Genomic DNA, 72,089 nt, shown 5'->3' with positions numbered 1-72,089 from the left:
ATTTTTTAAAAGTGGAGTGTATGTTATAACTTCCGGTAATGACTGAAGCAGTTTATGTACTAAACATCACTTAATTCCATATATGTTTTTAAGAGACTGGAGCTATAAGGAGTCAATTCTGGAATTGCTGAAGCAATTTACGACTTAAAAATCACTTTCTTTAACAAATTCAGACATTCAATTTCATAATGAATTAAGAATATTTATTTTATGAAATATATATATTTGCAAGTGTTGCCACATCATCTGCCAACATCCCACACTTTTATCTTTTCTTTAAACAAATCCTACCAATCACACTCCTTACTGATTCATTCCATTTTCTTACCATAAGAAAAGATTGCAAAAGTTTATACGTCACAGATTTCTATCAAATCTTATTACTTACATGTCAAATTATAAGATTATTACGAAAAAATTGTGACATAGTTATTATCAACTGATTTACAAATAACTTTAACTAAAGTATAATCTCTAGAAAAAGTGATGCCTTACTGTTACATGCATATATCTCAATCAGTTCTCCATATTTGGCTTGAAAAATATTAATTTTTTCAATCCACGGTCTGATCTAATATTACACTGACTATTCTATTAGATGGTATTATATGGTTTGCTTATCTGATGATGTTTTCAACTACCGTGGAACTTTTATGGGTTCTACTAGTTATTATTATTATTATTATTATTATTATTATTATTATTATTATTATTATTATTATTATTATTATTGTTGTTGTTGTTGTTTCGGATATGTCGTGTATAACGCTAAGTAAGCGTTCAACAGTCAACCTGTTCTAATTGGTGTCAGTTTATAAATATGAGCTATCTAATCATATGCACACTATACTTAATTTGCATATCACTACGTCTCACTATAACGGAGGGACTTTATGCCGCCAGTACTTCTCATACTTCTTTTTGTCCTCCTGCGCATCATCCTTTATCTAACTCCTTTTCCTTAAAGATCTTGATCTACCACGTTTTTCCCTATGATCGAACTGTTCCTCCTGCATATTCTGATCTTCCGCTTCTGACTTGCCCCATTCTACTTCTTCTGCTTCTAACTCATCTCTCTCTACTTCTTCCTCCACAGCCTCATTCTGCATGAACTCTTCTGCTACGTCAATAGTGGGCAGCTCTGAAGGCATTTTCTTATCTGATTGTTCTCCTTGGGATGTTATTTGCTCAGCATGAGCTAGAAAACTATTACCATTTTCTTTATCTAATATTCCAGTATTATGTTCTTTCTGCATAATAAATTCTGCTGTCTCGGCTTCCGTATTCCCTTTTCATTTGTACCACATCTTTTGATTTGTGGCATATGACATAGTCACAGGGGATCTTAATTGTCTGCCCATTAAAGCAGATGGACTTTCCGGCTCGCCTGAATGCGGAATTATTCTATAATTTGTAATAGTAGAAAAGCATAGATTTGCTCCTTGTGTTACACGCATGCTTTTATGCCCTTTTTATCGCCTGGACGATCCTTTCCGCTATCGAATTACTTTGAGGGTGGTAGGAAGGGTTCTTGTAAGAGCTTCATCCTATTTTTCTTAGCCATTCATGCAAATCAGCATCCACAAGTTCTGGTGCGTTATCTGTCACCAATACTCTCGGTATCCCGTTTCTCGAAAATATTACTCTTAATATTTGTTTTACGGTGGTACTTTTTTATCAGGTACTCTCACCACTTAAGGCCAACCTGAATATGCGTCTACTAATATTAATAATAGTGCTAGATCATTGACATAGGCATGATCCATGTGTACTCTGCTCCATGGATCTGCTTCTCGGCGCCACACATGTATTTTCTTTTGCTTGAAATTCCTGAGTTTTGCGCATTTTTTTCCTTTTTTTTTTGCATTTTTGACGTAGTCGTCTACGTCTCTTGAATACCTCGGCCACCATGCTTCCAATTTTAATCTTCCTGGCGTAGCTGTCACTCCACAGTGTACGTAATCGCGTACACTTTTTATAACCTGCCTGCTCTGTGTTTCTGGGGGAACTACCAAGTCTCCATTACATATTACCCAGTTTTCTATAGTCAGTTTATATATTTCTTTGAATGGTTTTTCAGCCATTGCAGAATTTCCCCAGCGATTCTTTTTTATCCTCAACATGATTCTCTTTAACATTGAGTCATTTGTTATTGCTATTATTTGTATTATTCTTATGATTATCATGATTAGTATTATTAATATCACTTGTGTTAGTGTTGATAATACTACATCTACTATTCATTGCTATTATCAGTATTAGGCAAACAAGAAGCATGGCTTAATTTTAAGTGTTTTCCTTATAAAAACCAATCGGTTTGGAGAATTTAATATTTTAACAAAAACGATATGTTCACGCAAGTAATATTTACTCTATAATACTAAAGCAAATTTTGAATAAAACAATCAGCATTACAAATGTTGCCTATCTTATTGTTTTATGCAAAATATAATCACATATGATTTAATTGTGTATAAGCGTTTCAGATATTTTCTTTAACGCCAATTTTTTACGTGTTTTTAACTGAAAGCAATAGAATCCACTGTGAAAAATTTCCCCCACTCTTTATCTGTGCCTAAATCAAAACGCGGATTCCATGAACAAAGCTTCTTTCTTAGAACTGCACGCCTGTGGAACTCCGTTCCGTCTGCCTGCTTCCCACCTGACTTGGATGTCTTCAAGTCCAACGTTAACAAATTCCTGACAAACCGCCCTCTTAAGTAAACACTTCATCAAATCTCCACACTAACGTACTGTACTTGCAATAACCCTTATCCCTGAGTTGCTTCCGAGCCTTGATAAGTGGGGACCACCGTGTAAAAAAAATAAAAAGAATATTTCTTAGATCAAACCAAGGTTTCATGACACAGGTGCCGTCGTATTTCGAGTCGCTCATGCTTCTGCTTCGCTCAAATTTCACTTAACTTACAAAAGAGATTTTCTTCATTTTTTGATACAAAAAAAAAATAAGCAAACACAATTGTATTCTAAATGTGCATATGTGGAATATGGACAATGATTTTTAAGAATATTTTGTACTTTCACATTATTATAATCTGGGCTTACAAGGAACTTTCAGACAAGCTATCAAATATCTCATTGACTACAGCCTGTAATGTTCCCTGGAAGCTGAGTGACAACAAGTCTCCCTAGATTTTCAAGTACTCTTAACTTCTTTCGATACCATTTGTAAATGAATGTGCATCATCGCAACAGCTGCTTGCTATTGATTTCTCGTTGGCAGTGGCCATAGGGCTTTATTGGAATTTGAGTGGCAATAACCCTTCCCAAGGTCCTAGTTCTCTTCACACTAATACAGGGGAGGTCTGGTCAGTGGTAACTCTTCGGTTTTTTCTTCCTCCTTAACTACTAGGTTATTCAGTTTCACTCTTGTTTTCACTCATGTTGTAATAGGCGATGGGGGTGGAGTTAGAGAACTTATAGGTATGCAGCTTCAATGTTCTTAGTTACATGTAGCGCTTCATGTTTTGTCTCTAGCAGTTTGGCCTACGCTTGTGGTTCGTCTGTGTTCGTCTCCATATTATTATTATTATTATTATTATTATTATTATTATTATTATTATTATTATTATTATTATTATTTTAACCTATAATGTTACATTTCATTGGAACATATCTAAATTATAGCACTGTGTCATCAAAGAAGAAAAAAAAAACTAAAAACACCTGAGCTCGCCAGTGACCGCCCCTGCCATGAAGTGACAGTTGCCACCTTAAAATTCAATGACCACCACGGGTGACGGTACCCGCCACTGGAGAACAGACATTTGGAAAAAAAAAATGATGTAACCGCTAGTGCTCGCCTGTGCTCGTCCCTGTCATGAAGTGCTATAACTCTCAGTAGATTTTATTTGCTAGTTTAATAATAAAGAACATACAAATAAAATTTATATGTAGATCTTTTATTTTTTCTATTTAATATTTTTAGCAAAGCAATTCTTTCTAAGAAGGAACTTCAATAGAACTAGTTTATGTTATTACATATTACGTCGCATCCAGGATATCGTAAGGTTTCATTACATAACTCCTTAAAATACCTTGCGTTTTTATTATACATCAAATGTTTTCAATTGAATTTTAATAAGTTTTCCTTATTTAGTTAGTAACATGAAAACATACCTAAATTTTAATAAGGAATTTTAACTGAGTGGCATTTTGTGACTTAAATTGGATATTTATTTAATCACATGTATTGAATATTAGTTTTAAAAATTGAATTATATTGAATGTCATATTGCTTAGATGTATGGGCATTAAGGTCAACTTGGTTTTTCGTTTGTCCAAGAAGGATTTGATTATATTTAGTATCTGTCAAGTAATACTATACGACTTAATTTTCACGAGAAGACCATCATCCCAGACCCCCTCAAAGGCTTTGGATATATCGACTGTTACTAGCCTAGCCTCCATTCCTGCCCAATGTGTGTTATATGCGTGCAAAGATTATCGTTAGAATATTCGCAATAGAACGGGCCTGCTTAAATCCCTAGTGACGATAAGGAATATGTTTAACATTTACAATGTGGTTGATTACTGATAGATTGATAAAAGATTTTGAGATTCAGTGAAGAAGAGAGAAAGGAAACTGATAAGGCGATAATTGAGTGGGTTAGTTCTTTCACCAAAACGTGTGCATACTAGTAACATAGAAGCAATTTTCAGCTATCGGTTAGCGATTTGCTGTAAAGATCGGATAGGAAACAACATTTCTTCATTAGTATAGCATGTTGTTGCAAAGAAAAAAAGTATACACAAAACCCCAACTCACTGCAGAAGCGTCGCCCGTCAGTACTTTCTGTAGACTCGTTTTCACATTTGTCCCACCTGCTCGAGTGGCCTATTTTTATAAAAGACAGAGTCCTTCAAATTTGCATACGTGTGCGAGAGCACACGAGATTCTGCGAGACTGCATTGTTATATAAGACCGCAGGCGCCATCTTGGTCATTTTTAGCATCGTCGCTGCAAACCGCACACCGAGGCCGTTTAAGAAGTAAGACAGTGTTCCTACAATTTTCGCCACATATGCCCTCATACATTGGAGTTATCTAGTATTTTTTATGATGTTACGCAAATGGGAAGACCGAGGGTTACTTCATTGAGTGTAGCTTCTGTTGGTTAAGGAAAAATGTGAGGAAAATGTTTGTGAGATTAAAGGTGTTTATTGCTCATTATTCACCATACTATTACACATTTTCCAGAAATCGCGACTTCTTAATGTTCGCGACTCGATGCGCTTTGTGATCATTTTAGTATACGTTCAGTTGGCTAGCTTTTATAAATTTTCCTACTTTATTACGATATGGTCGATGTACAGGTTTAAGTGAATCATCGGAGAAAGCCTTTTATGCCTGCTTTGAACCGTTTTTCTTTTTCATTTACGCACTCTTCAGCAGAGAAAGAAACTGAATTAATCGATACCTGTCTCTTACGTGCTTTATGACGCAATCCTAATCAGCCTTTTTGAAATATCTATCTCTATTAAGTAACACTTCTTCAGCTTAAGGTCTAGAGTTTTGGGTGATATCTGATAATATTACTATATATATATATATATATATATATATATATATATATATATATGTACTAGCAGGGGTGCCCGGCGTTGCTCGGGTGTTTGGAGGTATATGCTGTGCAAAAAAAGCAAAAAAAAAACAAAAAAAAATGGTTAATTTTTTAAAACTTTGACCCTTATTATGACCCCTTAAAATTTATAGTTTCGGGCTCAAATCACTTTATTAAGTTAGATCCAGGTTCAAGGAACCTATATCTAAAATTTCAAGTGTCTAGACCCAAAATTGTCGGAGGAGTCTGGTAGAGTTCTTAAAGATCAAATCGTTGAAATTTGACCCCTTAACAGCCAAATTTCTGGCTGACACCCGTCACATCGATTTTCCCAAATCTCAGTACCCGGTATTTCAAATTTCGAGTCTATAGACTAAAAATTGACAGAGTTATTGCGTAGGGAAATGTACACAGGCAGACAGACACACAGACAGACACGTTCACTTTTATAGATATAATAGATATATATAATATTACAATGTGATCAGCGTTCCTGAAGAGGCTTGGAGCATTTGCCACACAAATCCCAGGCAATATAGTCTAGGCTTGTTGGAAGGCGAGTCGTGATGTAGTTAGTTTTGGAGAGATTTAGAGAGTTGAGGATTGACCACCAGAGCGGGCAGACATCTAGACAGGGTGGACCGACAGCTAGGAGCGGGCTGTATGAACAGAAAATGTAGACGAACTGCAGATCCTGTGAAAACCAATTGAGACAACTGTAATAAGTTTATATTACAAAAATATAAAGAGTTGTTTTAATGGTTTCACAAATAAGAACAGTTGTCTCAATTATATGGTGTTGATCGCTTCATGGTTCATCACGGAGCAGCAGGAAGTTAAAAGAACTCTTCAAGAAAAAGGTTTGAAGCATATATTATTCTTCTTATATATGAACTGTAAAAATATCCCGTGTGATAAGTCTGATACAACATGACTCGGTTTACACGTCAATATCATGTCCCCTGGCTAAACAACATGCATACGATTTATATGTTTATTATCTGTCTGTTAAAAGAACAATATCTTACATCCACTAGATAACACATGACACGTCTTAATATATCATCTCCTCTAATATAAACCACCCATATATAACAGCTGTACCTGTATGCCAATAAATGTAATGAATATTAAACAGATTAAATACAGTTACAGGTGTTATACTGTCAGAAACACGGTCAAATATCCTGGGTGAAAGGGGAACGAAAGAGTAAATATAAGTAACTAACACAGTGTTACAAGGTTATATTAAAGCACGTGTAAATTTTATTGTCTGATTCTAGATTATGTTCTTTAGTCAATAAATGGATGTTACGAATATAGACTCCAAGTACATGCATAGGTTTGTCTTAATCTTTACGGCAGAGTAAGATACAAGAAGTAACGTCCAAGCAATTAGGGATAATTGAGGAGTGTAGTTAATTTCAATAGTATATCCGAGGAATTTACTGGGAGAAATGATTCTACATCGTTTAGGTTAGTTCTAATCCTCAGAATATGTGTAAAAGCGAACCTTAAGAGAAAAGATAAGTTTGTTTTGTTTAGGTGGGTGCATGGTTGGTCTTATTTTTTGTTTGGGTTGTTATTTCAAATGAAGAATTTGTTTGATGCTAGTATGCTGACTAGAATAGATCATTAGCGTAGTTTTCATCCATGTGCTTAAGGCATCGGAAATGTTCAGCAGTGGCAAGTGCAATACACAACATAACAATACACTTATCCTGATATTATACAACTGTTAATGTAGCAGTCAATCGTAAAAAGGGTTTTTGTGTATGGCTTGTTACACTTTTGCCATAAATTTGATTCGATGATGTCTCTTTCATCTTGAACCCTAAAAACAGGCACAAATTGACTCATCTTCCACTTAATCACACGCTCCACGTGTACTATTTTTTTTTACACAGTGGTCACCACTTATCAAGGCTCGGAAGCCACTCAGGGATAAGGGTTATTGCAAGTACATTACGTTAGTGTGGAGATTTGATAAAGTGTTTAGTTAAGGGGGCGGTTCATTATGAATTTGTTAACGTTGGACTTGAAGACATCCAAGTTGTAGTCAGGTGGGAAGCAGGCAGACAGAACAGAGTTCCACAGGCGTGCAGTTCTAAGAAACAAGCTTTGTTCATGGAATCCACGTTTTGATTTAGGCACAGATAAAGAGTGGGGGAAATTTTTCACATTGGATTCGGCTAGACGGGTGTTTTTCGTGAAAGATTGGCGAGGGGGGACCAAAGATTGGAGTTCAGACGAGCACCTGACATGGAAATAACGATAAAACAAGTATAGGCTCGAAACGTCTCTTCTGTGGGAGAGAGGTTGCAGGGTAGAGAAAAGGGCATCCCCACTTAGCCACGAAGTCTATTGTGTACTCTGTCAAGGCAGGATAGGCAGTTTTTAGCAGTTCCTGCCCAGATATGGCAGCAGTATTCCATCCTTGGACGTACTTGGCTTTTATATAGATAGAGAATTGCATCAGTAGTGAGATATCTTCTGGAGCGGTAGAAGAATCCCGCCATCTTTCCAGCGACTTGATGTACGTGTTCCATTTCAGATCAGGAGTAAAGGTCAAACCAAGTAAATTGTCAAAACACGGGGCCTCTCCCAGACGAGAGCCATCCATCACAATTGATGCCAGCTGGGGATCAGAGCGTTGATGATGTAAGGATAGGAGTTTGGTTTTAGATGCATTAAAGGTAACCAGCCACGCCTTCACTCACTGAACCACGCGCTCGAGATCAGAGGAGAGAGAATCAGATAGAACTTTGTCATTTACAGCCTTTGATGTGTTGCCGTAGATGGTCGTGTCATCAGCATAGATGTCAACGAATGATTTAAGTATGTGTTTAGGGAGGTCATCGATGTATATCAGGAAGAGAGTTGGGCCCAGGATTGACCCCTGAGGGACTCATACATTAATACTGCAGGCCTCCGATTTTTGTCCATCGACCACTACTCTTATGAGCCTATCGGAGAGAAATGATTTAATGATTGAGAAAACATTTCCAGTTATACCGTAGCTGGAAATCTTGTGAAGTAGACACTTATGCCATACCTTGTCGAAGGCCTTTGATATGTCAAGAGCAATTGCCCTAGAAAGGAAGCCTTTATCAAGAGATTCACTAATGCTGTGAGGTATAACCGTCAGCACATCTGCAGTAGATCTTGCAGAGCGGAAACCATATGGTGTGTCACTAAGAAGTTTGTTTCTGCTGAGGTGGTTGACTATTTCTCTATTTAATATGGATTCCAGCAACTTACTCATAACACACAGGATACTTATTGGTTTGTACTAAGAGGGAGATTACTTTTCACCTGAATTCTTAAATACAGGGCAAACTGATGAGGTATTTCAGGGAGTCGGAAAGCACTTCTCCTTAAGGCAGCGCTTAAACAGTTTCGTAAGTATGGGAGCAAGTTCTTGTTGAAGCTTTTTTAACACTATAATTGGGATGCCGTCAAGGCCAGTTGCTTTACTGGAATCAAGGTTCTTGATTAGCTTGGCGACCTCATGCATGGATATTTGTATGTTGCCTAGCGTGTTCTGTGTTATAGGAGGAAATATGGGGAGTTGATGGCCTTCGTCGCATAGGGTAGAATTAGCTGCAAAGTTCTTTGCAAATAGTTTGGCCTTGTCTGACGCCGACGAGATGACCTCTGGTCCATTGATAATGGTTGGGATAGAACGCACACTTCTGTTCAGGATCCTATTTGTTATTTGCCAAAACTGGTATCAAATATCAAATATTCTTATATTTATTTTCGATTTTAGTATTCAATTTCGACCATGCCTTTTCTATTCTTATTTATTCTTTCCTATTTGATGACGTCCGCTCAAATCTAATTAGTGTTATGAAGCCTTACGTAGATTTCATGAATTAAAATATATTATTTAGTATGTTACTTTCAGAAATATTGTACTGAGATTGGTGACAATTTAAACATAGTGGAAGAAAGCTCGAATGGAGGACTAAACAGCACAGAGAGCCTTCAGAGGAGACCCCCCCTTAATCAAGTGTTTCGGCCGCTAACTCCTTACACTCTAGGAGGGTAGGCCACAACCAAGTCATGACTCTCGGATGTCTCGCTGCTGCTATATTTTTTTTCAGATACTTCAGTGCCGTAGATAGATGTTTTATCCACCGTAACATTAGGAAAATAAATATATATGAAGTTGATTTTTATTCCTCATCGACCAGATCCAGCAGTAGCTCTTGTCCGCTGCCTCATTGCTTTCAGTGCTCTGTTTCAACTCTTCCCTGAGATGGACACCTGTTTCATGAGATTGTAGGCAGACGAGCCTACAAATCGCTTTGTGCCACTTCAACTCCGAATACGCTGGCACTGAATCCAGCATCTCCAAGGTCCCTGGCTAGAGCAGCATATTTTTCAGACTTGTAGATATATGCCTCATCAATTCTGTTCTCATACGGCACTGTTAGTTCAATCTGAAAGATCTCTGCCTGGGAGTGGAGCACTAAATCTGGTCTTAATCCAGCTTTTCTGGTAATTTCTGGATAAGGCTTCCACTGTGGCAGATCTGTCTGTCATACTGAATGGGTTGCACAACTCTTCCACCCTAAGACATACGATAAAACTCAATAATTTGATAAATTCTATTTTTTACTTGTAATTATTTTCCATCTGCATGATTTTTACGATTTTTTGAATTTTTACTAATTTTGACATGTCAAGTAAGGACGTAAAAATGTGTTCACTTGAAATGCGTTGCTTTAAAAGATATTCAAATTACATTTTCTTTCTTTTTTTATCTCAATTTATTTTAAAGTGACTTCTTTTTCTTTTTATTATGACATCCATCATATTTTAGAAAAAATATAAAAATGAGATTCTGTAATGACAAAATCATCGGCTAAACTCAGAATATTCTGCTTGCAGGGCTTGAGTATGATGTTGGTGTTTGGCCAGATGTCTTTGCCTTCTGCTGCGTAGAACTTTGCTGCTGGTTCTGTACGTTTAGCCTTACTCCTTATTTGCGATTGACTGGGGAGTCCAGCTAATTTTTTCAGGACTTGATTGTGCCGCCACGTGTATCTTCCTTGTGACAGAGCTGTTTTGCATAAGTTCAGTACATGCTCAACAGTTTATTTTTCTTTACAGAGTGGGCAAGTAAGTCTTTAGGTTTTCTCCAATTCACGTGATTAACATTGGATGGTAGGAGATCGTACACAGATCTCATGATGAAACTTATTCTGAGCGGGGCTATGTGCCACAAGGCATTCCAAATGAGGCTTCTTTGGAGGACACTTCCCAAGATGTCCACTAGATTGTTGACTTTTTTGCACTGTTTTCTGGTCCCTTGTTGTGTGTTCTTCTTTCCTGATCTCTTTAAGCACCATGCCCCTTTCTGCTTTCCCTTAAGTCTTGGATCACCATTCCATTTTGGATAATCCCAGACACTGTCTGTTGGTCTGGGTGTGTTCCATTATCTCCCTAATCCTCAAGCATGCTTTCGTTGATTCGACAGTTTCTCTGACCTTCCATTTCCTGCTTGTCTTCTGTTTGGTTTTACTAATTTCACAAATGGGTCATTTGAATCTTCCAGCATACAGAATAGTCTAGCTTTTCTTGCTTTATATTCTTCGAGGATGTATTTTAAACGGATTTTTAGCTTTGCTTTTTGATCGTAAAATGAGATCTCTATGAGACATGGTGGGACCTCCAGCGATTTCCTTGTGTACTTATGTACTTTTGCCTCGATTGCTTCCACTGTGCTTGTGCATATGTTGTATATCAGCAGTGGCCACACGTGCTTTGGAATTAGAATAAACTGCAGACACCAGACTTTGAATTTGCCAGATATACCACATTTCTCGATGGCTCCGAGTCCTACCACTATTTTCCTAGTCTCTTTTCCCCTGTTTGTGTGCTTTAGAGAGCTGAAAGTTACTGATTTTGCCATTTTTCCTTTTCGGATTTTTCTGGATTTCTTTCCTTTGAACTTTATTCCAGCAACCACAACAACCTTTTCCAGTCTACTCAGGACCTTACGAATGCTGATCTCATTCGTAGAGATGATAGTTGTGTCGTCCATGAGAATTTTCAGAGGAGGTGTCAGGTAATCATTGCCAAAGTCAGTTGGTCCTGCATCACTGGAAGCTGTTTTTAGCATGATTTCCATTGCAAGCATGAAAAGTATTGTGATTTCAATATCCAGACTAATCCAGCTGGTTGTGTATTCCTTTGAAAATCTGATCAGAAAGCCATGATTTGATTTTCCCTTAGGTTCTGCTTTAGTGTTTCCTTAGGTTCTGCTTTAGTGCAGTCAGTTCCTAATTTTGGCTGCTCGAATAACGTCCTGGCGAACTGGAAATGCCCTTGAAAAACTTGTGTGTCTTCCTCCGTTTCTTCCTCTTTTTTCTGTCAACTTTTGCTTTACTGAAGTGTTTGACTTTCAGGTCTCGCTATAGTGCTTGTAGACCTTGTATTTCAGCATCTGAGGTATTTTTCATTTGCTTACGAAGATTATTCGTTTGGATCCAGATCTATTCCGTCAAGCATCTGGATTTCTAAGGAGGCATTTTCTCTTTGACCTTTTGTATTCCTACGGTGTCTTTGCAGGTTGTATAAACGATATCTCCATACATTTTTAATTTTTGGTCATGGGTGTTTTTCCTTAACACATGTTAAGTTTTGTAACAAGAAGGTAATCAAGTTGCTCCCATTCATCCTTGGCATTAGCTGGTGGCAAGTTTAGCTTACCACGCTTTGCATCAAGGGCTTGCATCAATTTCTCATCTGTGTTGGGAACGTGGATGTTCGCGGCAGTGTGGTTTAAATCCTGACCTTGGTCTTCCAACGTTTTATCTGCTGCTCATGCAGGTGAGCACCTAAGCATCCCTTCTTTGTTCTATGTATTTTCATGTCTCTTTCTGTTGAGAATGTCCTTCCACAAACGAATTGAAATCCCATGTGGTTGTTGTCAAATCTCGTTGTCCGTTGTGGATTGCCAGTTGTGATTAGAGGGTCACCGATGGACTCATCATTATCTCCCTCTTTCGGTGAGTCCTGAAAAAAAATGTTATCCTTACTTTTGTAGCAAATTTGGAGACCAGATGGGTTGCTAGCCCACGAGGCTTATGACTAGTCTTTCCCAATGGTTTCTAGTCTCTCCTGGGTATCCTTCGGCGTTTTCCCGGAAGTCTATAAACTAACCATATATCAGTGGAAGGAAACTCGGATAGACAGCATAGAGAGTCTTCAAAGGAGAAACCTCCTTCAATCAAGTGTTTCAACCCTAAACGCCTTACGATCTAGCGGGTGGGCCACATTCAGGGCATGACTCCCTGGTGTCTATCTGGTGCCATGTTTTTTTCAAATGCTTCAGTTTCGTAGATGGATGTCTTAAACACAGTGAAATTAGGGAAATTAAGATATATGGATGGATATATATATATATATATGCATATATATATATATATATATATATATATATATATATATATATATATATATATATATATATATATTTAAATAAGGGGATAGTCACCAACAATGTGTATTTTTACCATTATTTTATTATTCCGGGTCTTGGTGTTTCATTGAGAATTATGTTTAGATCATTGTCATAATGTTTTTAAATCATTGAAACCGTTTTTAACGCGTTTCAGACGTTCTGTGAAGTGTCCTCTTCAGAAATGATGTAATTCTCAATGAAAAACCAAGACACGGAATAATAAAATAATGTTAAAAAATACACATAGTTGGTGACTACCCCCTTATTTAAATATACATCTTTCTTTCGTTGGAATTTCTTAACCCATTATATATATATATATATATATATATATATATATATATATATATATATATATATATATATATATATATATATATATATATATCTTTGCATTTAAAAATGTCTAAAGTTCTCATAAGTTGCACACATACTCTCAGATATATTCCCCACTCCATTTCAATATTAATGTTAGGTTTTCTAACTTTAATTTTGGTTTATCGTTTTTATTGCCGATTTTTCATTTCAGCAGTTACATAAAAGTATAAATAAATATGTTTCCTAAAATACGGTTGTTCTCTATTTTCTTTTATTTTTATTTGTGCTCTTCTCACTTATCTTTTCATGTTTTATCATTCCTTCTACCAAACGATTTTACCATTTTTGTAAATTTGTAAATAATTTTTATTTTTTTTCTGTGTCCTCTACTTTATATTTTCCCCTTTTTTATTTCTCTCCCGTTTTCAAATATCCATCTTAGTTCTGCATATTTAAAGATAACATGTTTTCACACATTGCTTAATAAATCTTTTGATAATAAAGAATCAATTCATAGAAGTTGATGTGATTCCATTATTTCAGCTATCCGCTTTTTCAAAACACGTACAAATATATTCACATACATAGATTGATAAAATATGATGACTAGATAATTTTTTTCATAGCTGTTCTTAATTGTCTTGACGTACCATCTACGTTTTATTCTTCATGCGACCTTCTGACATAATTAAATCATTACGATAACATTTATTATTTAAATATCTTTTTGATGTTTATATGATAGAGGCACGAAGTTTCTTTATATGTGATCAATGATTTCCAAGATACAAAATGATGTTCATTTTCAAGTCCACATTCATTATATATATATATATATATATATATATATATATATAAACAGCTATAATATATATATATATATATATATATATATATATATATATATATATATATATATATATATATATATTATAGCTGTTTAAAATGGAAGACTAAGATTTTTTTGTATCTTTGGTAAAAAGAAGGACGGAGGGACACATTTCACGGAGGTTGAAAAAAATTAACTAAATAAGTGGGTAGAGTCAACCGACTAGATTTCGCCCTCACTTTTCAAAGCCGAATCGAGTTTTTTTGTATAGAGAAACGAATTCAAAGAGGGCAAAGAAAAAATAGGGAACGACTAAAATTAAAACTGCCCTTATGATAATTATAGAATGAAGTGGAAACACCTTGGAGACTAATTACGTCCAGACACAAACGACAACGTTTTTGCTTACAGAGAGAATGTCTCTTTAAACGGATGTGAATAGTCTCCAAGACCATTCGGATGAAATAACGAATGAGCGTTACTTGGAATAGAAAATAAGTCACTGCTGAAATTCATCGCACTTTGTGGGTTCTTAAGCAAATGGTCCGTTATAGCAGAACCATACATATCACTGAAAATTTTCTTGGTCGGTAGATTCCATTCCTGATTTTTCTGAGTACATGTTGTTAAACGCGACCATCTTAATAAAGTTTTGTACCCCTAAAAAATGAAATCTCTCTCTCTCTCTCTCTCTCTCTCTATATATATATATATATATATACATACATACATATATATATATACTCACATATATTTATTTTTTATGCATATGCATATATACATACATATGTATGTACATACAGTGCCACGCAAAAGTATTGGAGACATTACATTTTTCTTCATAACTTTAGTTAGGGTCCAAGATTTTACCTAAAATTTGGTCAGTATATTCCTATTACTATTTTAACTTATATTTGGGGTAGTAATTACAAAAATAAATTTTAGAAAATTTATATTAAAGGAAAATATAAATCAACAAACGCAAAAGTATTGGATACATTGATTTAATATTTGGTTGCATAGCCTTTATTACGTTCGACACCTTCCAATCGGTTTCTATAGTAGCACATGTTTTTTACAAAGATATACAGGTATTTAGCGTCATTCCTCTTTGCCGAACTTTTCTAGTTGTTGAATATTTTATGGATTCCTCTTGTGAATATTGGTCTTCAATATTTTCCACAAATTTTCAATTGCGTTGAGGTCTGGAGATTACCTGGGCCAAATAAGAACGTCAATTCCGTTATTTCTAAGCCATTCTTTGGTTAGTTTGGCAGTATGCTTGGGATCATTGTCCTGCTGAAATACGAAATTGCTAATACGTCCCAACAAAACAGCAGATTCCTGGAGGTTTTTCTCCAAACTCTCCCTGTACATACGTCCATTCACTCATTGATGATTTCTAGTTCACCAGTACCGTTCGATTAAAAACACCCCCATACTATAATCGAACCACCGCCAAACTTTACCGTAGGAAATACATTTTTTTTTGTTATAGGCGGTGCCATTTTTACGCCATGCATGTGTTGTTGTGTTTCTTCCAAAGATTTTGATTTTCGATTCGTCTGACCAGATTACCTTGTTCCAAAATTCTTGGGGTTGTTCCCCATATGTGTTAACATAATTCAAACGTGATTTGATATGTTTAAGCTTCAATAATGGAAGTTTTATTGGAGAATTTGATACAAAATCTGCACAATTTAGAACTCTACTAATTATATCCTTGCTCAAATTAATCCCAGCTTCTCTGAGGTCGGTTTGAATTTCACCACGAATAAGAAAAGTTTTTTTGTACCTTTCTGCTTACCCACTTTGATTCTTTTTCTTTTAATTTCCTTGGCCGGCCACATCTTGGAAAATTTGCAACAGCTTCACCAGGGTTTTTAAACTTTCAAATGGCGTTTTCAAGTAGCAGATTAAGTTTCCTTGATATTATTCTATACTCTTTTCCTTCTTTGTGCTTATCAATGATTTTTTGACGAATTTCTATTGACAACTCTTTAGTTTTAGGCATTTTTATAAATGAACTGGTTGACTTTGAAGGAGTGAGCCCAGACTGGAAGAATTTTATAAAATTATTTCAATATAAAGCTCTCTTATTGGTCAGTGACAACTCATTTGCACTATTGCAACACGCTACGCAAAAGTCATTTAAATTTATTCCAGAAATAGAATTTTTTAAAAGTGTATCCAATACTTTTGCTTTTGTTCATTCATATTTTTCCTTAAATATAAACTTTGATTTTGTAATTACTACTCCAAATATAATTTAGAATAGAAATAGGAACATACTGACCAAATTTTAGGTAAAATCTTGAACCCTAATTAAAGTTATGAAGAAGAGTGTAATGTATCCAATACTTTTGTGTGACACTGTATATATGTCCAAATGTATATCAATATATAAGTATATATATATATATATATATATATATATATATATATATATATATATATATATATATATATATATATCAGGTGTTTTTATATAAAGACGGCAAACGTAAATTAAAATAAATGACAGGAAAATAGTTTTCTCATGCCAACATGTGATTTATTCGTGAGGTTTATTTTTTGCATACATAATTTAAATAGAATTTCGGACAGATAGCCCCTGCAGCTAGCATGTACATGTTTTAATCAATAGGTACGGGGTGCATAAACTCTACATATTAAATTAGTTGACATCTCGGAAATAACACGTCGAACGTTGTCTTCCAAATGATCTATTGTGTCTGGTTTATTCGAATAGACTCTAAATACACCAAAAGAAAATTATCTAATGGGGTTAAATGGCATGATTGATGTTTTTAAGTACCTGACACAGTGCTTCATTGTACACAACTACTAATTCTTGAAAAGTTTGAAATATTATGAATTTCAGCAATTGTTTGGGATTAAATGACTTACTAGCAAAATAATTTTTCAACGAACGATTAAAATTTTTTTTAAAAATTAATTATTTTTATATAGATTGTAAGGTTAAAATTTTCTAAGACTATATATACATCTATCTATCCATCTATCTATCTATCTATCTATCTATCCATATATATATATATATATATATATATATATATATATATATATATAATATAAAGCTGAACGCCTGTGTGTATGTCTGGTCACGAATAGCCTCCTGTATGGTTGACTATTATAGAAAACTGATTAATGATAGAAGATGTATCGAGACACAGGAATGCGTATGTTTGATATGGCATAATGATGGTTCATTAAAATTGTGGGGTCTGCGTACGCACCTGGTCCACAAAATATGGAAAAAAATTTAAAAAGAAAAACAAAAACGTTTACAAGGGTTTTTGATATAGATGTACATAAGAATCCTTTTATAAGTATGTTTTAACTTAAATAGGGATGGTATAAAAAATTGTGGGGTCTGCATTCGCGCCTGGCCTCGATAGAATGGAAATAGGCACAAACTTTAATAAAAACTTTTCATATCTATCTGCGTAAGTATACTTTGATAATTATGTTTCAGTTTGAAGAAATATGGTATAATAAAATTATGGGGTGTTCGTTCACGCCTGACCTCCATAGAATGGAAATATATCACAAATTTTAACAAGTTTTTTTAATATATATCCACAGAATATTGTGATAAGTGTTTCAGTAATTGAGACTCCTAACAAACGGTTCACCGGACGACATCTGGTACGAGTGAAGCCCCGCATGGATGAGAACATGACCAAAAACTGCATATACTCCATCCCATGCAGTTGCAGAAAGGTTTACAAGGGTGAACATGCCGCCCGATTAAAGTAAGGGTGGAAGAACACCGAAAAGTGGTAACTAAAGGGGAGACGGAAAAATCGGGTATAGCCAACCATGTCTGGATGGAGAGGGGGGAACATCGCCCCCTATGGGATGAAGTAAAAATAATAAACAGAGAGACCCACTGGAAAGTGAGAAAACTTAAAGAAACAGCTCACATGCTCGGACATAACAACCTACTGAGCAAACCAAGCATAGAGCTGAATGCAATTTGGACACCTCTGATAGAGAGAGAAAACCTTGAATAACAACATAGGTTTAACATTAACAAAAACCAACTAAGAATTGTCCTAGTGACATATGGCCGAGTGGTCCTAGACGTTGTATCAAATTTTACAGTTACCCAAAGGTGCTGAGTTCAATCCTGAACGAAGGCAGTAAAAAGGTAACATTGAAAAACAGAGAATCAGCAACTATGTCCCAAAGCCTAGCTGGAGTCCGAACACGGTACCCCCGTAATAATAATAAAGGGTTGGGTTCGAGACTTCTAACAAACGGTTCACCTGACGAAGGCCGGAGGGCAAAACGGCCGAAACATTGTGACAATAACAACCAAGATGAGGAAGTCCCCAAATTCGAAGCTATCTCTCTACAACCCTTCCTTTTCATATCATACTTTCATAAATCAGAGTCCATTTTCTGTAGTCTGTTTTTGAACCCATGACGATGGGTATTTTTGCTAGTGTATATATATATATATATATATATATATATATATATATATATATATGCATAAAGCCTTGAGGTCATTGTCATTATGTATATGTATGTGTGATTTTTCAAAGATGGTATGCGACTAGATATATTGTTCTAATACAAAAGCATTACCAGGAAGATGTGAACTGATTTTGTAAAAATGAAACATTCATTTTTTACTGATCTCATCTATATAAAAAGAATCACTATTCATTCTTTACGCCTTTTCTCTTGTTTACAAATGTTTATACAAATTACCATAAAATCGTGATTAAAAAAGAACAATCCCCTTCGTTGTTTCGCATTTGATTCAATTTGCATTAACATGCGTCTCACGTGACACTCAATTATCTTATTCAGGTCACCTGACACATCTTCAATCTACGAGAGATGTTTCTCTGGTAAATAATTATGATTCCCAGACAGAAACAGGTTTTTTTTTATTATACACAAAATTCGTTAAAATAAACAATGCTGTTTGAACAATCCCTTGTGTTTTGTTTTACCGCGTAGGCTCCAAATTGTGTATAAAAGTGGAACTCTTCGAATGGATGAGGTGTAGTCTCCTTTTACTTTGAGAGTCGATTGATCAGTTGAAACAAGGTAAGAGTGATCATTTGTTTCCTCTTTCAAAGACAACATCTAAATAGAACATCATCGTTTTGGAACATTTTACAAGCTAGAAAAATTTAATTTCTTCATAATATTTTGATTACTTTCAAATCAGATACTGTTACTATAATAATACACAGAACGAGTAACATAAATCCATTAAACAAGACAGTGTTTCATCACTTTAATGCTACTTAAGAAGATCTCTCTCTCTCTCTCTCTCTCTCTCTCTCTCTCTAATTCTGTATATATATATATATATCCAGATATAATGATATGAAATCTTATATCTAGAATTCTTAGTCTAATTTTTATTCTATTACATAGTTCTGATTCTAGAAAATGCCTAAAATTTATAACTTAAGTCTGGGGTATTAAAAACGAAACTGAAATTCAAAGAAACGCGCTTAAGTAGTGTATATTAACTATGGATCAAATAAGAAATATATGACTTTTTAGCATTTTTTCTATGTTATATCACATACAAACGTTTAAAATACTAACTTAACCTGAAAATCTTAGTAATATTTATTAATTGCTGTCTAATACGTATTGTTAAGAGTTCATAAAAAATCAACAGTATCTAAGTTTTCACGAAATAAGTTAACACACTTTTCTTATGCCTAGCATGTGTTTTCCAAAATATATTATGATAGGTTAATTAGTTTAGGACTGAATTCTGTTCATAATAATGATTAAAGATATTCACATGATTAACTCTATATGAATGAGTATGTCATTGCCGTTTAGTGTGTTTAAATGCTTGCTTCAAACGCTTAGTGTATAGTAATATAGTTAAACATTGTTTAAATATAATTAGCCACATGACTGATCTCATCTATATAAAAAGAAAGTCGATAAGTCGATAATCTAACAAATCTTCACATTTTTAAGTATTCGGTGTATGTTAAAAATGTAAAAGAAATGAAATCATTCATATTATTGGTACTTTTGCACTTTGTGCACCGGATTTCCGTAAATGTTTCCTCAGATTCGACCGGCAGCTGACATAACCACCGAAATATGCCTAGTGCTGATCATATATATGAAATAACCTTAATATTTCCTAGACACTAGCTTTGAGTGTCTCAGGTTTCTCTCAACGAGGGTTTGTTAAGACAAGTACAAGTAAATCATGACTAAATATTCCAACGCACATAATATTCACAGCCCAAATAATATCCGTTCGATATGGCCAAACACACACCGGCTTTCCTAAGGAGTAGTGCACCTTCTTCAACAAATGTTACTCCAAATAACAGCACACAATCAGATACTCTACCAGACTAGATAAATTTTCGTCCTTTAATTTGGTAAGACTAAGCAACACAAGAAATGTATACTATAATATATGTAAATAATCAATTTGGGAGAGGAAAGTTATCCTTTCAACTCTTTTACTAAGTGCTTAAGAGGTATAAGAGAACGTTACTAGAATATTCGAATACATTTGTATATAATATAGAAATGAAATGTTAGCCCTTGGAAGGGGACACTTTGATTTCTGAGACAGTTAGCTGAAGTAAAATGAAACAAAAATATAATATGAATATTCATAACAGATTCATTTTGATATTTCAATAAGATTGGCACGGATCATTTTGGTTTAATCGTTAGTTCTAGATTCATTCCGCTTATTCTATTAAGCTGTTTTTAACTTGATTAAGAAATTTTCGTTCAAAAGTATACTTCTATATTATGAACAAGTATTGTTTAATAGATTCAGTTTTAAAAATATTTCTAGAGCTAATTTTTTTTCGATTGTTGTAGCTAAACATTAATTAAAAATAAACATGAATTAAAAATAATATATAAAAATGAATACCAATAGAATAAAATAGCCACAATAACAAATCATATTAATATGTCGATGCGTTGAAAAGAAACAAAGTTGTTGCTTAACACTTTTCCTAATGATTTTTAACATTTTTATAAAAGACATTTTACAGAGTTTGTTGTTGAATTGGTGCAATAGATTTGTTGCTATATATAATGTTTTAGAATGCTAATTTGAACAGAATACTGAACGTGAAAAGATTTGATCTTCATTTAAAAATAGTTTTTAACGAACCATATAAAAATTGAAATATGAAATATTATATTTGCACAAATACCGTTCACATACATTGAAATTATTATTCATGCAACCGCCTTGTTTTTAATTCATTAGACATCTTATTATTAAGAACATGACTAAGATAAAATTGGTTTTAATGTTGATATAAATTTTGCAGTTAGATAATAGATAGATGTTATTTAACACCATAACTTAGAAGAAAATAGATTCGAAGCATTATTGTAGAATGTTATCTACTCCTGTAAAAATTGCATCATTTTCAAAAGAAAAACGAAAGTATATTATTTAACAGAAGTTATGTTCGACGCAAAATATGTAATGTCCATTTTCAGGATTTATCAAGTCTTGATAAGTAAATATGAATTATTATTATTATTATTATTATTATTATTATTGGTAGTAGTAGTATTAGTAGTAGTAATGATTAATCTTATTATTTATTCGTATTTATTTCAGGATTTCATATTTCTTTTTTAATTAACATACACCAAATAAAAGATTCGTTTTTATATCAGGACAAATTAACAAATTGACTTTTTGGGTTTAAACTGTTTGAGATGATAACTAATACGTTCATTTTTTGTCATTGCAATACGTTTTAGAAAGTTTTATATGAATAAGCGAAATGTGTTGATATTACATAAATTAGTTCTGTACATCTTAAATACAAATTGGAAGGAAAGAAAATTAAAAAAAAATAAAGAAATCTTTAATAAAAATATTCAGACACTGAAAATTGGCAATATTTGAGAAATATGCAATCTATTTGCCCCTCTCCACAAATTCGAAGATATCGCATTTATTAAACTGTTATTCTAATAATACATATTGTTTTCCTCAATTAAACTCTAATAAACATATCCAATAAGAAAAATACAAACAGTTGTAACAATTAATTAAGAAAAATTATATTAATACGTTATCTCATATAGAATATCTCGGTACATTGATTAACATGTGTATGTTTTTTTAATTATAGATCCATGAAATATTTGTAAATAAGTAAAATATATAATCATATATATTCCAGATTTAAATGACATTTGACCTTTTACTGCCGTTTGCATTCATTGGACTTTTATTAAAATTATTTGTTTATTCAGACAGATCAAAATGGTGGCCATGTTTTCTGCAACATTAGTCATTGTTGGTAAGTTATATTTCTCTTTTAAAATGAAATAATTTAAACACTATAAGTTATTTACATGATAATATCAGCTGGAATTTTGCTGAATGGATTTTATACCAATATAACGCGCACATAATTCAAAACAATCGTACTTATGAACTTTTTATATGATATACGCCACAATCCGCATAAACACGTGATACGCCGTATAAATGCATTGATTAACAAACGATTCTATGTGGCAGTTTTCTGGTGTTTTAAGGATTGATCTTGAAAGCATGCAGTAAAACTAACTTAATAATGAATTAAAAAAAATCATCCGGTCGTGGCTGACGGGATAGGACAAATCTACAGTCCTGAGGTTTAGATGAATATTCCCAAGTTCGAAAAGACGTACCTAGGAAAAAAGGCTACATTTTAGAAATACGATCCCATATGAAATCAGTAATTTAAATAAACAAAATAATCCAAATTAGCATTTCCTAAATATAAGCTGAATTTCATTGAATGTTTCATCGATTCACGTTTCATATTCAATATCTTATATTGTCAACTAAGAATTTTAACATTAGACTACGTTTCTTTAAAATGATAGTTTAAACGATAAATTAAACCGACTATTCATTAATTTATGCAAAAAAAAAACTATTATGAAAAGTATAGAAAAATAAGTGTGTGGAACTCAGTTTCTAAATTTGCGCTTTATTATAATTACATACTCATACCAATTCTGAATATGTTCGTAAATATTAATAAGTCTGATTTGATAAACAAACAATTCATAGAAAATAACCTTCATTCTTGTAATTTTATTTTAAACATTAATTATAAAATGGACGAAGTCTAATTCTAAGACATAAGTCGACTAATGACTTCATTTTGAACAAAGCTATTGAAAAATTCTTCAAATATGACATAATACTTTATAGGAATTAACTTATTATAATGACTTTTTAAAACATGCAATAACACTAAGTTATATCTTGAAGAAAAAATTTGTAAATGATTATGTCTTCATTTTCTATCAATTATTGTCAATAAAATGATAAATATTTCCTATTTTGTAAAACGTTGAAAAACAATAAATAAAATTTAGCATTTGTTTAGACGGAAACCATTAAAATTATAACATGCACTGCGGTGTAATTCTGATTATAAGCGTATATCAAATGTTAATTTTCAACTATAGATTTCTTGCTTTATATTTGAAATTTATAATTTTACTTATTATTACCTCATAAAATATTGTTCCATTTGTATATTTGTAGTGTTTGCATTTATCAGTTCAACACATGCGGGCTCCTCTGGTAAGTTTTTTCTTGATCACTATTACTAATTCATTCTCATACTTAATTTACAGTTAAATACTAGCAGGACACGTAATCCGGCGTTACCTGGGAGAAATGTAAAATAATAATTTACTGTAAAAATACGAGTATCAATTCTAAAAAATGCAGAAAAGAAACTATTTCACTCATCTAAGTGATAAAAATAGGATTTGTTAATAAGTATTGTTTTAAATCACACAAAATCCAGAAACGAGTTTACCAATCAATGACTAAGTCGTTGGTATCCAGTTTACGTTAAATATATATAGGAACATGATCTCCTCTATTATAATTAAAATATATTTAATTAAAAACGTCTTTTTTTAGTTACTTTCCAAGCTGGTTACATTTAATCAAGCGAAGTAAGTAGAGTCGGATTTATTAAATTAGGGTCGGATAATTGATAATATTGAACCTGTAGAACAGTTTGTATAACGCATTTATATATTTGTAAAGAACAAAAAAATTCTTAGAGACCCTGTTTTCGCATGTTAAAACATCTGATATATTTATTAACAAATTGATTCTTACAAATCAACTTGTTTCTCTTTTATCGTAACCTTATTCTAAGTTTTGACTTATTTTTGCTAAATAAAAACAAATGATACATTTTTAAGCAACAAACTAATTTGTAGAAACCAACTTGTGTTCACTTCGCCATAACCTCTACCTCTTATTAATGTGAATAGAACAACTATTGTATTTACAAACAGCAAAATAATTCTTAAAAAGAACCGAGTTTTCTCCTCGTTGTAACATTATAATACAATCTGTGGCCTATTTGTTATAAGAAAATAATTTATATGATAAAATAATTCATATACACCAACTTGCTTTCGCTTAGAATATTACTTCTAAAAAGATAAATAAATGAACAGAAAACGAACCCATTTCACTGTAAGCAGTTTAGGTAATTTCAATAAGATTTACAAAAATATCTATTGTTTTAAATCAATCAAAATCGATTTTATTCGTTCGGACAGACTGCGCTTCCGCCTGTAAAGTTTTAACTAAGACCTAACATAAATGAATCCTGAATTACAGTAGAATGGGTTCGGCTCTCAAATATTCATTCTAATATTATTTGTCATAATAAAACTCACTGCATAAAAATATAAAAGTAAGCTTGTCCCAAAAAGTATTCGTGGTGCTTACTTTATCGGTTTACATATAATCAGATTCAAATAGTGGAATTAGATTTACTTGTGGAAACTAAACTACGATTATCGTGATATAACAAAGCACTGGAAAGAAAGAGCGCTAGCCAAAAAGTTAAAGCAGCAATAAACGTATGACCTTTTTTGACACGCTTGTATAGAGATAGTTTTCTTAGGATCTAACTTAAGCTCTATTCTAGAATGTAAAAATAATTTTTGTGGGATATATTAAAAGAACCACAAAAATAATTGTTTACATCTGAATTAATAGTAAACGTTACTTATTAAACATGATGAATATGAGATGAAAACGTACTGGAACATTTTTTTATTTTGAAGAAATGCGAGTGTGAAGCATTTGTTTAGTATTCTAAAATGACTGCGATTTGTTTAATTTCTACTTTATGGAAAATTAGTACTCGATGTGTCTGCTGGCAGAGGGAATAGATAAATAGTAGTGAGTTAAATAGAGGTCACATTCGCTTTGAAAGTTTTATTTGGTAATTCAGGTAAGCATATATATATATATATATATATATATATATATATATATATATATATATATATATAACTACTTCATTTACTCACATAAAATTAATATTGGCTGAAGAGAGCTTGATAAGGATACCTTAAACGGGCCTTATTATTGGGCTTGAAACCGACGGTACCAATGATCTGTCTCAACTAACAACTTTCTGTACACAAAATATAAACACGCTCTTACAATTTGGATTTTCCTTTTAATTGAGCACTCTGCTGGAATTCTTTTTCCAAAAATACTAATCATATATATATATATATATATATATATATATATATATATATATATATATATATATATATATATATATATTATGCAAATCCTGTGTCTATATTAACTGAATTTTGTAAATTTTCTCAGTTAGAAGCATAGTTTGCCCTATGGATATCCTCGCCAATATCAACTATAGAAGATTCATATCGCATCAAATCTATCATAGTTCTTTAAGCAGTAATACTGTTAGTAAACATATGAGTCTGCTATTTTCCAAAGCTATTGGAAAATAGTCGTATGACAATAATTCGTTTACGATAAGCATTATGTTCCTTCATTAAACAATGCAAAGGAGTTGATATGCAGTAAAATAGATAAATCAAGCGTTAAATTACTTCTGCATTTCGTATTTAATTTTTTACTTTATTCACTTTTCTTTATCTCTTTCTTTTATTTATTTCTGTATTTTTTATTCTTTTTCCTTCATTTCATTTTTTTATTTTTCATATTTTGTTCGGATTTTTACAAATTTATAAAACATGTTTTTATGTTTTTATCGTTTATCTGAGTATTTACACTTTTGTCTTATGAAATAATTTAGCACAATACATTTTGTTGAATAAATACCGATATTCTACTGTTGAACTGCTAAATTGTTGACTTTCATAAGCGTATCTATATATATATATTATCTGTATTTATACTTTACTTTGTTTTCTATTATATTAACTATATGTTTTATTTATTTAAACTAGTAAAATCTAAAACGTTTGGTAGGGTTTAGCTTGGTATTTAGTTAACTTTAAAAAATGTAAAAAAGTAGTAAAATTTTAGCAAACGGCTTAATGAGGAGATCATTTCTATTTAATGAAATAAAAGTAAAATGTAAAAATGAAAAAATCAATATTTCATTGACATTGGTCAACGCCCTTTCTCTTATTCTATTTCTTTTTTACTTACTTTCTACAGATACAAATAAATCCGGCATTCACAGTGGTTATTGGTTCTATCCATACGGTTTAAGTACCTATGGAGGATATGGAGGAAGCGGTAATGGAGGCTACGGTCTAGGAGGATATGGACAAAATGCTGGTATTAGTGGATATGGTCAAGGTACATATGGTTTGGGAGGGTATGGGCAAGACATGTATGGGCTTAGTAGTTATGGTCAAGGAAACTCCGGTATTAAAGGATATGGACAAGGAAATTCTGGGTTTCAAAGTTTTGGACAAGGAACCTATGCTTTTGGAGGACAAGGAATGTCTAGTTCAGGAGGATATGGGCAAGGACTCTCCGGCTTAGGGGCAAATACAATACCAATCTATTTCCTTGGAGGATATGGACAAGGAAGTTCTAACTTTGCAAAATACGGACAAGGACTCTCTAGCTTAGGGGGATATAAACAAGGATTCCCTAGCCCACAAGTATACACACAACCAATATATCTTCTTGGAGGATATGGACTGCAAAGTTCTGGCTCAGGGGGTTATGGACAAGGTTTCTCTAGTCAAAGTGGATATGGGCAAGGGAATTATGGTTTAGGTGGATATGGACAAGTTTTCCCTAGCCTGGGACAATATGGACAAGGAATTTCTAGCCTAGGGGGATATGGACAAGGAAGTTCTAGTCAAGGGGGATATGGCCAAGGCATCTTTAGTTTGGGCGGGTATGGACAAGGAAGTTCTAGTCTAGGGAGGTATGGACAAGGTTACTCTAGCCTAGGAGGATATGGACAAGGATTATCTAGCTTATCGGGATTTGGACAAGGAAGGTCTGGCTTTGGAGGATATGGACAAGGCAGCTATGGCCTTGGAGGATATGGCCAAGGCACTTCTACTCTTGGGGGATATGGACAAGGAATTTATCTCATTGGAGTATATGGACAAGGAATCTCTGGCCTTGGAGGATATGGGCAAGGGAGCTCAGGAGGTTATGGTCAAGCAGCTTCTAGTATTAGCGGATATGGTCAAGGAAGTTATGGTCTTGGCGGATATGGACAAGGAGTCTCTGGTTTTGGGGTTAATGAACAGGGAAATTTTGGCACTGGTGTAAGTGGACAAAGTACCCATGGATTAGGAGGATATGGTCTTTGGGGATATGGGAGCGCAGGTTTAGGTGATACACATTATCACATGTTACCATATGTCTCTTATTACCATTCACCTGTATACTACCTCGGTAGATATGGTTGGCATTATCCATATATGAGCTATCCATATTTTAAGAATTATTATGGAGGGCTTGGAAACACAAGTTCCGTATCCCAAGGTTCAAATCCATATGGTTACCTACGAAAAGTTTTTGGTTCGTTATCCAAAAAAAACTCAGGATCCGTAACAAGCAATTACAAATAGTTCGACTCAATATTTTCGATTTTAAAGGTAAGTTGAAATTTTAAAATTATTTTCATGTTCATAATTTCTTCCATAATGTTTTATAAATATTTATGTAGAAAATAATTATGGCATGCTTACTGTGTCCGATGTAGTTTGGGAATTAATTTAAATATCTCAAAATAACACATGAGGAGTCGAAAATAAATTTAAAGCAACAAAATCGAATTTTACCACACATTTCATTAGAAGAGTTGAGGATTAAAAACGTAAAGTATTTTTGTGAATGTGTAATGTTTTTCAAATAGGAATTTTATTTCGCCAAAAAAAAAAAATGGTTGCATTATTTGTTAAGAAACCGAAATGCATTATGGTGACATAAATATCGCAATGAAATTAGTGTAAACAATAGCATAAAAACTCAACAAGGTTCGATTTGACCTAACACTCTTTCGATTACTAGTCGGAAGCGTTTCCGATTCACCTGTGAACTTTCATGTTGATATGGATAAATGCAATCTTTGATAAACCTAGATTACAGCAAATAGCCGCTATTATTCCGTGCGCGTGAGCTTATGAACTTAGTGCAGAAGCACTTAAAATGACTGATAAATAAGACGGTTTTATAAAGACAGTGTATCTGATGTGTAGTAGTAGTTAATCTAAGTGTATTTATCGCAATCTTAGAAAAATAGTGAGCGAGACTAAATAAGAACGTCGATTGAATAGAGCAAAATAAAATGTAGATTGCCAGAAACAGTAGCAAACGCGTAACATAACTAATGTGTGCATATGTAAACTTTGTTTCGAAAGCTATACAGATCAACTGTAAAAGCAGCGAGGATCGTTTATTCCTATTGTTTCTGCAAAGATCCCAACGGCGCAAGAGCAGTTAGAGTACTTGGAAAATTCAGTTGTAAAAGTGACATTTTTCTGAATGTTAAATGTTCAATGCTCAGTGTGGGTGACCGAAAATAAAACAGCGAATTACTTAGGACTTCTATTCAGTCATGGCTGACGGAACGAGAACAAGCTACCCCTAAAATTACAGGATTTCGTTTGAAATTTCATGCAGATTCCCAAGTTTACTACTCGAATTAAGTGGGTTTTTTTAGACAGCTGCGTAACTCTTGTTTCCTTATTTTTGCCTTTAATCTTCACACTCCATGACTGATATCTAAAAAAAAAAAATCTATTTTCTGAGCCAGACATGATTCTATCTAACAATTATCCCTGCTATCTATCTTGACTTTGAAATAGTATTTTTAGCTTCTTACATCAAGTGGTTTCATGCATTTTCTGAAGCGATTTCCATAAAAAAGAAAAGAAAATATTGACTATCAGATGAGATAATAACGTAACATCGTATCTTGACGGTATTAATTAGCTAAAAACAAAAAAAAAAGAGAAAAACGGAATGTATTTTGATAATATTAAGAGAAATACATTCATAATCATCTTTGAAAGATATTGTCTTTAGACATTTAAAATGGTGTAGAATTAAGTTTACATTAAAATGTCCGAAATCTTCTCCAATCAGTATACTTGATTGTTACTTGCTCATTTGATTGACTGTAAATGTAAACCTGATTTATACTGAGGATAACAGTAAATCTGTTATGCAGGTTCTCCCATTCAGTCGCAATGAACACTTCTAAGCATTATGAAAACCCTGAATTTAATATTCTCGTAGGGAATTATCGTGACCCAACGCAAGACTACAGACGGTCCGATTTGACATGTCAGAACATACTACCAACCGTTTCCTTGTATTCACTTTGTCGTACAATGTATTATTTTTAATTAAACCCGTGTTTTGTTTTTCCGTATGAGCTTTTAGAAAACTAATACACAGAAATAGGAAAAGTAGAAGATGACATTAAAGCTTCTTAAAAAAGTACAACGTGGCTTCATACAGATGGGCTTTTCGCTGGAAGCTTAATCCACTAAACAGACTGAGCCATCGATTTCACATATTCGTCTATATAACATTCTAGTAAATCCACTCAGAATGTCTAAAACAGTCCTGGCTATTTTATAAAGAAAAACTTTTTACCCTTTGCATAATCAATTAATGCAAAGTATTGAACTGTTCATTAGAATCGGATAATTAGTTGATTTTCGATAAATATTGTAAAAAGATCTGATAAATTAAGTTTTAAATCATCTGCCATTTTTTTCAATTATAAGGTACAGAATCTATGCATAGAATTTGATGAATTTGAAGTTGATGTAAAAGTATTGTTATTTCGAGAGCATAGCATTTATTTAATTACTTTTCTTACTTAGAAAGAAACATAAAATAAAAATTATTTGACGCGTAACTATCAATTTTTCACTCTAGTTGAGTTGAATAAAACGTGTCAAAATCAATCACAGATAGTTTCTGTAGTCGTTTCAATCATGTGCAATTACACTCACGTTTTTTAGTCTCACTGATGTTACTTTTTTTTATCTCAATCATCCTCAAGCTGCTATGTGAAATCGTCATTTCTGCCCCCACAATATAAACTTTTGACCTTACAAAGTTCAGTCACGCAATAACATATTTTATTTGTATACATTTTAGATTATAATTTCATGACTGACGCGTGATTCTTTTCATCTGACTTGCTGAATTATTTCTTAATGTATTGCACATTTGAAAATCTTAAAAAATAGGTAATACTTTATAACCATTGAATCACACTTTGTATCGAAAATTCTATACAAAAATAAAATTTGATGCTATTCTTGTCGTCAAATCTTACAAATATATTTTCCAAAAAATCGAAAATGAGATTGACATGTCTTTCTAGAAAATGCTGAATAAAACAAAGAAGCTGTTGAAATTATTTAATTTCTAATTCAAAACAAAACATTAAGCAAAAATTGTTATAAAAAAGCTAATCGGAAAAGTCATGATCTTATAATGCTATAATGTTATAGGCTGAACGTTGCTGTTATACACATTCTTATCCAAATATAATTATTGTATCAGATAAAATCGGAGTAAACCTTCCTTTTAAAAGTAATGTGTCTTTCCTTGTTCGAAGTCTGCATTGAAAACATTATCTTTAGCATTTTCAGCATAAATTTAATTCAACTTTTTGTTCACAAATAATTGAGTGTTTTCTTTTTTGTGTTTGCAGGAGAGTACGTTAAAATAATCGTAATAACATTTGAGGGAGACATGCAACCGACAGTCCATAAAACTTCTGGATATTTCGCAAACGACTTAAAACATTGTAAAATCGAAGAAAATAAAGATGTTTATTGTTATACGAAAATTGTAAGTGTTTTCTCTTCTCCGTGAACTGTTTTCAAACAGATTCATACACGCAGACAGTTTTTTATATTTTAAAAACATTTTATAAATAGAATATTTGTGCGAAATGACTTTAAAGCTACTTTATACTATAAAAAAAGTTCATCAATCGGCGATCACGTACCAGTTTTTAGCGAAAGGAAATTTTACCTGCACCTGTACACAAACACAAGTACACACAAAAATGTTTATTATTTTTCAAAATAAATATTTCGTTACATGTCTTTAATGAATGCTATATAGGCTGTATGGGAGTGGCTATTATCATCTGTTGACCCATGGAAATGAGAAGATATTTTATTTTCAATATATTAGCGTTATTGATTCCTATTCGTAAAGCTTATATGTTTATTATTTTTACTGCAAAGTGTTAGCTTATTTACAGCGATTTCCGAAAAAAAAGTACCAAAAATGTACCCCTAAAAACATACAAACACAAATGTATCTCCATTAAAGATTTTTGGGTAAAGAATGTGTTAGAAATAGATTTTACACTGTTTGGGAACCTATAAAATAGTGATATTTTTGCCAATAATTGATGCAATTTCAAAAGGGTATATGTTGAACGGGCTTTTGCTTAGTTCAATACAGCTCACTCAACGAAGCCGGCATCACGATTTCCAAGTTGAACCAAAATAAAAGAGACATGCAGTTGACAACAGTACGGTTGATGTCTTTCTAAATCACAAGTCACATATAATCATCACCATCATCATGCAGTCCGTCAGCCTTGATGATGACTAGTCAGGGACTCAGTGCTTTATCCTCCGGTACAGGACTTTCCACCTTTGCTCCTAACTTGCTTACGAAGTTTAGGTGTAGTATTTGTTGCGCATCAGATAAACGCCCTATGAACCTCCAATACTCATTTTCAGTGGAGCGAACCCGCGACGACTGGCAGCAGAGGAGACCGCAGCTTCTGGCCGAAAGTAATCTCAGTGATGTAGACAGTCGCCCTATCGTATCCGCTACTACGCCTTTTCTTTATTGATGAGGTTCCATAGCCTTTTAAGAAAAACTGCAAGGCAGCAGTGGGATTTGAAGTCAGAGTTCCCATCTCTTAGCTTTTTGCTGTGATAAGGCCCACAAGGCAATGGTGTTTGATTTTGGGGGTTGTTCCCCTAGTCTTCGCCCAACTAACGGCACCCACAAAACAGTGAGGTAGGGGTTGGTAGTATGCCAGGGCATGTCCACACATCGGTAGACCATAACACACTACCTCTGGGGTCCCCTACTACTCCGATAGGTTTAGCCTGGGGCCGCATGGTACCCGGTTACCGTGTGTGGCCAACGTGGAGGCATTGCAGGAGTCTTGATGATGGAGGGGGCTATGTACTGGTAGGAAAGACTTATGCATAGCTGCTCTCTTTTCACCGTGAGATTAGCCAGTTAGCTAACCACGTCTCGTCTCTCTCCCGTTCAAACACGTCTTCGCTTTCGTGTTAACTCTTTCATGCTAACCACGTCTCGTCTGTTTCGTGCTAACCACATCTCATTCTTCGTGCTAATCACGTCTCCTTTTTTTGTGTTAACCAAGTCTTCTCTTTCGTGCTAACTACCTATCTTTATAATGTCTGTTTGCGGCTGCTGATTCGGTGTATATGTAAATTAATGCATCTCTTACTACACTAACCCAAACTCTCAGAAACTTGCCTTGACCGAATAATATTACAAATTTACAGTATTTCCTGCATCAAGTAAATAACTATAGTCAGTATATTCCAAAAAATGCATGAATTGAGAGCGCCATTAAATGAATTGCCAAAGAAAATTAAAAATAGTACTGGCCAATATAATGCGAAGAAGAATTTAAAAAAGTAAAATCGTTTATTATCGGATCTAGCTTTGGCGCATTAGGATGTGAAAGAAGGAATTAATCGGAGCATAAAACGCAGGTGAGTATGGTTTAGGAGCTGTGCATTTACACACACTTGAAGATATATCAACTTAGCCGATTGTCCATGCTTCAAGGGTTTTACTACGGAAAGAAATTATAGTCAGATAAAAAACGTCTCCCAATTGATTACGTTATTAAAAAATTTCAGTTTTATTCATGATGAACTATTGTTTTCACAAACGGACCATAAACCACTATTGTCGATTTTTGATAAGGAAAAAGACTTACAATCTATACCGCAAATAGATTAAAGAGACGGTCCATTTTTTTTTCGTAATTATAATTTCAAAATGCACTCATCGATGGTTTGTCTGGGTTGATTAAAAAGAAATTCGGAATTGCTTAAAAATAAACGGTTATGCTAACACGTCATTTTCTAGATTAGCCTCCCCCCATTTACAATGAAGTATCGATGAAGGTAACATTAGCGCACGGAATTGCGGATTCTCTCAAAACTAATAAAACATCACATCAAATTGTAAGGATAATTCAGAGCAAAAGAAAAAGAAAATAATGCTTATTTTATTAACTTTTAACAGTTGTAAGAGCAAATTTGCAAGGAAGACTTTAGCTCGGAGGAATGTGTTATAATGGTGTTACATTATTGTAAGTAAGAAGACATACTAGAAAGTGAAAATTATATTAGAAAAATGATGAAATCGAACCCTGTAGGCAAGTGTTAAAGATAATGGAATTTGAAATCTTAGAAATTCAGTCCATTGTTAGTTCTCTTAGAAATAGTTAAATATTGTTTATGTCGGAAAAAAGAGTCAATTGTCCATTCTTTAAGAAATCAGGATATTAAATATGCCAGTTAAAAGAATGGACAATGCGGGTTAAAAAATATTGTTTAAAAATAGGTTAGATATTAAACAATCAGAATTGAGGATTTTTTTTGTATGCCAAAGCTTGTTTGGACAAACATTTGTAAATCCGCGTGAAAGTAGTCATGTTGGTAACCACATTTCTGACGTCATAAACGAAGGAAATTTCTCAACATAGGAATAAAGGGTCCAAAGTTGAAACACAGAAGTTGATGAGAAAGAGTCAGAAGAGATTGAGAGGAGAGCCCTTTAGAAGACAAGGGAGGGAAGTAGATCATATAAGATCAAAGTTTGAATTCCTGACATCACCGATCGACCGGCTGAAGGATAAAGAAACCAACTATGTTTGTAACTGTTTGTCTCGTGTCGTCATTCTTTACAACAGAAAAGATAAATGTGTTTTATTATCATCTTGTAACAAATTTTGTGTAACCCCTTCCTAGTTATGTGGCCTCCTCTCCATCATCAATAATGTATCTCCTCCTCTCTATAGGTGAGACCTTCTACCACCATTCAGTTTCTTTAACAAAAATAAACCTAAACGGATTTATATTCGTTCACGACGGTATCTACTGCGTTTTCATCCCTTCTTTGCTATTGTCGTTTTTTCGTCTTCTTCTTGCTTGTGGCGTCTTTTAGTTGTAGGGTCGATTGTCATCGACATTCGCCCCGCAACAAGTTTCACAAAAACGGAGAAGACAAAATAAAGTAACTCCTTGCGCGTTTTGTACTATTCATAAGATAAACCTTATTGTGTTGCACAAACCATTGTTCGATTTATTATTCCATCTCGGATTTATTTGCTTATATTGAAATCCACGAATAACACTTACTATTTTATCTTATCATTCTTAGAAACGTACCCGGAAACTTTTCTAGATTGATCACAATTATTTTCTTATTATAGCCCCATTTTTCAAATATTATTTAACATTTATCCTTCAGCCTACGATGTTTGAAATAAGGATCTCTCCTTGAGAAATTTTTGTCAGTTTTCATTGGTTGTTCGCAAACGTTTAGCAGACTGAGTCAACAATAATAATTTGTTATTATTTTTTATTCAATCTTCACCCCAAACAAGGCAAGTGCCACTTTGAAGTAGGGGGCTTCTATCGGAGATATAATTTGCGGGGCATTCTGAGGGGAGATGAGTAGAGAGATGTTTGTTCACATTACACTTGAACTTGGGAAAGCAGTACCGCGGAAGGGAGTTCCAAAGACTTGCAGTTTTGAGGAAGAAACTATGGAAGTAAATTGCTTTCTTACGCCTAAGGATCTCTACTGCAAAGGGGTGAGACTTAATTGCTTGTCGCGTTTGTCGGGGGTAGTCACGTCGAGGAGGTACAAGTGCTTGCAGTTCATCAGAGCATTCATCATTAAAGTATTTGTAGAACAGGCAGAGGGATGCAACGTTCGTCGATGGGACAGAGGCTGAAGCCTAGATGACAGTTCAGGGCCATCTCAGGTTGGCGACTCTCTTTTGAACCCTGTCCAGGAGGGAGAGACAAGTAGCAGATGCACCAGCCCAAATGTGACATCAGTACTCCATAGATGGGCTAATGGTGACCTTATAGAGGTACAGGATACTTTCAGGCGTAAGTAATTTTCTGGCACGGTAGAGAGATCCCCCCTTCTTTGCAGCAGCCTTGGCGAGGCTCTCAATGTATATATTCCAGTTCATGCTCCCTGTAAACGTTAGGCCGACGAGTTTAAAGGAAGTACTTTTAGGCAGTGTGTTTGTGGCCATTGCTATTAGTGGTAGAAAAGGTTTCTTGCAGTTATTGAAGTAAACAACCTTAGTCTTGGCATTGAATGTGACCATCCATTTTGTTCCCATTCCACTACAGATTAGAAGTCATCCTCTAGTGTTTCTGCCATTTCCTTAGATAGATGTTCATTTGTTTTCCCCTCATATCTGTTATAGAGGGTGGTGTCATCGGCAAATATACCCATCTCAGAAACAATTTTATCAGGGAGGTCATTTATGAATATCAGGAATAACAAAGGTCCAAGGATAAACCTCTGGGGTACTCCCGCATTTATATCATATTGTTTGGATGTACGACCGTCGAGGACAACTCGGATTTTTCTCTTACTTAAGAAGGATACCATATAATCTAATTTTACTTAGAAGACCATCGTGCCATACCCTGTCAAAAGCCTTAGATATATCAAGGACTATCGCTCTACCCTCCCCTGTTTTGTCCAGTGAACGGTTTATACGTTCAGAGACTACAGTTAAGAAATCTGCTGTTGAACGGGCTTGCCTGAATAATAACAATAATAATAATTTTGTCGAAGTTTGATCAGTTAAATAGATTTATCACTAACTAAACAAAACGTTTTCGTTCAGCAAGAGACAATCGTAGACTTTGAACTAAACAAGAACGGCCTTTTTCGTAATAAAACCTACACTTAAAGCGTTTTACATTATCAATTATACAGACAAATCAAAACAGAAAAATCAACTTAACCGGTTTTGTGTTGTTTAATCAAACAACAATTCGTCTTTTGTCATCACGATTTGTACTTCGACGTTTTCTTTGAAATATTCAAATCTATAATTAGTAACGAAAAAAACTTTTAGTTACTAATTAACGTCAGGCTTCAACATGATACCGATCTTCTCAGGATCTGTTGCCTCTGTCGAAACTTTTTGCGAGACATCAATACATATATTTAAACAGACAGGCGAGATTTATATTATACATTAGCGAGGGTGTCGGCGTTACCCGGGTGTAAAAGAAAAAATGTTTTGGTAGGCAAAATCTTCAAAAATTCCAATTTCAAGATTATTTAATCCTAGCGTTTCCTCGTCTATAAATGTTTATTTATCTACCAAGTCGATCTTAAAGATAGCATAGACTTAACCAACATATTTTCTTTTCAGACCCCACCCCTCAATCCTGCTTTCATTTTATCTCGCAATTACTTATAACGTCACCAGATGACTTTCGGAAGACACTCCTTCACTTTTCTTTTATGTTGCAAGTTTCGTAAAACGTCATTTAACTGTAAGTACATCTGCTGTAGATCTAGTAGATTGTGAGTCATTAAGAAGGTTATTTTTGCTGAGATGGTTGATTACTTCTCTATTTAACACAGATTCCAGCAAGTTACTCATGACGCGCAGGAGACTTATTGGCCTGTACTGAGAGGGAGATGAGCGATCACCTGAATTGTTAAATATGGGGCATACTGATGAGATTTTCCAGGCAGATGGGAAGCAATTCTCATAAGATTAGCGAATCTCTCGACGGAGGCAATCTTTCTAGGGACATTGCTCTTGACATCTCTAAGGCATTTGATAGGGTATGGCATGAAGGCTTACTTCACAAATCTCTAGCCATGGTATAGCTGGAAATGTCTTATCAATTATTAAATCATTTCTTTTTGACAGGCTTATAAGAGTAGTAGTTGATGGGGGAAAATCAGAAGCTCACAGTATTAATGCTGGAGTCCCTCAGGGGTCCATCTTGGGCCCAACTCTCTTCCTTATCTACATTAATAATCTTCCAAATCACATCCTTAATCATTTGTAAACATGTATGCTGATAACACTATCATCTATGGTAGCACATCTAAGTCAGTAAACGACCAAGTTCTCTCTGATTCTCTCTCCTCTGATCTTGAGCACGTGGTACAATGGGGAAAGGAGTAGCTGGTTACCTTTAATGCATCTAAAACCAAGCTTTTATCTTTACATCATCAACGCTCTGAACCTCATCTGGCATCAGTTGGAATGAATGGCTCTCGTTTTCGTGAGGCGTCATCTTTTGACAAGCTTCTTGGCTTGACCTTTACTCCTAATCTTAAATGGAACACATGCATTTAATCCGTTGCCATGCATTAAATCCGTTTCTATCGATCCAATAGATATCTCACTGCTGATGCAATTCTCTATCTATATAAGAGCCAGGTACGTCCAATATGGAATACTGTTGCCACATCTGGGCAGGAGCTGCTAGAAAGGACATGTCCTGCCTTGATAGAGTTCAAAATAGACTTCATAGCCTCGTAGGCGATATCCTTTTCTCTTCCCTGCAACATCTTTCTCACAGAAGAGATGTTGCGAGTTTGTCTCTGCTGTATCGTTATTTTCATGTAAAGTTTTCGACTGAACTTCAGTCTATGGTCCCCCCCCCTCGCCAAATTTTCACAACACTATCAATAATTCCCCCCACTGTTTATCTGTGCGTAAACCTAAACCTATATTCCATGAACAGAGCTTCTTTCTTAGAACTGCATGCCTGTGGAATTGTCTTCCGTTTTCCTGCTTTTCAGCTGACTACAATATGGTTGTCTTCAAGTCTAACCTAAACAAGTTCTTGATGAGTCGTTCTACTTGTTAACAAATCTACCGAATTTCCATTACTAACGATTACTATATTGTCCAATTTCTACTCTACACTCTTTTACCCTTATCCTCGAGTGGCCTCTTTGCCTTGATAAGTGGTGATACCTATGTAAAAACAGGCAGGAAGGCTCGAACCCGAATCCTTGAGGCGCAGGCGGGGAAAAAAAAGCGATACGACTTACCTCGACGCTACGAAGGGAGGGGAATGAGGGTGGAAGAAATTAAATAATTTTATTTAGTGCTTGTCCCTGCTCTGGCATTATCTACTACCAGAGCCTCATTTGGGGTTCTAATTCACTTAGGCACAAAGCCAGTAGGGGGAAGTGGGGGTCGAGGATCATCTATCTACTTATATAGGCCTTTAATGACTTTATTTGGTTCCCTAAACCAAGACTCTATCACCAAAATACCCCATTCTTACTATGGCGTTTATACTTAAAATATCCCCAGCTTCTGAGATGACTTTTATTTACAATTATCTGAAAATATAAAAACGCCAGGACGTAGAGCAGGGTCGACAGCGGACAAGCCTGGCGAACCAACTGAGAGATAACAAAAGGTTTCGAGCGCTTTTCGTTGACTTGCACGACAGGCGTGGGCTGCGATACATCACGGAGATCAACTTGCAGAAGTCCGGTTTAAAACCGGCCGCCTCTAAGACAGATGTCAGGAAGCAATGGTCGACCCTATCAAGCTTTGGACTGATCTAAATTGATCAGCGCGTCTTCCGTGTCGTCTTCTGTCCCCCCATTCTAGGATCGTGCGGATCAGGTGCCAGTTTTTCTGAATCGATCTCCCTTCACAACGGAGTTCTGTTCCGGTTCAGTCCCACATAGCAACCTGCAGCCGATTCAACAAGATCTTGTCCAAAATCTTCGACTCTATGTTTAGCAGAGTTATGGACCTGTAGTTATCGAATTATTCCCTACCATGCCCGTCACCTTTCCTCATCAATGTGATCACTCCCTTGGTGACTTGCCTGGAATGAATCCCTGAGCAAACCAATGGTTGATCCACCAGAAGAGGCAGAAACATGGGCGACAGCCTCAAATACAGTTCGTATGGCAGACCATCAAGTCCCGACGATCTATCACAGCTTACCTGCTTCAGCGCCATAAAAACCTCCCGCTCCGTCACTCGGCCCTCGTAACTAGCCGCTCTGGCCGCCTCAAGACGAGGAGAGTCGACAAAATAGCTGCTAAACTCAAGGACCGGAAGATCGGGCTGCTGCGTAAAGCGCTCCTCGAAATGTTCTCAAAACCCCTCGCAAGTCTCACGATTCGATTCCAGTGTGCGTCCATCTGGGTGTTTCACTTGCCCAATATACTTGTTCGAGCCACGCCTAGTAACCTCAGAATTGACTGCTTCGTTGTTTATCGTCTCTGCCTTATCTAGTGCGACGCGCTGGGCATACTTGACGGAGAAGCTTCTGATCTTGTCTTTGTTACCTAATCATCACTTACTCCCGGTAATCGCCCCCACTAATGCCTTTTTAATTAATTATCTTATCTCGGAAGTCTAGAATCTCCAGACGGAAGGTGCTTAACTTCCAGTACCCCGCTAACTTGAGCCTATTTCCTAGCTTCAGTCGGGCCATAACTACTTTATGGTCCGTCTGGCATAGCCAAATTAACGTGGGACAACATAGGGAGTCTACTTCGCCTCTCCCAACTAACATCCTGCACAAATAGGTATTTGGATAGGAGGAAACGCTATTGGTCCACGTCCACATCTGCCACTCCGGATGCTCGACCAGACCTCATCTAACCATCAGATTCGCCAGGCTGGATTCGCACCTCTCCAGCTCTGCCTCCTACCTTATCTATCTCGGGGTCTAAGATGGTGTTCCAATACCCTATTAGCACTACCTGTTTCCGACAATCTACAAACGCGTCGAGCTGACTGAAGAATGCGACCCTCTCACGAGCGGTGCTGGGCGCATGAACCGCGATCACCCAAAACACAGAATCTTTTACGGCAACATCGGCTTCGACCAGCTTGACCTCCGTATCCCTATGAACAACGTCAACCGTACCGGACAGGGTACATTTAACCAGTAAGTAGACCCCCCCCCCTCTACGTGCTGTCATATGCTGAGAAAACCTCAAAATCTCGGGCCAGCACCTGACAGTCCACAGAAGAAATGAAATGCGTTTCCTGAATCTCAGCCACATCCACTCAAGGGACAAGAGGTCGTGTCAAAGGCGAGCCGCCTGGCCCGATGATCTCAAGCCCCTCGCATTTAAAGCCATGGTACCAACATTAAGGTGTGTCCCACTCAGCTCCGAAGTCAGCCGGAAAGGACGCAAACGTTGTATGCAATGCTTAAGGTGATCAGATTTTTTATATCCTGACATTCTCTTGCAATGCCGCCGATGTCCAGAGAAAAAGTCAGTTTGAGGGCCCTATAGAGTGACGGATGAACCAACACTGGCACCCTTCCCTTGCGGCACAATGGCGTAGCCCATTTTCAGGGAGCTGGGGGCTTCTACATTAATGAACCTTGTGCCTAACTTGATCTGCACATGTGCCGTGCAAATGTGTTAAACAGGTGTTTGTGATTTTGAAAATGTTCTGCTATAACTCGAGCCAAGAATGACAGTTTGTTTATAATATTAAACCAAGGCAAAACGATATAAGACCTTGGAAATTGAAATCGGGAGAACGCATTATCAAGGCATTCGAAAACAAAAAAAAAAATGTTTAACCTGTATGAATATATCTTCTCTCTTTTTATGCCCCTCTCTCGTTCTCTCTTTCTCTCTCTTTCTTTCTCTATTTCTCTCATTCACTCCCTTTATCTCTCTTTCAATGAAGAGAGAATTGAAATATGATTGTATGTATAAGGATGGTAATAAAAAGCATGCCCCATTTGCCTATTAAAATGAAGAAGGCACACATTCGTCTAGATTTTATATCACCCCAGAATTAGATCGGGAGTTGATATTAGGTACAGACTGGTTGGAAAGGATCCATGCCCAAATGACCTTTCAGCCTAACCAACTAACGATTAAAGGGGTGAACATTCCACTTGGTAATAATACCAGTGGTAGAGTCAAGTTACCGCCATGCACTGCATCGACGCATACTGTTAGAGTAGTTTCTAACAAACAAAAAGAATCAGACTTCAGCCTAAGAAAGAAAACCTGTAACAGAGGCAATTAAATTATGCCAATGTTGAAAAATTCAAAACAAGTAAAGCTTCCCAAAATGTCAATGAAAAATCAAATGACTATTAACGAAACAGGGGACGACTAAAGTTTTTTGGGGGAAAAATACAAATTGATCAAATATTATTTTAAAAAAATGATCAAAATAATTAATGTTTCGACAAAAAGTCCATAAAATTGAATGAAAAAAAATTAACAGGGGAAGATTAAGGTTTTTCAAAAATAAATTTATGTTTTTTTTTTTTAAATAGAGTGAATAATAAAAAAAAAATCCTTGGATATCGTTTATTCCCCGGGGAGTTGTTTGCCTTCCCAAGACGTTCCTCGACCAAGTAATCCTCTCGGGAAGGCGATAGCACTATACCCTTGCATCGTTTTGATAGTTTGTCCAGGAAAGCGTCGTTTTTCCTAATGACTTCCATTCCCGGAACAGCCCCTTCAACGGCCTCTAGTATTGTCCGCAAGTTGGTTTTGCAGGCCTCTGGAAGCCTGCAAAATTTGTTAACAATGGGGCGTCCGTGAAATTAGAGGGGACATCAACGTCGATTCCGCCTATCTGTTGACAATCCAGCGAAGGTTTCAATTTTTTTCTCTGCTGGTGTGGTAAATCCGTTGCCACAGACAGGGGGTCTACAGAATACAGTTCCTCCCTTGTTTTAAGGGGGAGGGCCCCTCTTGGGGTAAGTCCATGAGCGGGGGATGCTGAAGGGTCTCCCCCCACTAGTTTTATTCTTTTCCTTCTGGGGTGGTGGCTCTATTTGCTTTGGTGTGGCGACAGGTGTTATTGTGGTGTCTGGTGTTGGTGCGATTTCTGCTCTTGGTGCGGTTTTGGTGTTGTAGATTTTCCGCTTACTAAGAAGAAACCATGTATATGTTGCCTCCACTTACAAAAGACATCGTGAACATATCAATAACAATTCCGAGTTTCTTAAATAAGAATCATCTCGAATTCGAACAGGTTTTGAATGAAAACTTGTTTTGATGGATTTACTGTTTCTGGATGCTAGTTAACTAATAACACTCCTAAAAAAATGTATACAAAACTCGTCCATTATACTTAAGACACTAAGAATCGAGAATAAAAACAGGCGTGGAGTAAAACTTTAATTTCAAAGTCATAAAAATAGTGAATGTATGTGAAATTTAGAAAAGAAAAATACCGTTTTTGTCTGTTCGAGCAAATGAAAGTAAACGTGCATTACACACACGTCCATACACACGTGTACATCGTTTTCACAAGCTCTTTTTATTAAAGCAAATAGTGTTAAAAATAACAGTACGCGCCAGATAATTATAGTTTTTTTGCGATTTTCCTTATGATCTCGTTGTGTTGAAATAATCTATATATCTATAAAAGTGAAAGTGTCTGTCTGTCTGCCTGTGTATGCGTCTGTGTACATTTCCCTACGCAATAACTCTGTCAATTTTCAGTCTACAGACTCGAAATTTGATATACAAGATATTGGTAGTTGGGAAAATTTTTGTAATCCGTTTTTGGCCATAAATTTGGGTGTTAAAGAGTCAAAGTTCAACGATTTGACCTTTGAGAACTGTACCAAACTCCTTCGACAATTTTGGGCATATACAATTAAAATTTTAGATATAGGTCCTTGGACAGGGATCTAACTTAATAACTTAATTTGAGCCCAAAACAATAAATGTTAAGGGGTCTAACAGGGGTCAAAGTTAAAAAAAAAAAAGTTTACCTCTGCGGTCTCTACCAAATTACTCAAACAATTTCTGGTCTAAACATTTGAAATTTTACATAAACAGCATTCAAAGATAGGGCAAGCTTTTTAATTGGTTTGTGTCGAAAATTTGAGCTTCCAGTATATAACTGCATATATGTATGTTTGCATGTCTACCTAAAACTTTCGACAGAGGCGACGGATTTTCACAAGGTCAGTATCGTTTAGAGCTCGACGCTTCAGCCGACAAAAACCGAAAAATTGGCTAAAAAACATTAATTTCTTCACCATCAACTGGACACTTTTCTACATGGAGGGGTCCATTTTTCATTTTCGAAAGTCAACCCCTCTTTTCGGTTGTCTAGCCTTAATTTAAACCTACATCATTTCCGGTTCCTCCTTCGCGGTACGGGTTCGAGCCTTTCTTCCTACTACCATATTTTTGCCTCCACACACACCTCCAAACACTCGGGCAACGCCGGCCACCCATGCTAGTAAAATATGATACAAGTTCCATATTTATTACAAGCATATTTGATTTTTGTTGAATCATAGTCACGTGAAAAAGCAAACAATCAAAATGAATAGAGTGTACGGGATATGTTGAAAAGAAATCAATAAAGTCCCCAATAGTAAAAATGCGAAGCTAAACTACACATTATTTAAAAATCATAATTATAGATCTACATAGAAGTACCATGCATCATTGATATCTAGAAAAATGCCCTTACACCCCATCCCATTGGCGATTAGTACAATGAAGACAGTTCGAATACGTGATCGATTACCTTTTCCATCGTCTGGTATATATACATGCATACATACATACATACATATATATATATATATATATATATATATATATATATATATATATATATATATATATATATACTCGCAGTTCTGCTCAGCTTTACCCGGGCCCTATATACTGTTCATAACTTTATGTGCATATATATATATATATATATATATATATATAAGTTTTACTTACGTCCAGGTAACCTACATCTAAAATTTCAAGTCTTAAGACCCACAATTGGCGCAGGAGTTTGGTAGAAGGTCAAATCGTTGAACTTTGATCACTTGACAGCCAAATTTCTGGCCGAAAACCGATTAAAAAGGTTTTCCCAAACTTCAATACCCCCTATGTAAAATCTCGTATTTGTAGACTGAAAATTTACAGAGTAGTTTAGTAGGGAAATGTACACACTGAGGCAGACAATTTCACTTATACATAGCACATACATACATATATACATATATATATATATATACATATATATATATATATATATGTATGTATACATATATACATATATACATATATATATATATATATATATATATATATATATATATATATATATATATATATATACACAGTATCGGCCATAATATAAGGAACGGAAAGAAACATTACAATTATTCATGTATATTTCAAAGATTAGTGCATGCATTTTTCTGAAATACTCAGAATAAACAAATAGAACTAATGTGTATAAACTAGTACAAAAAATAAAATAAAATTACGATTCAATATTGAAAAATATTTTTGTTTAAAATTATATCTGTGGATTTATCGTGGCCAAAAGTTAAGGAACGAAATAGAAACTTTATGTTTTTTTAATGCAAATGTTTTAAAAAATAAACTCATTCAATATTTAGTGAACATCCTTTATTCTTTATGACGTCACTGCATATTCGACCACAAGACTGTATTAGTTTCTTGCAAAATTCAGGATTTATCTTTTCCCACTCTTCCTTCAATAAATCCCACAAATGATTTTGATTTTGGGGATTCCTCGTCTGTACTCTTTCTCCAATCATTTTCCAAACATTTTCTATCGGATTCAGATCCGGACTCTGCGCTAGCCAGTCAATTACTTTTATTCTTGTTCCTCGATGTAACTTCTCACTTTTTTAGCTTTATGGCAAGGGACGTTATCTTGCATAAAAATGCTTGGCTGATTAGGTGAAAGGCGTAAGCTCTCAACAACATGTTGTTGAAGGAGCTGCTTATAAGTCTCCGCATTAACCCTACCATAGATTCGAACTAGTGGCCAACTCCTTCCGAGGATATCATACCCCACACCATTACACTTCCCCCTCCGAATTTAAGTGTCGTTTAAACACATTTGGAGGATAACTGTTCACCTGTTTTACGCCGTACATGCTTCTTTCCATCAGATCCAAACAAATTGAACTTGGATTCATCGCTGAAGTGAACCTTAGCCCATTGTTCATCAGTCCAGACGACATGCTCATGGGCAAGCTTCAAACGGCTATTTTTGTTCTTTTTGGAGATCAAGGGTTTAGATACTGGCACCCTGGCATGCAATCCGGCAGCTGCTAACCGTCGAGAAACAGTTTTTCTAGATATATTTTTCCCAGTCTGTTCATTAAAATCACGAGAAATTGATGTTGCGGATTTGAGTCGGTCACTAAGCGCCTGCCTTACCATAATCCTATCTTCTCTTTGAGACGTTTTAGGGGCTCTGCCGGTTTTAGGGGATGCTTCTTATGTATTTTTATTCTTATATCGAGCTATCACACGATGAACAACCCTTTTTGATCTTCGAACTATATTAGAAATTGTTGAAATTAATTTCTTTTCTTTGTAATTGTCTAAAATTATTTTTTTTTCTTGGAAAGACAGAGTTTTGCGAGTCGGTGACGCCATTTTTCTTTGTGCTTATCAGCAGTTCCAATATTAAAAACTAGCTATTTTTATGTAAAGTTTAGTCTCTTAAAAATAAATTTTCTATTTCGTTCCTTAACTTTTGGCCAGGATAAATCCACAGATATATTTTTAAACTAAAATATTTCTCGATATTGAATCTTATTTTTTTTGGTGCTAGTTTATACACATTGGTTCTATTTGTTTATTCTGAGTATTTTAGAAAAATGCATGCAGTAATTTTTTAAATATACATGAATAATTGTAATTTTTTTCCGTTCCTTATATTATGGCCGATACTGTATATATATATATATATATATATATATATATATATATATATATATATATATATATATATATATATATATATATAGAGAGAGAGAGAGAGAGAGATAGATATTCAAATACAGTGAAGTTAAATTTACTGATTAAATAATTCTGTAAACTCAAACGTCATATAAATATTATCCTATAAATATTAATACTAATATTTATATTACATTAAAATTTGAGATTAAGAAACGTCCAATAAACCCAAAATAGAATAGAGCAAGATATAAGAATATAACTTACACTTTTATAAATTAGGTTTTACAAAAAATATTATTTGACATGGAACACACCTCATATATTTCGATAATCTCTTATTCTTCGAAGTTTCTAAGAATACCTTATTTCTCTTTAGAGGATAGATGTCAGCAAAGTATTATTTATAATTGAATTTGCTGTTTAGCGCATTAATTGAAAGTACAGAATATGAAGCGAATCATTTGCATAACAGATAATGCAAACAGTTCTGAGAATTAAAACGCAAAGATGAAAGAATATTTAGATGGAATCCAAATAAATCCAGACGACGTGATGGAGTAAGCAAGACTCCGTTAAAAAAAATCTCTAAGTTGTAAATCCAGGTATGTAAAAAATCAAATTGTATATCCAAGTAGTTGAAATAATTAAATCCATGCTGTAATACGACATTATATTTCTTAACACTATATTTCCTTGGTCTAAAAATAGATTTAGTACGTTTAGTGTTATTTTTAGCATTTCATTTATTTTATTCTGGCTCTAGAAAGCATGTTGTCTTTCGGTCATGCATTTGGCCACGCACATATTTTCATCTGAAAATCGTTCCCCTCCCACACACAAAAAAAGAAAAACAAGCACATTCTATTTCACCATATGGAAACCCATTTGACGACTTGAATTTTCTTTCCAAGTAAATATATTAACTGATAAATAATAGTCTAAAGTGATCATGAGAGTGGATAATTCCGCGTAAGAAAGAGTCACCGTCTCATCTAGGAATTAATTTTCCATATTGTGTGGAGTATTCTCCAAATGGTGTCATGGGAATACTGATAACTCAAAAATTACTGATCTATTTGGATTATTTGGATTATACAAATTAATATTCTCATCATCAGTGTTATTTTCACAATTTTTTCGATCGATGTAATCATCGACCTTGATCAAGTATATCGTGTCGGAATCGGGAATCTACACGGAATTTAGAACGGAGCCCTTTATTTAACTCAGTGGGTAGCATGCCCTCGTCCTGCCAGCCCTAGCCCGATACAAGCTATAATTCGCAATTGTATTGCGTGTCAACTGTACTGATAATTTAAACTTCAACCTCAAGAATAGTATAACTTACAACATAATGTTTCCAAGTAATTTATCAAGTGTGTCACGTGTCCCTCACATCCCCTACGCACCTTTATAGGGTCCTTGACAAAGTTCTTCACAGATTGATAGTACCGTCTTGTCATTTTCGATATTTCGAATGTAGTTTTATCTTTTGCTATCTGTTCTGTAATAGTACTCTTTTCAGAACTACTTAAATCACCTTTACGACCCATTTTATTGAAGAAACAAACTGCCTTGTTAATAATTTGACATACTTCAAATACCGTGTATTCAGCAATTACGATGGCAAGGTGTTTACATTGCACAGAACAGTACGAACATTTCACAGTATACACAGCTCAGTATTGCCAACGTTTCCGAAGCTTGCGATACGAAACTACTCATAAGTTTCTGAAACTGGTAAAAAACTGTTATCTCGTTAATAATTTGACGCGCAGTGTATAACTTAAAGTATTGCAGCATTAAGAATTAATTATATAATGTTATAAGTTGAATTTTTAAAATCTTAATTCAGTAATATTTTAAGTTATAAATTTATTATATTTTTTATTAGATTATCTTGTCCTTTATTTTTCAAGTTTTAACAACTAGTCCTTCATTTTTCTTTGTTTAAGTTTAATCATATTACTTTTCATGCTTGCATTTTTCTATCGTCATTTATGATTTTACCAGACCTCCAGTAAATTCAATTGTTCTTTGTTTAATTTCAGTCTTATTTTTTTGCCCCATGAACATAACATACACATATGTAATAAAAATTGACGGGACTCATCTGCTTTCAATAAAATCCCCATAATTATCTCCTTTTAATTCTTCCATTTTTCTCTGTTCCACTTGTTACTTTTATTTTCGCGAGAGCGGTGATTTGGTAGCAACAGTAGTTGCTGAAGCGACGTGGTTGCTATGGAAACCAGTCAGAAAAAAACATCGTTCAATTTCTTACGTTTTTTTTACGATTTTGAACACCAGTAAATTAATCATAACTTTTGTTCTACTGAAAAAAATTGATAAAAATTTTTAGGATATAGCTAAATAGATGATCTATAAACTATAATAATTGTTTGAAATTTGGTCCAAAAATGAGTGAGCGGTGAAACTTTAAAGAAGTTCCAAATGACTTAAACTGGCACTATATTCACCGTGTTGTAATTGTAGTGTTATCATAGAACTACTTTCATACGCGTAACAAGGAAATCATGGCGTATGAATATTGATGTAAACCGCCTAATACATATCGTATTCGACAACATGGCGTAGACTTCTACACACGTACTTTCAATCTCTCTTCCTATGTAAATATGTAATAAAGTTCTATATCAAATAAAACCACAACTTGGTTATCAATTACTTATAATAACAAACATAAATAAACGACATGGTGGCAGCGAAATGGATACTGAACATTTATAACAGTTAAAAAAAAAAAAAAAAAAAACTCACTCAGTTGGATTGACTAGTCGCAACCGACAACAGAAAAAAAAAACAACTTCGACAACAGATACGAGAGGAAAAATACGTTTACAGAAGACAAAACAAGGCATGTAAACCAATTTTCATTAATGTGCATTTTATAAAACATTGCTGTCATTCTCGTATATGCTATAAACACGTGTGAATTTTTGCACAATAGCAGACATTTTGAATTTTTTTCAACTGTTGTTATCGTATGTGTTCCCGTAAACACGTGTGGATTTTCGCACAATAGCAGACATTTTGAATTTTTGTCAACTGTTGTTATCGTATGTGTTCCCGTAAACACGTGTGGATTTTCGCACAGTAGCAGACATTTTGAATTTTTGTCAACTGTTGTTATCGTATGTTATCCCGTAAACACGTGTGGATTTTCGCACATTGGCAGACATATTGAATTTTCTGTTTATTGAAAAAAATACATAGCCGTTAATAATAATGTCTACCAATAATGACATTATTCCGTTTATGGACTGGGAAATGCCAAATCCAGCGGAAACATTTAAACTTTTTAAACAGAGGTTAGAACTATATTTTGCTATAAACAAAATAAAAACCGACCAACAAGTGAATTACATACTGCTAAAGACCGGCAACGAAGGTCTCAAAAAATTTAACACTTGGAATTTAACAGAGGAGGAAAAACGTTCTCCCGACGTTATTTTTAATAAATTCTTGGAGCATTTAGAACCTAAAGAAAACTTTAGGATTAATAGACTAAAACTAATGTCTTATAAACAAAAACAAAATGAGACATTAGACGACTTCGTCAATAGATGTCGTCAACTTACGTTAAAATGCTCACTAACCGACACTGAACAGCGAATTATAGAACTAATTATTGCGAGTACTCCAATTGTCGAATTCCAGAAAGAACTATTACGAAAAGATAATACGCTAACACTGGATGAAACCATCCGAATTGGTAAAACGTATGAGGCAACAAACGCACATATTAAACAGCTTAGAGAGATGTTAAACACCAATAACGGGGAGGACAATAGCGCCAATACTGACATACAAGCAATTAAAACATATAAACAAAATAGAAAGACAAACAACTGCCTTAATTGCGGAAAAAGTCACGAAAGTCGACGTGAAGCATGCCCAGCATTTGGTTCCAAATGCAAAACGTGTGGGAAATATAACCACTGGGCAACAGTATGTTTATATAACAGAAGATCAAGGTCAAGATCGCAAAACAGAGACCGTGGAAAACAAAAACCATTAAACATGAACCAGACCAAGAAAAAACACTTCATCCAAACTGATATATTATCCAGGAACAACAGCCAGGAACTAAATGAACAATTCGAAAATTTAACTTTTTCCACCATTAACACACCCTCTCAAACACAGAGAGATGAAGCCTTCGCTTATATAAATATAAAATTACCTAATCGAAACGGGACTCACAGACTACGAATTAAAGTCGATACTGGAGCCCAAGGTAATACATTACCAATTTCTACATTCCGTAGAATGTTTCCTGAGAAATTAACTACTGATGGCTGCCCAAAACTAAAAAAACAAAGTAAGGACAAAAAATTAATAGCCTACAATGGAACACCGATAAAGTGCTATGGCAATATCAGTATACCATGCAACTACCAAACCCCTGATTGGCACGAAAGCACCTTCTATATAGTAGATGTAAATGGACCAGCAATTCTAGGATTACCATCACTGGAAATACTGAAAATGGTCACTATTTACTGCACGGTGAAAGAACAAAATATAGTCAAACCAATCAACAAAATCGAAGACTTGGTACAGATCTATCCAGATCAATTCGACAAAATAGGCTCTATGCCTGGACATGTCAAGTTAACAACGAGCAAAAACGTACAACCTCACATTGACCCACCAAGAAAAACCCCAATTGCCCTAAAGGACAACATAAAACAGGAACTAGACAAAATGGTCAGCAACAAGATCATTAGAAAAGTCACAGAGCCAACAGACTGGGTTTCCAGCCTAGCTTATTCACACAAGAAAGATGGAAGCCTGAGAATCTGTCTAGACCCAAGACGCCTTAACATTGCGCTAAAGAGACCACACCATGCAACCCCTACAGTGGAGGAGCTAACACACCACTTTGCAGGTGCCAAGCTGTTCTCTAAACTTGATGCCAAAGCTGGTTATTGGTCCATACATTTAGATCAGGAATCTCAGCTGCTAACGACATTCCAATCCCCTTTTGGCAGATACTGTTTCCAGAGATTACCATTTGGGTTAAGTGTATCCCAGGACATTTTCCAAATGAAAATGGACCAGATACTCGAACAAGTTGACGGAGCAATTGGAATTACAGATGACATTGTTGTCTATAGTAAAACGGACAAAGAGCATGATAAGATCTTATACAGGCTCATGCAAGTAGCTGCAAAAATGGTCTTGTGTTTAATTCAGCAAAATGCAAAATAAAATCAAAAAATATATCTTTCTTTGGAATGATATATAGTGAAAATGGTGTTAGCCCAGACCCAGAAAAACTTAAAGACTTACAAGACATGCCATATCCAACATGCAAAAAAGAACTACAAGAATTCTTAGGCCTTGTCACATATTTATCACCATTTATACCAAATTTAGCTAATAAGACACATACATTAAGAGGCTTGTTGAAAAAAGACGTACCTTTTCTCTGGGAAGAGCATCACAAGGTATGCTTTGAGATGCTTAAAACAATAATCACCAAAGACTCCACACTAACATACTTCGACACGAATGAAGTACCAATACTGCAAACTGATGCGAGTTTAAAAGGACTTGGAGCAGCATTAATGCAAAACAAAAAACCTATTGCATACGCGTCAAAATCCTTAACAGACGCCGAGCAACGGTATTCGTGCATAGAAAGGGAACTTCTAGCAATTGTATTTGGTGTGCACAGGTATCATGTCTACCTATATGGACGGAAGTTCAAGGTACACACCGACCATAAACCCTTGGTCATGATACTACAGAAACCACTGACCAGTGCACCTCCTAGGCTACAACGAATGATGACCAAATTACAGGGATACCAGATACAAATAGAATACATACCAGGAAAAGAAATGACTATAGCTGATACACTAAGTCGTCTTCCCAGTACTCAAAACACTGACATGATCGACTTAGATATTCGAGTTGACTTGGTGAGATTCAGGAGCGAACGCCTGAATGAAATAAAAAAGGAAACAAAGTCTGATCCAATACTCAACAAATTACATGAAACCATAACAACAGGATGGCTAGACTCAATTAAGGAAGTACCACCGACAATTCTGTCATACTGGTCATACAGAGATGAGTTATCTGTCAGTGATGGCATAATCATGAAAGGCTCGAGGATTATTATCCCTGAAAATCAGCAGAAAACTATCCTGGACCAACTACATTACAGCCATCAAGGTATCGAAAAGACACGTCTGCAAGCTAGAGATACTGTCTACTGGGAGCGAATTAACACTGATATTGAGAACATGATCAAAAAGTGTTCAATATGCCAGGAAAACCCCCCAGCACAATCAAAAGAAACGTTACAACCACACGACATCCCTAGTAGAGTATGGGAAGTTGTTGGCACTGACTTGTTCCACTGTAACGACCAGGAATACCTCATAATTGCTGATTATTATAGTAAATTCCCAATCATACGGAAAATGAATGGCATGGCCACAAGCAACATGGTCTTATCAACAATGAAGCAGATATTTTCAGAACATGGTATTCCCACCAGAGTTATTAGTGACAACGGACCACAGTACTCCAGTGAAGCATTTAAAGAATTTGCTCAACAATGGCAATTCGATCATATCACATCATCTCCAAGGTTTCCTAAATCAAATGGTTTTATTGAACGACAGATTCAAACCATTAAAAGAACAATAGTCAAAGCAAAGCAAGCAGGAAGAGATATTAACCTTGCAATGCTGTGTTTAAGAACAACGCCTATCAGCCACAAACTTCCAAGCCCAGCTGAACTTCTAAACAGTCGCATCATGAAATCGAACCTGATTGCAAAAATCACGAATCACAGTGACCATATCCAGGAAGAACTAAAGCACAGACAGGATATACAAAAAATTTATCACGATAAAACAGCCCATGACTTACCAGCACTTGTCCCTGGACAACACGTACGTATGTGGGATAACCAAACTGGAAAATGGAAACCAGCAACAATTCTCAGCAAATGTACAGAACCTAGATCGTACATCCTCAAATTGCCAGATGGATCGTCAAAAAGACGTAACAGAGTCCATATCAGAGCAGATGGAAAAGCAACCCATAAACATGTTCACTTCAGTGACCAAACCCAATCTCAATCTGAACTCCCTAACACAAGCATCTCAAACCAAATAAACACTAAGAAACACGCACCAAATATAACAAGACATGGTCGTGAAATCCATAGGCCAAACAGATTTAAACAATAAACATCTGAACAATGTATACTACTTTTCTTCCTTCTGGTAAGGGGGATGTAGTGTTATCATAGAACTACTTTCATACGCGTAACAAGGAAATCATGCCGTATGAATATTGATGTAAACCGCCTAATAGATATCGTATTCGACAACATGGCGTAGACTTCTACACACGTACTTTCAATCTCTCTTCCTATGTAAATATGTAATAAAGTTCTATATCAAATAAAACCACAACTTGGTTATCAATTACTTATAATAACAAGCATAAATAAACGACAGTAATGATATTTAGTCCAAGAAAATTTGATGAGAATAAATAAGTTAAAGTCGATTTCTAATCCATACGAATCTCAAATAGAAAAGGGACATGACTATGATTGAAAGACAGTAGCTGAATGCTTCATGTTTTAATTTGAAATTAAATTTCCAAAATTACATATATAACTATATATATATATATATATATATATATATATATATATATATATATATATATATATATATATATATATATATATACTATGATAATTATTAAATACCTACAGACACTTGTGTTGCATCCTTTCGGGAATCATAAGTGTAGGGTGTCACGATTAACACCAGTCAATAGATTCCAACCCAGCGACAAAAGCCATTCAAGGCTTCATTAGTAAGGATCTAATTTATTTGGCTACAATTAATCGCGAGAAAATCTGTTGAATTTTAAACATTTATTTTTTTAATGCTTTTCTAAGGCCTGTCAGAGTTGTCTAGTCATTATATGATGATCTACCCATGTAAGTGAAATTGACCGACTTTAATTTAATCGAAATTGCTCAACAGTAAGAAACGGAGTTGTTAAAGGGGCTAACATAAGTATTTACTATAATAATTATTAAATACCTACGGACACAAGTGTTTCATCCTTTCGGGAATCATCAGTGAAGGGTGTCACGATTAACACCAGTCGACGGATTCAAAATCAGCGACAGAAGCCATCTATGGCTACTGTTAAACGTTATATATATATATATATATATATATATATATATATATATGGGAATATTTAAACCCTTTTCAATTTCCAAGTTCATTATTTCTAAAGTCTATTGTTTGTATGTCAATTTATCACTTGTAATCAGGTCCCAAACTTTATTCTACTTCTAATTCTATTATAGGGATCATCAATCAATTGTTTAAAATAAAAAACTGCCTTATATATATATATATATATATATATATATATATATATATATATATATATATATATATATGTGTGTGTGTGTGTGTGTGTGTGTGTGTGTGTGTGTGTGCGTCTGTGTGTGTGCGTCTGTGTGTGTGTGTGTATTCATTCTTCTTTTTTCTTGATCAACTGCAGGTTAAATAATATTATTGATGATCGTGATATTTCTTTTTGTTTATAATAATCATTTCGATCTTGTTCATTTCTTTCTTTATTACGTCCGACAACTGGTAAACAGAGAACGTGTGTGCACGCACACGAGACAGAAATAAAACCCTGTGAGTGTGTGTGTGTGTGTGTGTGTGTGTGTGTTTTAGACGTACAAGATTAAATTATTTAAATCTGAATATCATCATAATTATCATGAGTAGCCACAGCGCTAAAAAGCCTAACTTTTGTAAAACCACTTTATAATGTTAGAATATTTATTTAAATATATGAACATATATACTATCGGTGACCGCCCTCAAAGCAACGTTTGTTTACTTGACATGTCCTTGGACAGATTCCTATTGTGTGTTCGTTATCAGTAGACATGGGAATAGATATATCACATCTCCCACGAATTATACTCCATGCACAAAGACAAACAAGACTTGCTTGCGATAGCGAAATCCGATTCAAATTAATGAAAAACGAGTTTTCCGTTAAAAAAGGGAAATAACCGAGTATATTCCAGCAAAAGTTATCACCCTTGACACTATATAAAAAGAAGCAAGATCAAAGTAATAAGCACATTATCAAATACATTGCTATAAAGACTTAGGATCAAAGCACGTTAAAATTATCGCTTGTAACATCAATGTATGAATACTACTACTACTACTACTACTACTACTACTACTACTACAAAAGGTGCGTCCAATTTGTTATTTACTTATTTAAAAAAGAAAATCGCACAATAAAAAAAAAAAAAAAAAAAAAAATTTAATGTAATCCAATATACCCAAGCATTATTTATTCGTATTATTTGGAATAATTTCGACGACATGTTTGTTTAACGTTTACCATAGCGTACCACTGCAACTGCCTAACAGACACTACATAAAAGCGAATAACTATCTTAAAATTATATACAGGTAGTTACATAAATAACTTATACTAAATACAAATTTAATATTAAAATACTTTTCTATGTTCCCATCGTGTGATAGTACACCTTAATCTCACACTTGTAAGAAAGTTAACAACAATCACTGTGTCACAAGTGAATTAAACATGAACATAGACTATCGCTAACTACATCAATCAAACTATAAAAGATGACATCAAACACGAATAGTTCTGCATAATCTCTTTGTGATCAACCTAGAAGGCCAGGTCGGTATCCTCTGAAGGTCAGGTTTTAAACTTTCAGATATCAAAATATCATTAATGAAATGCAGGTAAGATTAAAAAAAAAATGGTTAAGTTTGAAATGCAAAGGAAAGGAAAGAAATAACAACAAAGGAAATATAAACTGTAACTCATACTTGGGGTGTTGGCTAGGAAAAAACTCTATTATATGTTCAAATATTGCAATTCATCATCTAAATATTCGGTCACGTAAGAACAAATCCTTCTGGATTAAGTCAGTTTTTATTATTTTTTATTATTTTTATTTTTGGGAAGCTGGATTAAAAACTGACCTCGCCTCTCACAATACACTTTTTTCATGGAAGTTGAAATAATTAAGAATTCTATTATAAAAGCAACAACGAAGGCCCTACTTGACTATTATATATATATATATATATATATATATATATATATATATATATATATATATATATATATATATATATATATATATATGTATATATATGTATATATTTGTATATCTTGGCAGCAAGTCATTATTCAAGCCCATCTGATTTAACACGACAGAGTTTTTTTCCCGATTTTTCTGGATATTTTTGCAATTCGCCGAGCGGTCTTTTATTATTTAAATCGGCATGTTGTACAGAATGGCACCCAACACTTGTTGTTCAGCCATATCCTACTCAAGCGCTTTCTATCGGTGCGTCCGATTATCATCAGAAGCGGTTGCTTGATTTTTGGTAGATTTTTAAAGAAAGATATTGTCAAAAAATACTTACCCCCTCCTTCCGTTTTGGCCGTGCCTATGCTATGACCTTACTCTTTGACCTTAACCTTGAAAAATGGTGTGCACCATTCCTAGGTAAGGGCCCATCATCATGCCAGGTTTGGTCATGATCGGCTCAGTAGTGATGTGGACTCTAAGAGAGTTGCACATTCAGACACACTCACAAACACAGACACAGACACACACACACAGACTCGCACGCGCGAACGCTACTACTTTATGTATATTTTTAGAGAGAGGTATATAATTTTTATATATTTTTAATTTTTTTTCTAATCATATTATGAAATGCATTTAATACATTAGTATCAATGTTCAACTCCATTTTATTTGTGTTAGGCCATTTTTAATCGGCGTGCACAAATATTTTTGTGCATGATGTTAGTGTTAACTGTTAATATTTTTTTACTTGGCTGTAATATTTTGTTGTGTTAAATGATATATTGTTGAATTACAGCATTGTCGTAGAGATGGTATGAAAAACGTCGGAAGTTTATAATATACAAAAAAATAATCTAAGGCGTAAAACTGTGGTAACACTCGCAGTAAACTTTCCTGTGTTAAATTAAAGCCGAATTTATTTTTCGTTGTTGAAACGCCAAAATCCTGCTCTAATGCTTAAAAGTAATAGAATGCATATTCGATTACATAAAAATACTCTAGCACATTTCATTTAATTGGACACATGGAAGGTGATCCGGAATAAATAGTAACATTCCGGATCGAAATTATGTATCTTTTCATTGTATGTATCAGTTACATAATGAGACAAGTTATAGTTTGGAGAAAATAAAAAAGATATTCAATTAGATAAGTCAGGCATGAATGTTACAATAGTCATAACTGAACACTACAATAAGCATTAACGAATGTTCCGAGAGAAATACACGCGGGAATAAAAACCATTAAGCAAATAAGTACCGATTGTAAAACTGAGTTAATCTTCTTAAAATGTCTCATAAATGTAGTCATAAATTAATGGAGAAAGGTTCGAGATTTTACGAGGAAGAAAATTAGACAATATTAGACACCCAATATTGCACAACTCTCACTATATATTTATCGAAAACAATTTCGTCTTTACACTCACACACATACACATACACACAGGTATATATATATATATATATATATATATATATATATATATATATATATATATATATATATATATATATTAAGCAAGAATGGTTATTAATAAAAACCTGAAGAAAGTGCTCAATACTATTGTAGCGCAAATATGCGTTTCATTTTTTGATTGCCGGTTACTGGATCGCCAACACGATCCTGTAACTGAAACATATGTAACTAAACAACAACAAAAAAAAAACGGTAATAAAAAAATGAAACGCATATATATATATATATATATATATATATATATATATATATATATATATATATATAAAGCTGAACGTGTGTGTGTGTGTGTGTGTGTGTGTGTGGTCACGAATATGCTCCTATATCGTTGACTATTATAGAAAACTAATCACATATAATGATAGAAGATGTATCGAGACACATGGATTTGCATCATAGCAACAGCCTCGTACCATTGATTTCTCGCTGGCAGTGGCCATTGGTTTATACTGGAATTTGAGTAGCACTCGGCCTCCCCAAGGTCCCAGTTCCCTTTGCGTTTGTTCAGCTGAGGTCTGGCTAGCGCTCTCTCCTCGGTCTTTCTGTCCTTCGTGACCCTTCTCAGCTCTTTGGTATCACTTTTTTATTGGGGGGAGTGGTGATGAAACAATGGGGGGATGCATGTAGAACTTGTAGATATGCAGCTTCGGTGTTCTTCATTCCCTGTAACGCTTATTCGTTATATTGTCTTCTTGTATTATTCTCCGTATTCAAGGGGTTTCCTTAATATTTCAGTCGTTTTCATTATCGGTAGTCGTTGTACTTTTGCAGTTATTCCTTAGATTTCAATTTCTGACATTCGTTTTTCAAAGTTTTTCGGAATTGTTCGTAGTGCTCCTACTATTATCGGTACTATTTTGATTTTTTTGATCATCCAAATCCCTTTTAACTCTCTGGCTAGCTCTGTGTATTTGCTTTGTTTCTCCTTTTCTTTCATACTCATCCTGTGGTCAGCTGGGATAGCAAAGTCTACGATTTGACAGGATTTTTCTTGTTAATTATTACATCTGGTCTTCTTGCTTGAATGGGTTTGTCCGTCTGTATGTCCATGTCCTATAGGATTTTGTGGTTCTCCTTTTTGAGTGCTGTTGCGGGTTTATGTTTGTACCATTTGTCTGTACGCTCAAAATGCAGTCGTTTGCACAGTTGCGCCCTCCCCATTTGGTCATGCCTGTTTTTGTATTCCTTTTGGGCCTATTTCCTGCATTAACTTACTATATGGTTTATCGTTTCGTCTCTTTGTCCACATAGTCTGCATTTGCTGTTTTGTTGTGTTTTATCGATCCTTGCTATAATATGGTTGGTTCTTATCGAGTTATCTTGTGCTACAGTTATTAGAGATTCAGTTTTTCGGTTTATATGTCCTTTTCGCATCCATGTCTAGGTGTTTTCGTTATTCTCATCTTTTGTCATTCTTATGAATCTTCCGTGGAGTTGTTTCTCTTCCCATTTCTCCTTTCTCCTTTTGTCGTTTGTCTCTCTGTTTTCTGTTTTCTTGTTTTTTTCAGTGTCTCTCGCTGCCATAATTATCCTTTCAATGTTTTGCATTATGTATTTTTCTAGTCTTTTTTCGTGTCCTTTACACAGTCTTCTATACAGATCAGTCCTCTCCCGTCGTCTTTCCTTTTCACGTAGAGTCTGTCAATATCGTCTTTTGGGTATAGTGCTTTATGCATGGCCATGAGTTTCCTGATTTTCTGGTCGAGTTGTCTAAGTTCTTCTTTTGTCCATCCTATAAACGGTCCAGAGTATCTTACTAGCGATACTGCCCATGTATTTATACCTTTTATTAGGGTTCTGCTATATAATTTCGTTTCCAGGAGTTTTCTTGTTCTCCTGGGGTATTCCTTTCCAATTTTCTCTTTCATTTCTGTTGCTCTGATGGTGTCCACTTCCAGAATTCCCAAGTATTTATAGTCGTCTTGTTCCCATAGCACCCTCGTTTCTGTTTGGTTGGGTAGTTCCATGCCTTCTGTCATTTCCAGTTTTCCCTTTCTTATAACTATTTGTGCGCACTTTTTCCATTCCAAATTCCATTTGGATATCTTGGCTGAAGATCCTGGTAGTGTTAATTAGTGTCTCTAGCTCCATTTCGGTCCTTGCAAAAAGTTTCAGATCGTCCATGTACATCAGCTGGTTCATTTTTTCCTCTGTATTTGAGAACTTGTATCCGGCTTGGCACTTTCTCAGAATACTATTCAAGGGTATCATGGCTATGATGAACAGTAGTGGTGATAGTGAGTCTCCTTTGAAAATGTCTCTGTATGTTAATTTCTATTATGTGTTTTCCATCAGCTGTCAATTTCAGCTCCATGTTTTCATTGCATTTTCTATTATGTTGGTGATCTCGCTTGGTATTTTATACATTCTTAGGCATTCTATTATGTATGCTTGGGGGATCTTGTCGTACGCTTTTTTGTAGTCGATCCAGGCCATGGCTAAATTTTTCTCCTCCTTTTTACCTCCTTTAGGATCTTTTGATCTATACATAACAGGTCATGTGTTCCTCTTTCCTTTTTGGCATCGTTTATGCTCCTCGGGGATGAGTCCACGGTTATTCAGGAAGTGGTAGATTTGTTCCCTCAGTTGTGCTGTCAGTATCTTCAACATAGTTGGTAAGCACGTGATTGGCCTATAGTTGATAGGGATGGTTCTTTTCTCCGTGTTTTTCTGTAGCAGTGTGGTTCTACCTTTTGTCATCCAGTCTGGTACGCTTGTTTCCTGTATGCATCTTCTCAGGTTTTGGGCTAGCCTTTCGTGTAAGGTTGTGAATTTTATTAAACCAGTATGCATGTATCCCGTTGTGGCCTGGTGCTCTCCAGTTTGCCATTTTCTCCATAGTTTTCTTTAGGGTTTCCTTGCTGATTTCATTTACTTTTCCTTCTTCTATTTGTCTTAACTCTTCTTTCATGGCTTTCAGTCATTCGGTATTTCTATTGTAATCTCGTCGCTCTTCCCATATTTTACTCCAGTAGAGTTTTGTTTCTGTCGGATTTGGTTTTTGTTTTTCCTCCGTTCACATTTTGGTAGAATTGGCTTCCATTAGTTGCAAATGTTCTGTTTTGTTTGCATTGTTCAGATTTATATCTATATTGTCTCAATCTCGCTTCTTTTGCTTTTATTTTTTGGTCCAGTTCTCCATGTTTCTTGTTTAGCCTCTCCCTGTCATATTTCAAATATTCCATTTCTCCACATTGCTTTCTTCCTATTGATCTTTTTTATGTTTGTGTATTTGGGTTTCTAGTCTTATTTCCCATCCAGGTTTTTTCGGCCCGCTTGTTCCCGGTTCTTTTTCTGATTTGAGATTCATATTTACCATTTTGGCGCCTGTGTAAATTAGGTTGTTTAAGTCTGTGATTGTATTTGTTAGGATATGTGGAGCTTATTAATCTTCTCTGTTTCCGTTTTTAGTTGCTTCTTCTCTTTGTTCCTTAACGATGGGAGCTTTGTTTATTTCTCATTCATCAGCTGTATTATTTTATTTATTTCATTTGCTTCATTCTCTGTTTCATTGTTCTCGGTTTCCACGTTTGTAGACTTCGTTCTTTGTTCGTCCTCAGCCTTTCGTGTTTTTACTTGTGAGGCTTTAACTTGTGGGCTTGCTCTACGTGCGGTTCTGTTGGGGGATGCTTCTTGTTCAGTTTCATCATTTATTTCTCGCTGAATTTCTATTAGTTCTACTTTAGAGAGCCAACCTTTATTGAGTATCAGTCTTGCTTGGTTCGCAATTCTTTGTTCTGTCGTATGGTAGTCACTGGATAGGTCCCATAGTTCTTTCATTCGTTTCCGATAACCATATCTATATTTAGGATGACTTCTATAATAGTATTCTCTTTTGTTGTCCATTTCTTTCTTCAGTTTTTTTCCTTTTGGTGGTTATCATGGCTGTGCTGTATTTGTTCGGTATCATTTTGTTCCCTGAGATTAGAGGTTATACTTACCTGTTCAGCATCTATGTTATTTGAGTTTCTGAAACCAGAAAGTTGACCAACATTCGCAGGATGACGACCGCCCCCCCCATGCTTGCTACCGAAGGAGCGCCTGCTGATTATGACACCCAGATCTTTCTTCTGGGTCCCATGGTTTGGATTATTTGTAATTGACATTTTTCATATTTTGGTGTTTGTGGCAACACCGAGACCAGAATTGTTTTACCTGTGGTTCTGATGCAGGGATAGTGTAAAGCTCCCATATATACAAGAGGTATCGTGCACTATCATACATACATATGGGACATGAACAAAAAAAATACTAAGTATTCTACTTGTAAAAGTTGAAAGTCATTCTCTGAAAGAATGCGTTTACCTTACACCATACTGCTTAGCCGCTGGAAATGTTGTACGGGAAAACTGGAGGAAGGCAATTTTCCCCGTCGCTGTGGTAGTATTTAATTCCCTCGTTCAAAGACGGGGAACATTTCTACGTCAATATCGGTAAAAAGACTGGTTTCTGTTATAAATTCGAACTAACATTTAACTAGATAATTCGCCTGTCGCCTGTCTGGCTATTTTTACATTCATTTTTAGAGGATTTTCATTAAATTTGAACTGACAAACAGAATTATACGTTTATATCGGAACAAAAACTGCTTTCTGAAATAAATTCGAAGTAACATTTAACTTTTTTTTTTTTTTGAAAAGACGTAACTCACATTTCGTTGGTTTCTTTAAAAGAGTTTTCGGGTTTGTTTTACTGTACACATAGATTCGAAAAATTTGTCATAAAACAAATACAGAACAAATAAATGTTATCAAAGGCAAGATAAGTTACTTTTCTACCTGACTGGATTTGTTTTTAGTGTTTATATTTAATGTAATATGCTGATTTCGCTAAAAAAAACATACAGTGTTTATCGTATTGGAAAATTTGAAATGGCGACCGACTCTCTCTCTCTCTCTCTCTCTCTCTCTCTCTCTCTCTGAGACGGTAAGTTTGGGAAAATGAGTTATAAATAAAAAAAACAGTAAAAATACTGTAAAAAACCCGCCGTATATATGTCAGCCTATGTCACGGTAACATATATTGAGCGAGTTTATAACAGTATTTTGTCTATTTTTTTTATTTATAACTGATTTTCCAAAACTTACCGCCTCAACGAGAGAATCGGCCACCATTTAAAATTTTCCAATACATCGGTAAACATTTTCGAGCTGAATAAACATGTTACATTAAATAAAAACTCTAAAAACATATCCAGTAAGGTACAAAAGTAACTTATCTTGCCTTTGATAACATTTATTTGTTCTATATTTGTTTTGCGATAACTTTTTCGAATCTATGTGTGCTAATCCCTTCCCTCTATGGACTCCTATATTGAGTTAAATGTCATGTTGTTGGTCAGTAGAGGGTAAGGGTAAGGTGGTGGGTGGGGGTAACAGTCCTTTCTAGTAGAAACATACGCGAATGTATATATGTATACACATACCTACATACGCTAACATTCTGCCTGTCTTTGCCAAAAAAGAATAAAAAAGTGTTCCTCTTATTTCAGCCAAGTAACAAATTTCGCCAGTCGCCCATCTGGTTATTTTTGCATTCATTTTTAGAGGATTTTCTTTAAATTTGAATTGACGAACAGAATAATAATAATAATAATAATAATAATAATAATAATAATAATAATAATAATAATTATTATTATTATTATTATTATTATTATTATTGTTGTTGTTGTTGTTGTTGTTGTTGTTGTTGTTATTATTATTATTAATGTTATTATTATTATTATTATTATTATTATTATTATTGGCGGCGGCGGCGGCGGCGGCGGCTCACATAGGGCTTTCACACGTCAACAACCGATCGGTTTGGAGATCTGTGGTGTTCTCTGGAAGCTGAGTCTCCCCAGACGTCCAGCTCTCTCCACCTCCTTCGATAGTATTTGCAAATAAATCTGCGTCAACGCAACAGCCTCATACCATTGATTTCTCGCTGGTAGTGGCCATTGGTTTGTACTGGAATTTGAGTGGCACTAAGCCTCTCCACGATCCCAGTTCTCTTCGCGCTTGTCAAGCAGAGGTCTGGTTAGCGCTCTCTCCTCGGTCTTTCCATCCTCCTTGACCCTTCTCGGCTCTTTGGTATCACTTTTTTATTGATGAAACAATGTAGGGATGCATGATGGTGGTGTAGAACTTGTTGATATGCAGCTTCGGCGTTCTTCATTCCCTGTTACGTTTCTTTGTTATATTGTCTTGTGTTATTCCTCACATTCTAGGGTTTTCCTAAATATTTCAGCCGTTTTCTTTATCGTTAGGCGTTGTATTTTTGCAGTTATTCGTCTGATTCGAATTATTATTATTATTATTATTATTATTATTATTATTATTATTATTATTAGGGAGTATCTTATCGTGTTTTGAGATACAGTGCGGGAATTTTAGAATGGTCTGACAAGGATTTGCATGTCATGGATATCAAAATAAGAACAATTTTAGCAATGTTTGGTATATTTCACATTCGAAGTAGCGTAGCAAGGTTGTATCAAAAGAGGAAAGATGGTGGGAGAGGATTGAAAAGTGTAAAATATTGTGTTAGAACCAAGGAGATGTTGAAGGAGCATGTGGTTAGAAGTGAGGAGTGGATGCTTAAGGTTGTGGCCAATGAAGTGGAGGTGTATGAGACCAAGGCTGATTATGTGAAACGTATGGTTAGAGAAAAGGCAGAGGAACTGGCTAGGAAGAAAATGTGCAGCACGAGAGCAGGCATTAGGAACACGATTGTTCAAAAAAGTTGTTCTAGGAGAGGAAATTGCTGCAGAATGCCGGATTTGTGGTAAGATCTCAGAATCAATTGCACACCTTGCAGCAGAGTGTGGTGGACTGGCCCAGAGAGAGTACCGCAAAAGACACGATCGCATGGGACTTCGGATATATTGGGAGGTGTGTAAGAGGGTTGGGATGAAGTGTGCTGGAAAATGGTTTGAGGAGATGCCTGATAAAGTGAAAACAAGTGAGGATGGTAAGGTAGAGGTTTGGTGGGACAAAAGTGTCATAACGACCAAGCAATTGGAACATAATCGTCCGGATTTGGTCGTCATTGACAAGGTCTCAAAAAACTGGCAGATTGTAGACTTCTCAGTACCCTGGGACAGGAATGTGAGAGAGAAGAAGAATGAGAAGTGGAGCAATTATGCTCCATTGGCCTTGGAGATAAGGCGTATACACGGGGTTAAAACACAAATAATCGCGGTCGTAGTTGGTACACTAGGAGTAGTATCAAGTCGTCTGGAAGGACAATTGAAAAAACTACAAATCCCCGATGTTTTAGGCCGCCTTCAAACCTCTGCAATTATAGGTACCACCAACATCCTTAGGAAAACCTTTGATCTTTGAAGCTCCTGGTTTGAAGACGGAATTAAGGGAAATCCTCTGGAAATGAATCCCATCCCTTTCCAGAGAGACATTCATAAGCGAAATCAGAATTATTATTATTATTATTATTATTATTATTATTATTATTATTATTATTATTATTATTATTATTATATAAGCCAAGGGTTTGGCTAATATGATTAAACGCTTATATATTAGAAAGAATGAATAAAAATAGATAAATGCATGATTGAAATAAAACAAAAAAAAAACATTTTTAAAATGACATTCGATAAGCTGAACGGGACTGTGCATTACACACGCACACACACACGTATATATATATATATATATATATATATATATATATATATGAGAAAAATATGGGCGTCATTATAAAGAGAATGCCTGCTGAAATAAAAAAAGACCGCTCGGCGAATTGAAAAGATATCCAGAAAAATCGGAAAAAAGAATACCTATGTCGTGTTCAATCTCACGTACTTGAATAATGACTTGCTGCCAATATATATATATATATATGCATGTATAATTTCATTTTCACCCCAAAGAAGGCACGGTTGCCACTTCGGGAACATACATTGCAGGGATACTATGTAAGGAGTTTAGATTTCTGTTCACACTACGCGTGAACATCTGCATGTCAGTACAGTTGGGAAAACAGAATCCCGGAAGGGAGTTCCAAAGTCTAGCAGTTCTGAGGAAGAAACTATTGAAATAGAAGACTTTCTTACATCTAGGGATCTGTAATCTGTAAGGGTGAGATTTTACTGCGTGTCGGGTTTGTCGAAGGTATTTACGTCGAGGGGGTACAAATGTTTTAGCTCATGAGCGCATTTACCATTAAAATACTTGTCGAACAGGCAGAGGGACGCAACATTTCGTCGATGAGGCAGATCTTAGATTACAGTTCATGACCTATCAGGGTGTCGACTCTCTTTTGAACCCTGTCCAATAGGGAGAGACTAACAGCAGATGTACCCGCCCAAAAGTGACAGCAGTGATCCATACATGTTCGAATGGTGGCCTTATGGAGGTACACAATACTTTCAGGTGTAAGTAGCTTTCTAGCACGGTAGAGGGAGCCTACCTTCCTCGCAGCGGCCCTGGCAAAGCCCTCAATGTATCCGTTCTAACTCATGTTTCCTTTGAACGTTAGGCCGAGTAGTTTTAGGTAATATATCTTAAGTCATTGCTGTTTGTGACTGAAGAGGTTTCTTGTAATTATTGAATGAAACAAGCTTAGTCTTGGCAGTATTGAATATGACCACCCATTTATGTCCCCATTCCACTACCGATTAAATGTCTTCTCTTAGTGTTCTGCTATTTCCTTAGATATGTATTCATTTGTTTTCTCCTCGTGCCTTTTGTACAGCGTGGCGTCATCAGACTATTTTATCAGGGAGGTCATTTATGAATATCAGGAATAATAAAGGTCCAAGGATAGACCCATGAGGTACACCCGCATTTATATCATATTGTTTTCTATGTACGATATTCGAGGACAAACTGGATTATTCTATTTTAGAAGGATTTAATTATGTTAGGTGTTCGTCCAGTGATAAATCTTCTGCTAGTATATATTCATGCATCTCATCCAATCCGAGGCGGCCTAAGATTCTGTTACTTTATATTTTCATCTATCTTATTTAATCACAGGAAACGGCAGGTCTTTTGTTAGTATATATTTTAATCTATCTTATTAAATCCTGAACGACCTGCTTGTATGTATTTCTATCTATCTCATCTAATCTCAGGCGATGTCAGGTCTTCTGCTAGTATAGATTTCCATGTGTCTCATTCAATATTCGGAATCGCCAAGTCTTCTGGTATATATCTCCATCTATCTCATTTAATCCCACGTTATGCCAGGTCTTGTGCTAGTATATATTTTTATTTATATTATTCAATCTCGAATGATGTCAGATCTTCTTCTAGTATATAATTCAATCTTTCCGACTTAGTGTTGGACAAGGTTAGGTATTCTGCTAGTATATATTTTTAGCTTTCTTATTAAATCTTGGGAGACGTCAGGTCTTCTGCTAGTATCTATTTCATTCGATCTGGGCGTCAGTATATATTTCGATCCATTTCATTCACACCTGAGCGACGTCAGTTGTTTGGCATGTATATATTGGTATCTATCTAATTTAATCCATAGCTATGTTACGTCTTCTGCTAGTATATATTTCCATCTATCTCATTGAATCCCTAGCGACTTCAGGTCTTCTGCTTGTATATATTTAAATCGATCTGATTCTATGCTAGCTGACGCCAGGTCTTCTGCTTATATATATTTCTATTTATCTCCTTCAATTAAGGGCTAAGGCAGGTTCTAGTATATATTATCATCCATCTCATTTAATCACGGGCGATATCATGTCTTTTTCTTGTATATATTTATATCCATTTCATTTGATCGCAGGCGACGCCAGGTTTTCAGCTGGTATATATTTCCACTCATCTTATTCAATCCCGAGCAACGCCAGGTCTTCTGCTAGCATTTATTTTTATCTATCTCATTCGATCCCGAGCGACGTCAGCTTTTCTGCTAGTATATAGCTGAATCTTTCTCATTTAATCCTTGGCGATGTCATGTCTTCTGCTTGTATATATTTCCATCGATCTTATTCACTCTCAGGCCATGTCAAGTTTTCTGCTAGTATATATATCCATCTATATCATTTAATTCCAGCCGAAATCAAGTCTTCTGTTAGTATATATTTCCATGAATATAATTAAATCCTGGCGACGAGTATATATTTCTATTTGTCTCATTAAATCCCGGGCGACGTCAAGGTTTTAGCTTGTATTTATTTCAATCTATCTCATTAAATCTGTGGCGACGTCAGGTTTCTGCTAGTAAATATTTCTATCAATCTCTTTTAATCCTGGGAGACGTAAGGTTATCTGCTAGTATATATTTCCATCTATCTAGTTCAATCGCCGGCGACGTCAGGGTTTCTGCTAGCATATATTTATATCCTCTTATTTAATTGCGGGCGATTCCAAATCTCCTGCTAGTTTATATTTCCATCTATTTCATTCGATCCTGGGCGACGCGAGGTCTTCTGCAATAATATATTTCCATCTTTCTCATTTAATTCTTGGCGACATATGATCATCTGCTCGTATATATTTTCATCTATCTTATTCAATCCTGGTCGATGTCAGGTCTTCTGCTTGTATATATTTCTATCTTTCTCATTCATCCCTGTGTGACGTCTGGTCTTCTGCTAGTATATATTTCCATCTATCCTATTCAACACTTCAACACGCCAGACCTTCTGCTGGTGTATATTTCCATCTATCTGATATAATCTCAGCGATGGCAGGTCTTCTGCTAGTACATATTTTCATCTACCTCATCTAATTTCCGGTGAGGTCAGGTATTGTGCTCATAAATATTTTTATATTTCTCATTCAATCCCGGGCGACATCATGTCTTCTGCGATAATATATTCCATCAATTTTCATTCATGTGAATATGTAGAAAAAAACTTATGTTTATATCAAGCGAGATACCCGTGTTGATCTTAAAGATACATTATGCATGTAGATTACCCCAACGATATTTTTTTTAGGTATTTATTTAAAAATGTTATTGCTTAATAATCGAAAAACTACTTATTTGTGGACAATTAAAATATAATGTTTGTTGGTAGCATACTATTTCCCGTTTAAAATTATAAAAACTTCGGTATTTATATATGTTTACTACTCCGAAAGGGGTGTTTTGTAATTAATGTGTGTTTCCACCTACAATGAAAAATACAAAAAGGTATCATATAACGTGAATCTAACTAGCAACGAACTAATGTATAATAATGCGGTATCACGAATGAAAAACCACCGAAAAAGTTTTGTCCATATTGTTTATAATTAAAGAAATAGTTCATAGTGTATAAAAATAGAGAAATTCCTATGTGTATTGTTTAAAAGTAAAGAAAATGTTTTTTAAATAAATAAAAAGTGTGTATTCTTTTTCAAAAGTTGTTTTTCTCTCTTTTCATATCTCCTTTTCACTCTCTCACTATCTGTCTATCTCTCTCTCTCTCTCTATCTAGATATCTGTCTATCTTCCTCTCTCCCTCTCTGCCTATCTGTCTTTCGTACTTTGTCTGTGTATCTATTTGTGTCCGTGTGCATTTGATTTCAAGATTTCAAAATCTGTCGTTTGCGCGCTCGCTCATTGTTATGGAAAACTTCAAATATAATGCTTAAGTGCTTTTTAAAAATATTTTTGCAGAAAACAATAATTGTAATAAACAACAGTAGAATTGAAGTAATATAATTTGGAAAACGAAAATAAAACGAAAAAGGAATAATTGGTTTCTTTTAGGTTTAAACTATTGTAGCGCTTATACAGCGCGGCCATGTTTTTAAACATCGAGCGTGGTCGTTTATTCAATAAGGTATCTATTCTTGAAAAGACGAGTTGATAGATAGCGACCAATGAAGAGTGCCGGAACTGTGTAAGAGAGAAATTATTATTTGGTGCAACGGGAAATAGGAAGTGAATAGTTTGTATAGGACTTTATGATCCAGTTAAAAAGGGTGCCTGGAGAATTTAATTATAATATGTATCTATCTTTCGGTGTGGATTGGAGGCGAGAAGAGGACTGTAAATATAGAGGGAAAATATGAACTACTTCGTCTAAAAATGTAGGCGATCGTTATTATGCTTCTCCCAGGATGAAGTGTACGATCCGGTTATAGCGAATAAACGTGTCTATAAAAAATATATAATTTATTAAACAGTTAACAAGTAAGGAAACATATTTAGTCGACATATCGCGTACAGCGAGCAAACCTCAACTGTCTTTACAACAATTAAATCATATTTAATTCTCTCTTTCAATGAAGAAAGAGAGAGAAAGGAAGTCAATGAGAGAAATAGAGAAAGAAAGAGTGAGAGAATGAGAGAGAGAGAAATATGCTTTTCACACAATGTTTTAGTTTTCAACTTCAGATAGCCGCGTGTAAATCTGACCTTTAAAAGTTTCATAGCACCTGTCACTCAAAGTTTCATAACCCCTGTCACTCAAACCCAACCGACATGATCTAACGTTCCCAACCCCCAAAACACCTGCATGAAACGTTTTTAACTGCATCACAAAGTCAGGTACAAGGTTAGAAGCTAGATATAGGGGTTATTAATTGAGCGCTCCCCAGCTCCCTTAAAAGGGGCTACGTAGTTGTGCCACACTACAGTTACATAAAATGGTGGATAATAGTTTAGATAAACGTGTATGTGGAATCTGCTCTTGCACACCTACGGTAATTTTGTCATGAGGGGAATTTCTGCAATCCAAACATTATATATAGGATAGGATAAAATTATGTCCTTGAATAACTTACACACTTCGTCTATATTATATTTGGTTTGATATATTTTTTTGGTATTAGATATAAAAAAATACGAAAATACGATGAGAAACTACTTACTCGGCGTACACTTAATCCATTTACTTGATTTTTGGGATCAGCAGTTTGTAATATGACATCTAATATCAATGTCGTACATCATAAAGATTTTAATGCATTTATTTTAATAGAAGGTAATGTTTTGAAGAAAATTAAGCTATATAATAATACTTGGTCTTTTGGCAAAGATCAAAGTGTAATATTTGTTCTTTGCATTAAGCGATATTATTCCTCCAATAAACAATAGTAGACTATCATATTGTAACCAATGCTAGAAAAATGGCCAGTAAAGTTTTAGATGAATTACGTAATTTCCGGTATAATGACTCGGCAATTTTTAACTGATACTAAAATCTATTGTTTGCTTTTTAAAACATAGCAACTGTATTTAATTCGTCGTATCGGTACATATTTTCAATTATAAATGTTTTTCTAAGTTATTGTTTTTTTTGGATACATTACTATTTGAGACGCGAGAATTACGTAGGTACCATATTTTATATGAAATCAAGTATTTCATTCGGTATTATAGTGAAGAAATGTTAGAGAATGGATGGAGAGAGAGAGAGAAGGGAGAGTGTGAATTACAGTGTAGACACATTGACAGGAAGTTAAGATCAGCTGATTGGATTACGTGTGAGTCATGTGATTAGGTTAGCTGAATCGAGGAGATTTGATTTGGACTTAGAACCGAACGGACGGCTTCGCCGTTGTCTCCTCCCTTCCACTGGGGGTGGGGAATGAACGCTGACGTGGTAGAAATAAGAAAAACAACACAGGCCAAATTCACTTTCCACCTTCTGCAAGACATCTGGGAAAGTGAAATAAACTATAGAACCAAATCCTTGTCTTGGTATGAAATAAATCTTCGTTCCAAAAACAGGTATCAAATCTCCCTCTCAGACGAGAATTTCCAGATGGACCAACAAAATGGCAGAAGGTATGTTCAAATGACATGTCACACACATATTCACACTAAACAGCATATGAACATATGTAATAGAAAGACCACTAGATGATCACACATAAACGACATTAACTCTGATAAGATAATCAAACACACAATCTTTTATAAATAGACACGTTTTAATATATCATCTCCATTCCAGTTTCAACCAATATATAACTAACGCTCATTTTATGATACGTAATATAACAGAAACACGTCGAACCAGTATCTGCGAGAAGTTAAGATTAACGCCATTATAAAGCGCTGACGTCATTTCCGGTAACATTGGTCAGCATTTTTTCAAATAAGATAAAAACCTTGAATATGTTTCAAATTACATAGAAATAACATTAGATTTTTCGAAAAATTTATGACCCTCATTGC

General features: G+C 34.9%; 1 protein-coding gene across 2 annotated transcripts; it reads left to right on the top strand.

Annotated features, from left to right (window-relative positions):
* The first annotated feature begins 19,054 nt into the window (after window positions 1–19,054).
* On the top strand, window positions 19,055–31,355 carry LOC145297613 (uncharacterized). Of its 2 annotated transcripts, none has more exons than XM_080143818.1 (5): window positions 19,055–19,299; window positions 22,493–22,535; window positions 23,783–23,821; window positions 26,723–28,134; window positions 31,218–31,355. In XM_080143818.1, exons 2-4 carry the CDS (start codon window positions 22,499–22,501, stop codon window positions 28,105–28,107), a joined length of 1,461 nt encoding a protein of 486 aa, XP_079999944.1. In that variant the 5' UTR covers window positions 19,055–19,299; window positions 22,493–22,498; the 3' UTR covers window positions 28,108–28,134; window positions 31,218–31,355. The 2 variants fall into 2 exon arrangements, with proteins under 2 accessions (XP_079999944.1, XP_079999849.1); XM_080143723.1 differs by having other exon boundaries at window positions 19,097–19,299; window positions 22,489–22,535.
* The last annotated feature ends 40,734 nt before the right edge of the window (window positions 31,356–72,089 follow it).

Source organism: Euprymna scolopes, chromosome 1 (assembly GCF_053919585.1).
Source record: "Euprymna scolopes isolate OS-2025 chromosome 1, ASM5391958v1, whole genome shotgun sequence".
NCBI lineage: Eukaryota > Metazoa > Mollusca > Cephalopoda > Sepiida > Sepiolidae > Euprymna > Euprymna scolopes.
This window is presented reverse-complemented; position numbering and strand designations above follow the sequence as displayed.

Excerpts from the sequence above, each read along its gene's own strand:
- LOC145297613 (XM_080143818.1), top strand. The coding sequence starts at position 22,499 with ATGGTGGCCATGTTTTCTGCAACATTAGTCATTGTTG. Across the intron at positions 22,536-23,782 it reads TGCAACATTAGTCATTGTTG|TGTTTGCATTTATCAGTTCA; the intron begins GTAAGTTATATT and ends GTATATTTGTAG. Across the intron at positions 23,822-26,722 it reads AACACATGCGGGCTCCTCTG|ATACAAATAAATCCGGCATT; the intron begins GTAAGTTTTTTC and ends TACTTTCTACAG.